The 72,089-nt window shown below is 40.3% G+C and overlaps 1 non-coding gene across 1 annotated transcript; it reads left to right on the plus strand.

Annotated features, from left to right (window-relative positions):
* The first annotated feature begins 34,976 nt into the window (after positions 1 to 34,976).
* Positions 34,977 to 35,083, plus strand: LOC145037955 (small nucleolar RNA R71). Its single transcript, XR_013679064.1, has one exon. It is a non-coding gene; the product is annotated as a small nucleolar RNA R71 (small nucleolar RNA).
* Positions 35,084 to 72,089: the final 37,006 nt, after the last annotated feature.

Below are 72,089 nucleotides of genomic sequence, written 5' to 3' on the forward strand. Positions count from 1 at the left end.
AAGAAATTTTTTTTAGTCGTGATTTTTGGGACATTAGAAGTTGGTATCAGAGCCTTGGTTTGAGGGATTCGGACCCACTTGAGAGTGTGTCTGGACTCAAACTAAGGAAAAGATAAAAAGGTTTTCAAAATAAAAACATTTTCGAAAGAAATTTTTGATAGGAGTTTGAGAAAAGAAAAGAGTTTTAGAAAAGCAAAAAGAATATTTAGAAATAAAAAAATAATAATAACTTGAAAAGAGAAAAAGGGTGTGGTGCATGCAATCAGGCGAGCTCAAGTAAGTACTCCCAAATTACCCACACAAGTTTATGATTATCAGTTTCAGTTTCAGCAGAACAGCATGCTAGTATAGGACTAAGGATCTAGGAGGATGCCTTATGTGCCTGCTTATGTGTTTCGGCCTTATGAAAATTGCATGCTAGTATTGAGTAGACAGCAGTAGGATAGCATGTTTAGGTTATGCCCGATAGTATGAGTTCAACATTATATGCTAATACAGTTTCTTGATTATGAGAGTAGTTTGCATGAGTATGTTTCCTATATCCGAATGTTGCTTGCTCTATGCTTAGTGGGACTCTAAGTGATGGGAGCTAGCCATTAGGTGAATACGTTACATCACATGTGATCAGGGTTGAATAATCTCAGAGTGTTGGATTTTGCCCTATTACGCAGCTCTCGTCTGAGTCTAACCATTATGGGGATGAGTCTTTTACTCGAAGGATTATCTGAGCCTCGTCACATGTGATGGTGTTCAGGTGGTGGCTAATTGGCATTACGAGGAGGCCTTCAGCAGCTGAGGACTATTTTGGTGGAGTCAGAGGTTCCCTAGGGCAAGCCTAGGATGAGAGTAGCAAAGATTTGCAGTAGAGAACAAGGGCTTGGTGGAGTTGAGGTAACTCGTGAGGAAAGTACGAATAGATGTGGAAGGTAGTATGGGCCTATACTACTGAAAGCAGAGGATCCATACTCGATTCAAGAGGGGCCGAGGCAAAACTAGGGAACTAGTAAAGTGTGTGAAAGATCCCTCGGCAGCGGTATATATATTGATCAGTTTTGTGATGTGTTTCTAGCATGGTGGCATTGTGCGAGATATCAGTTGGCAATTCAGATGCCGAGGAGGGATCTGGATCAAGCTCTAGAGCCGGACAGTTTGATGATCAGATGAGTGATATCATTTCTACAGAGATTATGCGTAACATAATTGATCATACTCCCGTGATACTTGGTTCAGTTAGGGAGGCCATTATGGAGCTTTTGGACAGTCGTCTTGAGGCCTTTAGGTGCGAGATAGTTTCAGGGCAGTTTGGGGCTCATCTAGAGCCCGATTCTTCTGGAGTTTCGGGATCCATCAGGGAGGGAGATCCTATTTTTAGCTCTTCACATCGGAGGACGGGAGTGAGCGGGGCACCCTATCTCCAGGAGAGACCCCTGCATGATTGGATAGTCAAGGAGGTTGCGCGAGCCATTCGCGAGGAGCTGCCCAACATCGTTGGATGGGTCACTGGTAGGTTGACCGCGAAGCTCCAGGATCAGACATCAGTTGTTCAGACGATGGATGGGGTCGACGAGGTAACACATGAGCGTGAGTCGGGCAGAGAGTCAGAAAGGAAGAGGAAAACAGAGGAGAATCAGGTAGCCACAGGTTTGGGCAAGAGGCCTAAGGGGTCAGATTCGAGATCGAGGGACTATCAGAGCCAAAGTCAATGCGGGAAGTGTGGTAGGACGCACGAGGGTGCATGCAGGCGTAGAAGTGGTGGTGATGCTGGATGTTTTCAAGTGCGGCCGGATTGGCCATTTTAGCAGAGATTGTATTGTTACCATCGCTCAGGGGCTTGATCTGATATGTTTCCGTTGTAGTCAGAGGGGCCACAAGAAGGACCACTGTCCGAGTTTGTATACAGCAGGGCAGGTGCCAGTTCCTGCCCCTAGGACTTCGAGAACCACCAACAGACATCACGGTTGGGCAAGGGCGCCGACAGCCCGGAGCCGAGTATTTCGATTGATTTCAACAAGGATTCGAGAAGCACTGAATGATGGGGGTACGTATCTTTTACCTTCCTGTCAATTGTTATTCATGATATTATTGTTATGTTGCTGCATTGATATCAATAAGCATAAGTGTCGGGGGTATTATATTACATGTTTGTGACTGAGTTCTATGCCATCTGCATACCTTGGAATTAGAATGGTAAATTGGAGGTCGTTCCCTCTAGATCAGGTTACTTCAGATGCAGTGACTGTAGCATGTATGTGTAAGATTCAGTAGTGCCTCATTACTTCCGGAAGATGTCATTCGGGTATTGATCAGTTATATCCTCAGTAGTGATGAATTTAAGCTTCGAGTGAAGTAGCTAGCGGATAGTAGCGAATTGAGTTGGAGATGTTTACCCTGAACACAAGTTCTCAGGATGCAGACACTAAAGAAAATATAGTGAAGGATTGAAGAGTTCTTGGTTAGTTAAGCAGGATTGGTTCAGATCTGGTAAGGGTTAGTAGGAGCGTCTGCAAAGGTAAACGTGGACGGGCAGCAGATTGCCCCTTTTCATGGAAGGAAGGTTGGGGAATCCTTTCGACCACTGAGCAGTAAGGAGTTAGCCAGATCTAAGTGGGGGAGAACCCTCCGAGTATACAAGGGTAAGAGTACGCAGATCCAGAATGAGTATGCGGCCTCTGAGAAGAAAAGATGGTAGCAGCAATTGATGGATTGAGGATTTTAGGATTGGGAGTTTGAGGAAACTCCCAACAGTTAGTTCATGTATTCGAGATGGTTAGTAGCTGGTTGGGAATCCAGGTTGGAGGACCGCCTGTAGGGCTCTAGTGAGTCAGAATGAGGATCTTGAGAATAGATAGCAAGAGATGCTTCCGTGTTAGTAGTCAGTAGCAGAGACAGCATGCAGAGCATGGTAGAGCGGCAGGAAAGCCAAACATTTTTTTATCAGCAGTCAGATAGTAGTAGAGTGTTGTAAGTCTACGGTGGTAGCCATAGCATTCACTAGCATCCAAATAGTATTAGGGAGTTGTAATTCCGCGGATGTAGCCTGAGCATTCGTCAGGTTAGTAGTCAGCATGAGCGTGTTGTTTGGACGCGGGGGAAGCAGTAGTACCCACTAGTTCGGGTGTAGTATTGAGGATATGGGAATCCATGGGTTAGATTTTAGATTTCCCAAATGGTTCAGTTATGGTTAAGTTGACGATTTGTCAGTGGATCGTCACCACAGTTATGAGATCAGGGAAGTAGTAGACCGCTTCGGTTCGTGTATGTTATGGGCTACCATTAGTCTGGGAGCCATCATTTTAGTGTTGGATTTGAGGATGTCAGGATTCGATGTGGATCCTGTCGGTTGGATCGGGAGGTGGTTGGAGCCACAGTGTCAGGATAACTAGTTCCAGAGAAAGATTTCATTCAGAAGTCATGGGAGCGACTAACTGAGGAGACCTTGGACTCCACAGTTGAGTTGGAACTCGGTGTTGCAGATAACCGACAACTGATTGTAGACCAGGAAGGTATTGAGATATTTTGGGAAGCAGCCATATAGAAGTTCAGTGTTTCAGGTAGTTCAGCATTTCAGTCAGTTCAGTGTTTCGTGCAGTTCAGTGTTTCAGGCAGTTCAATGTTTCATGCTGTGACAACTGTCATTTCAGGTCATTCTCGGACTCATGCATCTTTATAAAAACCATTCATGCACAACATGCCATGGCCTAGTAGTACAAATTAGGTCAAAATATTGCATGAACTAGGATCCATCTAAGACCTAGGACTAATATACTTGACACTTACGATTCTAGTAAGTTGCTTAACTACAATAGGAAATGCCAATGCTATAATTTGAATGAAACTCTCAAGCTTTGTTATAATTGAAAAAGGGTATAAAACCCTAAAAATAAATTAAATCATTCTAATTATACTTCATTATGATGATGAACATCAAACAATATTCCAAAAACCCTAAAGAGCCCAAAATCCAAATTTATAAATCTTAAAGCTTAAAAACTTTATAAAATTTGGCTATAAACTTCCAAATATCAAATTTTATTAATCAAATTATGGATAATACCAATGAAATAGAAATATAAATTATCATGCATTAATCATAATTAATTAGTTAAAAAAAAGATTTTTAAATAAATCAAAAATTGCTTAAAGAATCACTTTTATAAAAATTAGATTTTTATAAAAAAAATGAAGAGGGAAATTATTAATTTGAATTTTTGGAGAGAGAGGGCTCCTAATCCACTCAAAAATCTGGCCATCTCCCCTCTCCCCATGCTCCCTCTTCCCAAAAACTTCAATCATTAACTCATTTCCTACAATCTACCTCTTCTCTCTTCACTCTCTCACACTCCACCCTCCTAACCCACAAACTCTCTTCCTCTCTCTCTCTCTCTCTTTCTAACTCACAAAATTTCTCTCATTCCTGTGCCTAATTTCGAGATTTTGAAGACCTTGGAGTGTTCTTACTGAAGATCATAACCAAGGTAAACAACATCATCTTCTTCCATAGTTTCATGATTCTACTTCCTTTTCTTCTTAGTTTTCTCTTCTTTTCAGATTCTATGCCTTTCCATGGCTAGAAATATTTATTTTTCCCTTGTGGTTTGTAGATTCTCACCATAACACAATGCATGTGTTTGAAATGGTGAAAATCCGGGATCAAACCCATGCAAGGAGTGAAAATGATGCACATATGTTCATGTGACTTCAAAAACAAGTTTTACATCTTCTTCTCCATTTATTTTGTGTTCTTGCATGATCAAAAGCATTTAAACCATTTATAGTACATTTTGGATGCTCATTCACTCCATGCATGTGCTAGAAATCGGACCTTAACAAAGGCATGCATGATGTTCTTGTCAAAATATACTAAGAATGCACTCAAAGCAAACATGCAATCTGCCAGATTACTTTGTTCAACTTTGAACGACCATATCTCGGTCATTACTTAACCAAATCATGATATTATTTTTGTATTGGATATTTCCACGAGTTAACTTTCAAACCCAACTGGTTTCACTGTAAAATATTAAATATCCGATTTTTGGAAATTTTTACAAAATGGTTGCGCAAACAGCTCTTTTTCTATGATCACCATTTTTGCTTTGCATGATCAATGGCCTTAAACCCAACCATAAATTTGGGGAAAAATACTTTAGAAACTTAACATATCCAGTGAATGATGGTTGAAATTTCGTGGCTTAAAACCCCACTGAATGGGCTACACAAATTCATGAACTTCAGCCATATTTACATCTCATGCACCATTGCATGCAACATTTCTTAATTTGTTTGGGTTCAATACCCCTATTTACCTTCTGATTAAATTTTGAACATTTTTCCTTTTGAAGGCCCTCGCATGCATGTGATAATCTGTAAAATACCAAAAGCTTTTTTATTTCTTTGATTTATTTAAATTATTACTAGAAACCAAGGGCATAAATCACATAAAATACTTCCAGAGGTCAATAAATTCGGAACAAATTCATGGATGACCCTTATGATGGATAATGAACTCTCACTAAATTTCATTAATTTTTGTTGCTGTTTGGTATGATTTTCGATTTTCTTTTTGTTAGGATATAATAAATCACAAAACCACTTTAGAAAGTGTGAAAATTTTATCTAATAATTTTCGCAGCCCTTACTTGTGATGGGTGACTCAGAAAAATAATTTCAACATTTTTCATCATGCCTTACTATTTTTCCCAATTTTTGGTAATTATAATGGTCTAAAAATAGGAAAAATAGTTCTAATTATCCAAAATTCATGAAAATTTACCCAAACATCTTGTTGTACAGTAGTAGGTTACATAAAAATTTTGAGGATTTTTCTCCACTGTAAACTATTTTTCTCTTAATTTCTAAAGTTATTTACACTTAAGTTCACATAAATACCCAAAACCGGATTATGCAATATGAAAACCACTTTTGGCATTTTTCTCAGGTTATTTATACTGTAAATGATGTTATAAAATTTTTTGGTAATTTATTTTAACTGTTTAATATTATTTCTTCAATTAATGATTATTTAAAGGAATAAAACGAGGAAAAATAGAAATACCCACTGAAAAATATCTTTTATGTACAATAACAGTTAAATAAAAAGTTTGGGTAATTTTGGAAACTGTTTTGTATTTATTTCAATTTTTATTGGAATAAATGCTCAAAAATCATAAAATATAATTAAACGGCTTGGAAATCCATTTTTATATTTTTCCCATCTTAGTATTGTGTAATAACAGTAAAATAAAAAGTTTGAGAATTCTTATCCTTTGAATGCTATTTTTCGTGAATTTATGTTATTATAAAGACTTAAAAATTTGGAAAATTTATATTCCAAAGTTGTAATTAATCGCACGACTTGTAAAATTTCATTATTTCAGAAAAAGTGTAACCAATTAATATAAAATCCAATACTAAAACATAAATTGGCATTTCACTATATGTAGAATTTAGTATATTAGCATTAGATGTCGACATGGAAACTCACTAGTGTGTGTTTGATGTCGTAGGATCCCGGTAGTAAGACGTTCATGCATTCCGAAGTACAACTTGTACCTACTCGAAACGTTGTGAGTATTCACACACTCCCCTATTTTCAGTTTTATGTTTTGGGGTGGAAAAGCATGTCCAGAAAATTGTTTGCATGTTGTATTTAAATTGATTATTATCAAACATGATTGCTATTGTATTGCTATGTTTCTTTATGTATGTCTATGCAACACGGAACATGAGAACTTATCGTACTAAGGCCCTTCCCTTATCTCTAACCATTAACTCTTTGAGCCAATGGTCATTATGGATAGTGCTATTAGGAATTGACAACTCCTTATTCGCCCGAATCGCTGGAGTGCATGATACCATATTCATCTATGGAACGATAAGCATAGATCTCGATAGGGATTCAGTCATAGGTTTGGTTGAGACTCATTGTTTGCTCATACACATACAAACTCATTTCTCGTTATAGCAATAAACTTGTATTCATTAATAGCAATCAACTTTGTTTATCATTAAAGCAATGTAATTACGAAAAGCCTTATTTCAAGCTCGATTTTATAAACTTGTGAACTCACCAACTATTTTCATAGTTGACGCTCATTTTACATGCTTTTTCAGGAAATAATTAGTAAGTGGATACAAAGATTCATCATCATAGAGCATGCTGCATCGTGTTGAAGTTATTTATGAAGTTATCTTTGAACAATGTTGTTTTGGAAAAACTTGTACTTTGTTTCTTTTTAAGCTATGGGTTGTAAACTTTTAAATGCTGCTATGGTGATGTATCTTTATCTTTTGCAATGAAACCGTTATCGCTGTCATATCTTGTGTTTCCACTTTAGCAGGGTGTGACTAATGCAGTTCGGTGTTGCAGGTAGTTCAGTGTTTCGGTAGTTGCAGTGTGATGGCTAGTATTAGTATTTGTGTTGGAATGCAAGATCTGACAGTATAGTTGGTCGATTGGAAATGGCAAGTACCTCTCAGCAAGATCAGTTGAGTCTTTTGCCAAGTATACGTGATCTGCAAGGATAATTAGGCAGGTAGCCTTCTTTCAGGATGGAAGGCTCGAGTTATTGGAAGTTGAGTAGTAAGATGAGAGATAAGCAGGCTGGTTCCAGCAGCATCGATTCAGTATGAGTGGCAGAGTGGGTAGAATAGTTATAGATAGTCGAGGTATCTTCAGAAGTCGCTGAAAGCGACTAGGAGATTGCGATGGGGTGTAGTAACCGGTAGGATTCTGGTAACCCAAATATGGAAACATCAGTAGGGACCAGGGTGGTATCGGATCATCCGGAAGGCGGATAAGGGACAACATAGATTGTCAGTCAGTGGCAGTAATGGAAAGCAGACTATGGTAGAATTCGACTAGTTGATTGATGGGTGCTCAATACTAAGTTATAGTAGCAAGAAGTGTCCAGTGGATACTAGCGGTAATGACCCGTACTCGGAGTAGCGGGAGTAGTGGATTCAGTGAAGGATGGGTTCTTCACAGTGACAGAGAAGTAGTGGTAATGGAGCGTTGCCTTGGAAAGGCCAGAAATCGCGCTAGGAAAGAAAGGGGTGAACCCCTAGGATGTTCAGCATAAGTACTCGAGGAGTATCAGAAGGTTTTTAAATCGAGTAAGTGGTGTTCTTAGAATGTTCAGGGTTAGGGTTGACCCGAGATTATTATCCACAAGGATTAATGTTAGTCAGAATGACCAGGCGAAAGGCTAGCAAAGGTGGTCAGCGGATGATAGATCAACCAAGCAGAGTGTTGACAGCAGTTTGCAGGGCGATTGGCCGTAGAGAAACTTCGAGGATGAAGTTTAGTTTAAGTGGGGGAGAGTTGTAACACCCAAAATCAGAAATTCCAAGAAAGGAAAGAAAACCCTAAGTCAAAGTGGTCAACTCGTCGAGTGCAGGTAGGAACTCAATGAGTCCGATCGGGATCTGGATCGAGGAGTAAGTGACCGACTCGGCGAGTCGGAGAATGGACTCGGCGAGTCTGGTCTGAATGAGAAAAACCCTAATTCGGGGGTTTGCATCCTATTTAAGGAACATTACACCATTTCCCTAGCCTCTTTAGTCCTCTTTGAGATCCAGAAGCCCTAGAATCGTGAGTGAGAGCCATTGGAAGCAAATTGGGGCATTGTTAAGTGTTTTGTGAAGAAATCTTGAGGATCAAAAAGCTTGGACCAAAGAGGCTCGTGGAGATTCGGATTCCTTTTTAGTAGGAGGAAGTTTTGGAGGTAATGAATCGTTATACTTGGCTTTCCCCTTTCTAGATCGATCTTTCATAGAGTTTTACGGTTTCTTTGAGAGTATGTGATGAGAATTTGGTGCACAAGTTAGATTTGGAGTTGAAACTCCAGATATGAGCTCTATTTGGATCATAGATGCAGAAAGCCCTGTTAGTTGCTATGAAAAAGCCATCCCCTATGAGTTAAGTTTCCTTCTAGATTGGTTTTTGGCATTAGGGGTCAAGAAGCACGTAAAGGTAGCAACTTTATGTTGCTAATGGACTATAGAAACCTAGATCTTTGGTTTGGATCAAAGGAGTAGCTCTGTAACTCAAGATTATGGGGAAGCACGTATGGACTCGGCGAGTCGGGCTAGATATCAGACTTAGAGTCGCGTAGGAACTCGACGAGTCACATGGGTGGATTGGGCGAGTTGGATGAAGTTAGGCAGCAACTCGACGAGTTGGAAGAACAACTCGGCGAGTCTGTTGAAGATTCACTTGGACTCGGCGAGTCAAGTCACGAAACCCCAAACCCTTCGAGTTAAGACTCGGATCAGTGAGTTGAGTGGGGACTCAGTGAGTTGGGCGGATCAGGATTCGGAAATCGGTAGACTCGGCGAGTCAGGGGCTGACTCGGCGAGTCGAGTCGCGAATGAAAGGATTCTGAGCTAATAAAATCAACGAGTCAGTAGGCAGACTCGGCGAGTAGGGTTGACCTGGAAGGTTGACTTTGACCAGAATTGACATAGTCGACTTTTGGAGATCAGTTAAGCTAAGTGGTATATGTTTTGATATTGGTTGCTCAGGGAGCTAGTGGAGCAACGGTTCAGGGAATTGTCGGTCAGCATCCAGAGGGGTTACCAGCAAGTTCAGCAGTACCAGGTGAGTTTCCTTCCAGTAGGAATGGGTTTAAGGCCACAATGCCGACCCATTTAGCTATCAGTAGTTTCCAAACTTCGGTCCACAATTCCAGCCCGTTTATAAGGTCCCAGTAAGTTTTCCGGACCTCGGTCCGATGCAGTGGGCATGGACTAGTATGTGCTTTATATATTACTGTATGGTATGTGGTAGTTTGGGGGAGCTCACTAAGCTTCGTGCTTACGGTTTCAGTCTTTGGTTTCAGGTACTCGGTTTTCAAAGGAGGAGCTCGGAGAGATTGCAGTGCACACAGCATAGTCAGCTAGCATGGGAATGTTTACTCTGATAATAAGATTATGTTTTGGATTAATACTCGGAAATTATGTTATGACTTATGATGCGGTTTTTATAAATATGGGTTTAGTAATGTTTTAAGAGAATTTTTTTTAGTCATGATTTTTGGGACGTTACAATGAGTGGTATAGTTTACTTCATGGGTCTTCAGTTGTTTGGATGCATAAGCTATCACTTTCCCACGCTGCATAAGTATGTAGCCTAACCATTAATTCTAAGCGTCGCAATACACCACAAAATCTTCTGTTCCATCTAGCAGAGACAACACTAGGGAACTACAGTGGGCTTGTTTCAGGTTTTGAAAAGCAACTTCATGTTTTGCACAGTTGAAGGGTACGCCTTTCTGGTTTAGAGCGGTGAGGGGTTTGGCGATCTTGGAGAAATTCTGAATGAACCTCCTATAATAACCAGCAAGGCCCAAGAATTTTCTAATCTCCGTTGGTGTTCTCGGGATTGCCCAACCGTCGATAGCTTTGATCTTGCATGGGTACACATGTATTCCCTCTTCACTGACCACGTGTCTCAGAAAATCCACCCTGCACCTATAGAACTCGCATTTAGAGAATTTTGTGAATAGCATTTCTTCCCTTAGGGTCTCCAAAACCTACCGTAGATGTTGGTTGTGTTCCTCCTTGCTCCGAGCATAAACCAGTACGTCGTTCTCTTACAGAAACATGCTCTACATGGTCAGAGGCTACATACCGGTACCACCGTGAATCTAATTCCTTTCACTGATCACATGGTCAAAGGTATAACTTTGCTATCATAAATAGCAGAAATAATAACAACTGAAAAGCACATAGCATATATAGCACATAACATACAATTGTTCCTATATATTGAAACTCACTGTGAATTAATCAGGGGTTAAAATAGTAATTTGGGCATTACTTCATTATTATAAATAGCTTTCTTCTATAAAAATTGGGAGATTTATTGAAAATAGGGCTCTGCGAAGGTAGAGCTTCAAACCGAAAAAATAAATTTCTCGGGTTCTTCAGGCACTTCGGGGCGTGTTTTGGGTGCTAAAATTGATACCGGGGCTTCGGGGGATGTCGAAATAGTGAAAATATTGAAAAAGGGGTCAAAATTGCCAATTTCCTAAAAGTACCTGTGCAATCTCGCAGGCCTTCTACTTATAGGGGCGAGCTTGCGAGGGTCGGCCGAGAAGGAGGAGTCTGCAAAGGCAGGTGGTAGCCGCGGAGCAAGGCCAAGTGGCGTGTGCGAGCTTCAGACACACAACGCTCTCGGATTGTACCAGCAAAGCTCGAATGTGAGGAAGACACACGTTGGACCGAAGGATAGCACACGCATCAGATGGTCTTCGGCTGAGTCATCGACATCAGACACGGGGTGCAATCCGGGTGAGGGTGACGTAGCGGATCTGGTGACGCGAAAATTCTCGGAAATTGCACCCAAACCTTCTAAAATACATAACTTTCGCATACGGGCTCTGTTTTTGACGTTCTTTATATGAACGCATAGGCGGAAATATAATCTACAACTTTCGTTTAGATGTCATTGGCTAATTTTGACTTTATTTTTAATATTATTATTTTGTAACAGATTGAGACTGGTAAATCGGTTAAAAATCCATAACTTCTTCATCCGACGTCCGTTTTTTTCTGTCTTTCTACCGTTGAACAACTATTGACGAGACCTTCGATTCTCGTTTAGGCTGTGTCGGCTAAATATCGCTCGATCTTTATTTCAAGTTTTTAACTATCTACTGAAACTTAGAAAAATCATAACTTCCTCATACGGAGTCAGATTTAAAAGGTCTTTATATAAAAGTTTATTATTTTAACGAGTTCTACAACTTTCATTTAGATCATTAAGGCTAAAAAGTAGTTTATCGGAAACTCACTTTTTACGCGACATAGTGTTTGACGGTTTTATCGTGGATTTTCGATTAGTCATAACTTCTTCATTATAACTCGGATTTCGACGAGGTTTTTGCCTAAACTTTTGTAACGAGATTCTTTACAACTTTAAATAATAAAATTTTACTTATTTCAAATTTTATATTTTCGCTAAATTTCACTATTTGGCATATGATTGGAATCTCATAAGACTTCCAAAACTCTCTGAATGATTGTAAACATAGTTTTACTTCATTTCTAGTAAAAACCATCAGTTAGAACTCAACATTCAAATCCTCATAATATTTCGTAATATTATTCACTTTTATAATTTACAATACACGATACCTAAACGTGTATGTTACAGTAGTCGCCTGCCACCTCTTCTTTCCTCTCACCTTCTCGACGTCATTTAGCTCCTGTGATGTTACATCGTCGTTATTTCTTCTCCGATTGCCTGATGCCGCCACCCAAAGTGACCACGGTGGATGTGTGGCTTACGAACGGGCTTATGTTCATGTGTTCTATTTGCGTGGGCTGAAGCGTTGATGGGTTGTGGAACGTGAGGAAACATCGCCAACACCGCGAGGTGGTGACTGTCAAAGCAAAGTGGCCACTGCTGCCTCTATCTCGTGACATCGCCACCATGTACGCCACCAGGTGGGTGGTTGTGTTGCTGTTCCGGGAAAGAGTGCTTGTATTTCTCTACTTCAGTGATGTGGAGTTGGGTTTGCGTGGCTGGAAAACCAAGAACCGCCACTGCCACCATGAACCACCATTGTGTGTGTGTTTAATGTAGTTAGTGTGTGTTTATTTTTGGTTAAGGGATTGTAAAGTGCAATTAGCTAAGGTATAATGAAAAGAAATTGAAAACCACCACCTTAGGGTCGTGGCTGCCGCCTCCTGCCACCATCGGCAGCTGTGTCGGGTGGCGGTGTGTTTTGCCTCTTTGTGATCGATTCGTTTGGGGCGCTTTAAACCCTAGTGGGCCTTGTAAGCCCTAATGGGCCCAATAAAGCTTAAAGGACCCTAAGGGGCTTAATGATATTCTAGTGGGCCTAATAGGCCCAATAAAGCCCTAATTGACCTAAAATCCCAACAAATTGATAAATGGGCTAGTATTTGGGTTGGAAAAACCATAATGCCAATAAAACCCTAATTTGGGGAATTAATCGGGACACGAGAATTATTTAATAACTTGAGATATTAAATAATATTCATTGGCAGAAATTAATCTAAGCAATATTAGACTTAATGGATTAAGTCCTTAGTGGATTAATTCCTTAATGGGTTATGTAGGAAACTTAACCCTAATCATCATTTTATGTAAAACCCTAATTTCACTTGGGCCTTAAGTTGGGCCTTGATGATTGAGTATCAATGGGCCATCCAAGATCAAGCAAATGGACTAGAATATTTAATAGGCTTTGAGGTAAGGCCCATATGAGGAGTTGGGCCCAATTTGGAAAATTAGGCCATAGATAAGCCATAGTTTGGGCCTTAATGAATATATGGTGTTGGGCCTCAAAATAAGATGATGTATAGGCTTGGGCCCAATTTGGAAAAATGGGCCATATGTTGGGCTTTGATTCCTAGTTGGCTTTGGGCCTATGGATTGGGCCTTGGGGTTAAATAAGCCAAGCCTAGGGTAATGTAGTAATTATCCAAGTATGTATTATGGTTGTGTGTTGGGATCCAAATATTAATTGGGTGTTGTTTTGGTGTTGACAGTTCAGGAATCTATCATCCAGTAGCTAGGGTTGAGCCTACGGGACTTCAGCATTGTGGGATTGTGTCTTCGGGACTTCAACAGTGTGAGGTGAGTTACCTTCCAGTAGTGGTGGGTCTACGACCACAATGTCTGCCCACTAGTAGGAGTTGTATGTTTGATGATTGTCTTTGTGATATTCATCTAGGTTTGCTACTACCTGATATGTTATATGCTGGCATGGTATGTTATATGTGATAGAGGTAGTAGGGGAGAATAGTCCCCAAGTCCGGTTGTTATGACCGAAGGGTAGGTCGGACACCCCAGATATATCTGATAGTATGTTATGATATGTTTATATGCTGACCTAATATGTTATATGTGATAGTGGTAGTACGAGGGTAAAAGTCCCCAAGTTTGGTTGTTAGGACTGAAGGGTAGGTCGGACACCCCAGATTTGTCTGACACTATGTTTATGTTATGATATATGTGAGAGTAACAGTAGGGGGTGGAATAGTCCCCGAGGCTCGGTTGTTAGGACCGAAGGGTATGTCAGCACCCCAGAACAGCTTGACATGGGTAGGTCAGCACCCCATAATGGCTTGACACGGGTAGGTCGGCTCCCCCAGAATGGTCTTACCGGGTAGGTCGGCACCCCGGAATGGTCGTACCAGGTAGGTCGGGCACCCAGAAATTGCCCGACAATATGTATGCTATGTGATTGTATGGTATGTGGTATGATGGGGGAACTCACTAAGCTTCGTGCTTATAGTTTTCAGTTTTGGTTTTAGGTATTACATTTTCAAAAGAGAGGAGTCGGCTCGATCACAGCACGTCACACTATGTTTTCCGCACATGAGATCTTTGGGATTACACTCTGATATTGTTTTATATGGACATGTTTTGATTATTTACAATTTGATTTTGACATGTGATTACATTATGGATGATATTATACTAAATGGTTTTATAATAACTTAAATTAAAACGAAATTTTTGGTCTTGAATTTTGCGATGTTACAAGTTCGTATCAGGGCCTTGGTTTGAGGGATTCGGGCACACTCCTGGGTGTGTCTGAACTCAAACTAAGGACTTGGTATGAAAATTTTCCAAAGTAAAACCCTTTTATAAAAAGAAGTGAAAAGAATTTGAGAAAGGAACACAACTTTGAAAAGAACAAAGTGTGTGATGCGTGCAATTAGTCGAGCTCAAGTTAGTTTTCCCCAAGGTACCCATACATGTTATGTTATGATCTGATATGATAATGAGAACTGCATACTTGATTATGGTTGAGGATCTAGGAAGGATGCCTTATATGCCTATTGTATGTGCTTGTAGATTTGCATGCTAGTACTGATCAGTCAGTAATAGAATAGCCTGTTTAGGTTATGCCTGATTATATGAGCCTTTGAATTGCATGTACAGATTCCTGATTAGAGGATAGGATGGTTTGATTGGAATATTATGGTTAGATTTTCCATTTTCTAAATGCTGCTTGCTTTGTGCTTTGTGGGACTCTTAGTAATGTGAGCTAGCTATTAAGTGAATATGCTAAGTCACATGTGGCACATGCTCGATAATCGCAGAGTGATAGATTTGACTCTGTTGCGCAACTCTTGTCTGAGTCCATCCATTCTAGGGATGAGTCTATTACTCGAAGGATTATCTGATCTCTTTTTGATGTGGCTATATTAATGAGGTAGCTGGTTGACATTACTAAGAATCTTTCAGCAGCTGAGGACTGGGTGGGTACGGGAACCTAGGGAAGCCTAGGATATGTTTTGATGGGTTAGCAGCGAGGATCAATGAGACTTGAGTGTACCAGTTTGAGGAAGTGACTTAGATGATTCGATAGGATTGCTGAGGAAAGTATGGATGATGTGGAAGGTAGTATTGGGCCCGTACTACTAAAAGCACAGGATCCATACTCGAATCGGTGAGAGTCTTGGAGAATCTGAGAAGCTTCGGGGAGAATTTTGTGACCCAGTTTGGAGATAGAGGATGTTCCAGTTGTTGCAACCTAGCCATTGGCAAGTGAGTTAGTTAGCATGACAGGGTGTCAGACCCTGAAGGTTATGAATTCCAAGAATTTGCAGATGCGAGGTTGATTTGGAGCACTTTGAGAAGAGAGGTTTGTGTCAGGTTTGTATAGTAGAGGGTCCAAGTAAGAGACCCATGACTTTTGATCATCGAGTGATAGGCCAGCAGGGCCGAAGTTAGTGCAACACGTATGGGAAAGTGCACAAGGGAGTTTGTCTCTCTAAGGGTTTAGGCTACTACATGTATGAAAGGGTTGGTCATGTCAGCAGAAGGTGATCAGTATTCCTCCAGATGTTGCGAATATGTCATCTTCTATTGCTACTAGATGGATGTTGGGGATACGTATTACCTTGTGATTGTGAGTGAGTTTGGATAATTGAGATCTCGGGGCGATTTTTTGCTAGTGTCTGGGTTATCAAGGATCATATATTCCATCCCGCATGTCGAAAAGTCCTTGATGAACCCACAGAGGGACGCACCTTGAGGAGTGGGTCCCGCGTGTACCGTTATCATTTCGGATCTTTGTTGGGATCTGTGCGGGAGTATTATTTAAAGAATATTCGGTCAAGGTTAGAACGATAGTTCTCCAGTAAAGTTAGAGTTCAGTGGTTCTATCATGGTTCAAGTATTTTCGACAGTTGTCAATGGAAGAGCTTTGGAGTTCAAGGCACTACTATTGCTAGGATGGAGCTGGTGACATGAAGAGGGTAGTGTCAGTCGTGGATGTTAGATGCATAAGTGGTTGCTCATTGAATGTTCAAGAGAATTGTATTCCGCATGGGCTGTGTTCGGTTAGAGTTCAATGGTACTGCAAGATTGCGATTGGGAACGAGGATTCGTCAATTAGAGTGAAGATTGGGGCCTTCAATTGACAACATGTGAGATGGATTGAGGTGTCAGACTGGACCAGATTTCCAGAATACTCTTCACGATTTCAGAGGATGAACAGTCTTAAAGTTTGACTGGTGGTTGATCGTTAGCATTAGTAAGCACAGGTTGTCATCAGTGGGATATTAGAAAGCGAGAATGATTGGGAATCCTTCAATTCTCACGTACCGTGAAGACTTAGTCGAATCTAAGTGGGGGAGAGACTTTTGTAAAGTTCTCCAAATGCGAGTTCTGGTTACACGAGGTGCAATCTCTTGGGAACCTCGTCAACCAGAAGGGTATTCTGGTCGAACCGAATGATGTGTGTAAAACGCACTAGTTTTAATCCTATTATTTCAAACACCATTAAACACACGAAAGGCAGTGAATCTATCGATTAATAGTATAGTTCAAGCAAGTAGGGTATCGAACACAGGGAACGGTAACAATCAAATTAAATACTAGTATTATCTAATTAAAAAGAATTAATAAAAGAGAGGGGTTGTCTCTAGTTTTGCAAGACTAGAAACTTAATCAATCAATTAACTTTCAAACAAAGACAATTAACAACTACGAAGAACAAGAAAGGACAACTAGATTCAATGATAAAAATACTTTTGTTTAGATTCGATTCACTTATTCCTATGGTTGATTTCGTGGCAAGTGCAATGAATTAATAAGTCAATGGTTACCGATTCCTAATGTGATTGAGTTCATGTTCATTATTACCAATCCTTTGGTTCACAAGTTAATTCAAATAGTGATAAGTGATTAAATTAACAAGTTTCCTAGTGTTCAGTTCGTATCAAGCAAGAATTATAACAATAGTTAATCAAATTTGTTCAATTAAATCAACTCATGTATGGTTGTTCATCACACATGCTCATACATTGATTTACACATTTTCTAGTTAACCTTAGTTTCATATTCACTATTCCTAGGCATACAATCTTATATTCATAAAACTATATGAATCAAGTAATCAAGAAGATATTCGTGCAACTCAATCACTAATTCGTTAACTAAAAACACTTATCATCAATACATAAGGATGTTTAATAAGCTTAACAAGATGAGTAACCAAATTAATATTAATTCAACCACTCAATCAAAACATATTTATAAGATTATCTCATCCAAACAGAGGTTAAAAGCTTTTAGCTCATAGCTATAGAAAATAATAACCTAATTTGAAAACCTAATGATTCAAACATGGTTAAAAAAAAGATTAATAAAAGAAGAATGATTGTTTGCCTTTGATTCTCTTTGACATTGTCTCTTATGTTGAAATCTCGGAAATAGCAGCTCTGAGAACCTTTCTGATCTTCAAAATTCGCAGCTAGCCTCCAGCAAAAGTTAGGTTTTTGGGCCTAGAAGTTATCTATTTATAGTTACCAAAAATCAATCCAACTCATCGAGTTTTTTAGAATAACTCGGCGAGTTTCTTCAATAATTCGCGTATACATCGTGTACGACAAGGCATCCTTAATTCGAGAATATTCTAATCAACTCGTCGAGTTTGTGCTAAAAACTTGTCGAGTTCCTTTTTTTTAGATTCTTTCTTTAATCTTCAATCTCTAAGCATCCAATTACTCAATCCTCTTCCTTTTTTAACCGAGCATGCCTTTTATTGCTGAAATTGAAATATTAAGCTAATTAAGTACCTTTTGTCCATAAAATGATATAAAAACAACAATAATTAATAAGATAATGAATGATTTCTATGACTAAATAAGCCCATATCAAAATACCTCACACTTGACTTTTGCTTGCCCCCAAGCAAAACCGAATTTTAGCACGCTAATATCACATAAGACAATCCCAATTGAACCCAACCATTATGCCAAGAGCGCAATGCATGCATTTGTGTCTACAATTTTCCTAAGGACCCCCCCCCCCCTCAATTCTAAATACTTACAATCCTCATAAATACTCGCCCACTTCTTTTGAACAATGCTCATTTTATGCATCTCTTCGAATCCATCCCCAGAAAACTTTCTTAACCTCAAGTAATTTTTGGTTAAATCCCCAAGCATACATACGATAAAATAACCTAGAAAAGAAAATAAAAATAAATACTTTATAACTTTTTGCCTTGAATCTTTAGCAGCTTTGTAGCTTTTCTTATTCAAACATTTCATCACTCTTTTTTTTCAACACACTTTTTCCATTCAAAACTAAAAACCTAGACAAAACATATGCTTAAGCAAGGGAATTTAACTTCATCCTTTATTGGTTAAAGGCATTAGTCTAGCGTGCAATGACTACTTAAGCTTTCCTGGATACATTTCTGGTGCACGATGCTAAACATGTTGCAATCCTCAAACTAAGCGAGGTTGTCTTTTTGTCCCATGATTTCACTAGAATAAAGGGGGCCACAAATGCACTATAACGTATGTTGGCTCAACTAAGCATTTGGGTCCTCATAAAATCATCAAACACAATACTAGCATGGAATCTTAATTGCTTTTACCATAATATTCTAAATTAACCCTAGTACTTTTTATGAATTTTTTTTTCAAACCTAGCAAGGATTCTAATTTTGACTAAATGTAATCAACCTCCTACCCCACACTTAAGTTATGCAATGTCCACATTGCATGTTAAAACAATTAAAGAACCAAAAAGTAAAGGGAGAATTGGAACAGACTCCCCTAGGATAGAAGTTGCGAGGTTGCTATTCTTCATATTAAGCTCCATCTTCAGCTGACTTTAGACATGGGAATAGCTCATCCATGCCATGGGTGTCAAATCTTTTGTGGTACAACTCCAAAATATAGAGGAAAAAGATCTTGGAAATGCTTGGAAAATAAACGTTGATAGCACAGCCAACTGCCTTCATAGAATGTAATCAAATCACCAACTCAAAGGTGAGAGAAAGAGAAACTCACCGAGTACAAAGCGAACTCGTCGAGTTTGGTTGCTAAAAGTGGCACAGTCGGGCTTCTTCAAAGGAACTTGTCGAGTTTATTTAAGGAACTCGACGAGTTTTATTTACTGAGAGAACAAAACATACCCCAACTTCTTTTTTCGTTTTTGGATTTGAAGAGAATGATTATGACAATATTTCCCTTCATTCTTCTTCAGCGAAAGTACATCTTTTCAGTCCTTTTATTCACCGCTCTTGCGAATCAACTTAATTCTCATTTTAGACTTGATATCACGTTATACCCCTCACACTATATTCTTTCATTCTTTCCCTCAACTTATATTCTGAAAACAACAAAAGAAACAACACAAAGTAATAAAAGGAAAACACACTAATAAAATCCTAAATTAGTAGAAGTTTAAACACCAAAAATAAAAACACACCAAACAAAGAAAAATAAAAATAATTCAAAAAAGCCAAACAAAATAAAAGATAAGGAAAGGATAATTAATCTTCATCTTCACTTTCTTCTCCTCCAAACCCGCTTCCACCGACTCCACCTTGACGCATACTCCACCTCTCGCTCCAATTCCTCACATATGGATAATCCGATTCATCTTCCATCCTTGGAATGTTCATATGAGTCATCATAAGAGTCGTATTCCCATGTCCATAATTCAAGCTACTTGCTAACTCATCTTGAAACATCCGAATCTTAACATTATAAGGATCCATGGGAAGCTCATCATTTATTGGAATGATGGGAGGATCTTCTTGTGTATGTGCTTGTCCTGAACGAACCCGTCTCCCCGGTTGTTCCGATAATTCCGCATCATCCACTCTTGGAATATAAACACGACCCCCGGCATAATCTACAATAATTTTAGCCCTCCTATAAAGAAGATGACTAAACATGGGTTATGGCACAATTGTTAATTGATTTCCAACCCTCCCTTCAAGGATTCCATAAGACCTTGCCAATTTAGTTATGAACATTCCACCACATATTCTTGAAGTTGAACTTTCCTTTACCCCACTTTCCGCCAAGTATTTTGCTAAGCAATATGGGATATTACAGAATGTGTTAGGTGTAAGAATACACCATAGAAAGAACACATCTCGGCTTGGCACTTTATTATCATCTCTTCTCATATTGATGGAGCTTGCGATGTGGCGGTGAATATGACGATGAATAGGTGATCAGATACTTGCTCTTGAGTCGTGGATGGGATATAAACTCCATTGGCAATTGTGTTCCACCACCTCGTTGCATCCTCACTATTTGGAAAATCCTTGTGACATGCTTCCAAAAAAATCACAAAAGCTTCCGTCATTGCTACATTTTGTTCATACAAACCCATTCGGCTTGCTAGTTCCCCCATATTACATTCCCTAAACTCACCCCTAAACATAAAAGTAACAACATGTGTATCAAAATAGTCTTCACCCCATGGAATTTGATAGTAGAATAAAACTCCCAACATAATTCTTGGTATACCGGCTCTTGCAATCGAAAAAGTCTCCTCCATGCATCACATGTAATTCTAACTCCATCTTGGATGAAAACCTTAGTGAGATGAGGATTCATCTCTCCAACCAACCCCCATTGCTCTAGACAAGACCAATCTAGTTCATTTGGCAAGTAAAACTCCCTCTTTTTCAGTTTCTCCAATTTCTTTTTCCATGTTGTCAAAGTGGATTTTGAACCAATTTGTGGAAAATCAAGCCAAGGAAAACCCATTTGACTTCCTTGAGAACTTTCACCTCTATTTCTTGACATGATTCTGCAAAACCAAAAATCACAGAAAACCAAACAAACATAGAGAATGTTAAAAAAAAAATTAAATCTGCATCACAGGGCCATGAACTTGTCGAGTTCATACGGAACTCGTCGAGTTCATACAAAACTCGTCGAGTTCATACGGAGGTCTGAAAAAAAAACTCTGAATCGATCTCTAACTCCATTTAATACAAAGATTTCTTCAGGGGTTTGTCTAGGACAGAGGATTAAGCAAGAATCCATGGAAAGAACTAGCAAAAATATCCTAATTTAGTCCAAATCTAAATCCTAATGCTAGAATGATGATTCGAAATCGGGTTTTAAATCAAATTAGGGACATATAGCTACTAAAAATCGGAACTTTAACAAGAATATTGAGAAAAAATCTTACCTTGAGAAGATATTGGGAGGAAGGGGCACAAAAAGTTGAAGAACTTGCTTGGGAGGGTTTGTCGGCTGAAGTAGGTAAGAAAAGTGTGGGGGTTTATTTCATATGGTAAAAAAAACCTACTTTCAGTAAAAAAAAAAAAAAAAAAGAGATAAAATTCGCAAGTTTTTTAAAATGGACTCGTCGATTTTCATATGGAAAATCGATGAGTTTTTCTTTCTGTATGAAAAAAAAAATCAGTTTTTTTGTGAAAGCACATAACACCTCACACTTAACTTTGATAATCCTCCCAACAATCATTTAAGTAAATTTGGAAGATAAAGCCTAATATTCCTACTAAAAACACACAAAATAACATAAATGACTAAAAGGAAAAATAAAAGAAAACAAACTCAATTGTCGGGTTGCCTCCCACAAGCGCTTCTTTTTGAAGAGTCTTTAGCTGGACTTCTTTCCGCCGTACGTTGTAGTAGTTGCCTCCAAATTGATTCCTGCTTCAATTTCGGCTTCCTTGGGTCTGCCCTCCTCATACCTCTTAATTCTATGCCCATTTACCATAAAACTTATCCCATCTTTATTCCACAACTCAACTACTCCATATGGAAAAACATGCTTAATTGTGAAGGGTCCGGTCCAACGAGTACGTATATTTCCCCGAAAAAGTTTAAGTCTTGAATTATATAAAAGTACTTTTTGCCCTTTTTCAACCTCCTTATTTCCCTTCAATCTTGCATCATGCCATTTTTTTTGTCTTATCCTTATAAATCAACGAGTTAGTGTAAGACACGTTTCTTAATTCCTCCAAGGCATTCATTTGCAAGAGTCGATTGGTACGCAACTCATTGGGGGGAATTTTGCATGTTTTCAAAGCCCAATAGGCTTTGTGCTCCAACTCCACTGGTAGATGATAGTTTTTTTTCCATAAACCAATCTATAAGGTGTGGTTCCAATAGGTGCCTTGAATGCAATCCTAAATGCCCACAGTGCATCATCTAACTTATCTGCTCAATCTTTCCTACAGTTGCCTACCGACCTTTCCAAAATTCTTTTTAGGGATCTATTCGTTATCTCAGTTTGCCCATTCATTTGCGGATCATAAGGTGTTGAAAATCTATGGTGTACACTATATTTTTGCAATACCTTTGCTAGTTATTCATTGGAAAAATGGGTCCCCTTATCACTTATCAACGCCTTTGGTACTCCAAACCTAGAAAATAATTTCTTCAAAAACTTCACCACTACCCTCGCATCATTTGTTGGTAACGCTTGCACCTCTGCCCACTTTGATACATTGTCCACCACCACAAGTATGTATTTGTGCCCTTTTGATGACAGAAATGGTCCCATAAAATCTATACCCCACACATCAAAAACTTCACACACTTGGATGCTTCTTTGAGGAATTTCATTCCTTGCAGAAATATTTCCTGATCTCTGACACACATCACACTCTCTCACCTAGGTAGCAGCATCCTTGAAAATTTTAGGGCAATAGAATCCTGCATCAAACACCTTCTTAGCAGTTTATTGAGCTCCATGATGTCCTCCTGCAGGCCCATTGTGGCAATGCTCTAGAATGTTGTTGATCTCCTTGCCAAACACACATCTTCTGATAATTCCGTCTGCACAACTCCTAAAATGGTGTGGCTCGTCCCAGAAGTAATATTTAATTTTTGAAATGAGTTTCTTTTTCTGCTGACGAGTTAGCCCTTTTAGAAGAAACTCCCAAGCCATAAAGTTTGCAATGTCTGCATACCATGGTTCTTCTCCCATGATAACCATTAGGTATTCTTCTGGAAAACTATCCCCAATACCCTTGTTGTCAGACTCATCCCTTTCTGGATTCTCCAATCATGAAACATGGTTGGACACCACATTCTCCATTCCTTTCTTTTCCTTGATCTCGATGTCAAATTCTTGAAGTAATAACACCCATCGGATCAATCTCGGTTTCACGTCCTGCTTAGCAAACAAAAATTTAATTGCAGAATGGTCAGTAAAAACAATGGTTTTAGACAATATATGATAAGGACGAAATTTATCAAAAGCATAAACCATGACCAATAATTCTTTTTCAGTCGTGGTGTAATTTTCTTGGGCCGGATTCAAGGTCTTGCTAGCATAATATATTGGTTAAAAATGTTTATCAACTCTTTGACCAAGCACAACACCCAAGGAAAAATCACTTGCAACACACATTATTTCAAATGGGAAATTCCAATTCGGGGCGATTATGATTGGGACGTTAGTTAATTTTGTAACGACCAAAACTTTCAACATAATTTAAACTTTTAAAAACAATCCATTTTAATAACATTATTACAAAAAGGTTTTCAATACATTATTTATCAGAGTATTCCCAGGTCCATTTCATAAAACATAAACGCGAGGAACGGTACGATCACGCCTTTGCCTTGCCACAGTCTCCTGAAGAACCTGAAAAACATTAAACCACAACTATAAGCCCGAAAGCTTAGTGAGATACCCCCAAAATACCAACCACATATACTCCCTTCCAGGCTATGACCTTCCGGTCCAAAACATATTACCTTCCGGCCCATAACATATTGCCTTCCGGACCATAGCATAAAAAGCATACATAACATAACAGAACATAGAACAGTCATGCGTATCGGGTTTACTGTGTGACTGGTCCGCCGTATCAGGCCTTCAGTCCACCGGATCCACCCTCCGAGTCTAGTCATGTCCTTCGAGTCTACAGTGTGGTTGGTCCGCCCGCACCGGGCCTTCAACCCACCTAGTCCACTCTCTGAGTCTACAGTATGACTGGTCCGCCCGCATCGGGCCTTCAGCCGGCCTGGTCCACTCTCCGAGCCTCGGCACATCTGGTCCGCCCTCGTGGGGCCTACAGCCTAACCGGACCGCTCGTTGGGCCTTCGGAATAATCGGTCCGCCCTGGGTATCATGGCCTACAACACAAAGCAGGACCCGCCTCAACCCATCTCCAATCCAAACAACCATGTGCATATAACATACAATCATATAACAGTCATAGTCAACAAACTCATCAAGCAGATCACATAACTTATCATTACCCTAACCAGGTTATCGACCTAACCAGTCACTAGCATAGCATCACCCTACATATCGGGAAACTGTCCTTAATTAGGTCTCTAGCATATATCATCCTAGCTACCAAGATGCAGACATATCAAGCAATAACATAACAACCATATCCGAATCACAATCCAATAAAGGGCCGGCCTTGGTGCCTTAGACCCTGTCGATATAGTGAGGATAACTCACCTCGCAAATGCCGATACTCTGAACGGAAGAAGCAGACTCTCGAACCACCAACTCACCGCAAATTCCGAACTAACCAACATAACAAGCATAAGCATTAGGTCAACATACTTCCACTTATCGGGCCAAGACCAAAGTCCCAATCTCACACAAAGTCCAACATTGGCCCAATTTACCAAATTGGACCCACCTCACCAAATGGGTCTAGATCCAATATCCATAATATTAATTGGGCCCAAAATACTCTATTCCTAATTTCTAGACTTGGCCGAAACACCAACAACCCACCAATGGCCCAACACAAAAGCCCAAAAGAAAGTCCACAGGAGGAGTACGCTGGGCGTACTGCAATGATCGCCAAAAGAAAACGGGACACTGGCCCGCTACGCAGGGCGTACTCAAAGGTTACGCGGGGCGTAACTTCGAGATCCATTAAGTCCTTTTAACATCTTAATGGCTTAAGCTCTTAAGCCCAAACTTCAGATCTATGGGCCAAATATGATTATAAATCATAAAGTCTCAGACTTTATCACTTGGGACGTCCTTAAGATCTTAATCCAAGGTCTTAATCCATTAAGACCTATATAACTCATACATGGAACAACTACAACCCTTGGGACCTCATTTTAATCACTCAAGACCTCTCTAAAGGTCTGAAAGGACAGATAATCTTGACCAAAACGAACTATGCAACAAGATGAGGACTTTTGGGACAAGAATGATAACAAAGCTTCAAAATACATAGATCTATGTAATATGAAGGTCAAGCAAGAAGATTTATACCTTAAACCAGCTCGAAAGGGTGATATTTCTTCAGATCCACAAGTTCCACACATTCTTCTTCTTCTTTGACAACTTCCCTTTTCTCCTTCAAGCCCTTCTTTTGCCAACAAGAGCTTTCCAAGGCCAAACACACCCAAATATGAGAGAATACGAGATCTAGGGTTTCTCTGAGGTTGAAGATGAGCATAAGGAGGCTGAGGGGTGAACCAACATGTTCCTTATATAGTGGCTGACCCTAAAAATAGGGTTTGGGGTTTCTGAGAGTACGCTGGGCGTACTCACCCGGCCACCCGCAACCTTTCGCCCCATTACTCTGGGCGTACCCAGCCACCTTTCAAAATTCAAAAGCATGCATGCATGCCATACATGCATGGAACCATTACCCTCTTATTCCCCAAAGAACTATAAACAATGATCATCTTCGAGGCACTGCAGCTCCTCTAATCCAAACCCACTCTCTCAAATACTTTACATTCATACGAGGGTGCCGAGAAGCCCAATACTTCCAACACATACACTCACCCGAAACCTTCTTGGATGAACTCATTTCTCGAAAGGGACCAGAATTAACTTTCTCTTAAATCTCATGGACTCATAATTAAACACTTGAAGAATGGGGTGTTACAATTCTCCCCTTCTTAAATTAGTCTCCGTCCTCGAAGCCTGCAACGTCTCTACTCTGAAACTATCCCTACAATGCTCCGCCTGGCAATCACCGGACCAAGCTATCCAAGACTCGACCAACGAAGTCCGAAACCCAACTTTACCTTTCTTGTCGATAGAATGAAATGAGCTTCAGCCCTAGAGCAAATCCCACGAGTTCTCCATCGCAATCTCCTAACCGCACCAAACTGGCTCTAGTGTCCTTGGGTTAGGAAAACCCTGATACACTGCTGACACTTCCAAACACCCTTCTGGATGCATTTTTACCACATAAACAAATCTATCTGAAATTCTGAAATTCCATCCATGCATTCCTGCCGAGCCTCAGCAACCATCCAACCCGGATGTGCTCCATACCACTACTGAAATCTCGCTGCTCAATGACCATAATTGGACCACTCCCATCGCAAACCTACGCTGCTGCTTCCACTTCTGTGGATTTACATTCCCTTAGCATGACCACTAACCATGCGACATACATGTCCTGAACCTGCTCGCAAGGACTCTCGAGTCCATGCACCACCTCCACTACTCACAATCAATACCCGGGGCCAGACCTTCTAATGCTAACACATCACACCACACCCAACCTATTTCCTCGAACCGATCTGATAATACCTACAAAGTCTTCAGCATGACTGAGCCACATCATCAGGTCTTCAGCCAATCTGGACCACTCTCAAAACCTTCAGCCAATTTGGGCCGCCCTTTAGGGCCTTCAGTCTGACTGGACCGTTCCCCGAGCCTTCGGCCTAACTGGTACGCCTACCGGTCTTCAATCTATCCGGACCGCTCAACTAGCATTCATCATTCCGAGTTATCTCTCCAGGAAATCCTCCCCTGCATACTGTTCTAGCCCCCTAGGGGTTCTGAACTCTATCTCCACCATACATACTCGATCCCAGCCTGATCCCAGGCCCTACTCAATCAATGCCATAGGTCTGTATCCCGCCCCGCACGCCTACTACTCACCCATACCAGCCTGCTCTCAGCTGAAAGAAATACCGCCGAAACCCAAGCAACTAAACAACCTCTCAAGTCTATCGATCATCCGGAGAACTTCCAATTCTCCCCCACTTAAGACACTGACTATCAACTACCGGTCACCATCACCGACCTCCCAAAAATAACCTTGCACAAAACCCAACGCTTACACGCAGACTGATTCCCACTAGCACTATCAACCTTCGCAAAAACACATTCCCACACTGATCATTCCGCTCAAAAGTACTCAATACTTAGCTAACCACTCCTCAGACTGCCGATGCTACCCGACATTCAACCAACGCCATATCTCTACTAATAACCCTCACAATGAAATCCATCGATAGCCCGAAACACCAATCCATAACCATACCAAACCTTCAAGGAACAATGGGTACCAAAACGAAAACCTGAAACTCTAACCCATAACCATACTAAACCCTCAAGGAACAACGAATACCAAAACGAAAACCACCCAACGAGACTAGCAGACAAACGATATTCCACAATAATCATAAATAAACAAGACAACAAGGAAGAAACATACCCGCAGCTGCATCCGGCACTGCTCTAACCTCCTCCGCTGCAAGCTGAAAAGCACGACCCTAAGCCCTTGGGGGCTCCACTCCACTCTGACCTCCACCCGTTATCCTCAACGTGGCTGGTGCTGGAGCCTGCACTGGTCCTGCATCAAGCTGTGGATAGTTGACCCTCAAGTGTCCAACCTGATGACACTGATAACATATCCTCAAATCCCGAACCGGCACTGACTGCCGACAATCCCTCGCATAGTGCCCCTCCTTTCCGCACTTACGGCATGTACCACCGGACCGACAAACTCTGGCGTGACCCCTCCCACACTTTCCACAAACGTGGCTGCCCTGATCTCCCATCCTGGAATCAACGATCTTAGACCGTTTCGTCGTCGGCTGCGACTGAACCGGAACTTGCCTCAGCTCACGCAACTGTAACTCAATCTCTAACTCACGCCGCCTGGCGGCCTCCTGCAACTCCAACAAGGTCTCGCACCTCTGCGCGGACACAAACTGTCTGATGTCTCTCTTTAGCATACTCAGATATCGGGACATCTGAGCCTGCTCCGAAGCGAACACAGGGCAAAACATCGCCCTCTCAGTAAACATCCTGGTGATTTTCGTCACCGACTCCGTATCCTGCTTCAGCTCAATGAACTTCTGAGCCAACCTCTCCCTCTCGACCTGCGGAACATAACGAGTGCTGAACATCTCTTTGAACTGATCCCATGAAACCGCAGCCCTCTGCGCATCCGAGTATGACCCCGTGGTCAATCTCCACCAATCCTTTGCCCCGAGCCTTAATAGGTTCAGAGCACACCTCACCCTCTGATCAGCAGGGCATGAACACGTGAAGAAACATCCCTCCACGTCTGATAACAATCTCATAGCAACGATCGGATCCTGAACTCCATCAAAGGTGGGAGGCTTCGTATTATCGAAGTCCCGATACTGAAAACCTTTACTAGCTCCTCCCCCTGCCACTGCTACAGCCGTTGTAGCCGCCGCGGCAGCCGTCTCCTTGAGAGCCGCATAGTGCTCATCAAAATACTCCACCATGGCGGTCTTGATCGACCCAAACAGTTCCAGCAGCTCGGCTCGGAACAATGCAGCAACCTCGTCGTGTAGGATCTCACGAACCCTCGCATCCAACTCGCGCGTACTCATCTGACCAATAACCTCAGGCGGTACTGACCCGTCCGCAACTCCTTCTCCTACCCCCGATCCTGACCCGGATCCACTCCCAGCATGCCTCGAAATCTCCATACTAAAAATAAACCACAAAACCTCAAACACTTCCCACTATCCTGGGAACCAACTCTCAACCCAACCCTAGAGGTCATGGTTTCCCTGATACACGTATGGGTCCTGTGCTTTCAGTAGTATGGGCCCATACTACCTTCCACACCTACCCATATTTGTATGAAGTACTACCACCACACCCTAGCGACAAATATACATTGCAAGCGCTCGATCCTCACTCCTAGAGGAACACTGGAAATCTCAACAGGGGAAAACCCTAGGCTAGCAGGCATCACAAAACAGGCAACATTATCATGAAATCCTGAAGATCCTTAGCCTAACACTAGCATACTGTTCTATCAAACTCAATAAAACAAATATCATGAATGGTAATTTGGGGTTACTTACTGGCTCCGGCTGATCGTACCTCCGCGTCCTCCTTTTACTTAATTTGAAGACCATTTTAATTTCTCTTTTGAAAACCCTCCTCGATTTGAGCCTAGAGTCACACGAGTGTTCCTCCAATTCACTCAAACCAAGGCTCTGATACCAAGTTGTAACGACCAAAAATTTCAACATAATTTAAACTTTTCAAAACATTCCATTTTAATAACATTATTACAAAAAGGTTTTCAATACGTTATTTATCAGAGTATTCCCAGGTCCATTTCATAAAACATAAACGCGAGGAACGGTACGATCATGCCTTTGCCTTGCAACAGTCTCCTGAAGAACCTGAAAAACATTAAACCACAACTATAAGCCCGAAAGCTTAGTGAGATACCCCAAAATACCAACCACATATACGCCCTTCCAGGCTATGACCTTCCGGTGCAAAACATATTACCTTCCGGCCGATAACATATTGCCTTCCGGCCCATAACATAAAAAGTATACATAACATAATAGAACATAGAACAGTCATGCGTATCAGGTTTACTATGTGACTGATCCGCCGTATTGGGCCTTTAGTCCACCGGATCCACCCTCCAAGTCTAGTCATGTCCTTCGATTTTACAGTGTGGTTGGTCCGCCCGCACCGGGCCTTCAACCCACCTGGTCCACTCTCTGAGTCTACAGTATGACTGGTCCGCCCGCATCGGGCCTTCAGTCGGCCTGGTCCACTCTCTGAGCCTCAGCACGTCTGGTCCGCCCTCGTGGGGCCTACATCCTATCCGGACCGCTCGCTGGGCCTTCGGAATAATCGGTCCGCCTTGGGTATCTTGGCCTACAGCACAAAGCAGGACCCGCCTCAACCCATCTCCAGTCCAAACAACCATGTGCACATAACATACAATCATATAACAGTCATAGTCAACAAACCGATCAAGCAGATCACATAACATATCATTACCCTAACCACGTTACCGACCTAACCGGTCACTAGCATAGCATCACCCTACATACCGGGAAACCATCCTTAATCAGGTCTCTAGCATATACCATCCTAGCTACCAAGACGCAGACATATCAAGCAATAACATAACAACCATATCCAAATCACAACCCAATAAAGGGCCGGCCTTGGTGCCTTAGACCCTATCGATATAGTGAGGATAACTCACCTCGCGAATGCCGATACTCTGAACGGAAGAAGCAGACTCTCGAACCACCAACTCACCGCAAATCCCTAACTAACCAACATAACAAGCATAAGCATTAGGTCAACATACTTCCACTTATCGGGCCAAGACCAAAGTCCCAATCTCACACAAAGTCCAACATTGGCCCAATTTAACAAATTGGGCCCACTTCACCAAATGGGCCTAGATCTAATATCCATAATATTAATTGGGCCCAAAATACTCTATTCCTAATTTCCATACTTGGCCGAAACACCAACAACCCACCAATGGCCAACCACAAAAGCCCAAAAGAAAGTCCACAGGAGGAGTACACTGGGCGTACTCTCCTTGGTACGCTGGGCATACTGCAATGATCGCCAAAAGAAAACGGGACACTGGCCCGCTACGCGGGGCATACTCGAAGGTTACGTGGGGCGTAACTGCGAGATCCATTAAGTCCTTTTAACATCTTAATGGCTTAAGCTCTTAAGCCCAAACTTCAGATCCATAGGCCAAATATGATTAGAAATCATAAAGTCTCAGACTTTATCACTTGGGACATCCTTAAGCTCTTAATACAAGGTCTTAATCCATTAAGACCTATATAACTCATACATGGAACAACTACAGCCCTTGGGACCTCATTTTTATCACTCAAGACCTCTCCAAAGATCTGAAAGGACATATAATCTTGACCAAAATGAACTATGCAACAAGATGAGGAATTTTGGGACAAGAATGATAAAAAAGATTCAAAATACATAGATCTATGCAATATGAAGGTCAAGCAAGAAGCTTTATACCTTAGACCAGCTCCAAAGGGTGATATTTCTTCAGATCCACAAGCTCCACACGTTCTTCTTCTTCTTTGACAACTTCCCTTTTCTCCTTCAAGCCCTTCTTTTGCCAACAAGAGCTTTGCAAGGCCAAACACACCCAAATATGAGAGAATACGAGATCTAGGGTTTCTCTGAGGTTGAAGATGAGCATAAGGAGGCTGAGGGGTGAACCAACATGTTCCTTATAAAGTGGCTGACCGTAAAAATAGGGTTTGGGGTTTCTGAGAGTACGTTGGGCGTACTCACCCGGCCACCCACAACCTTTCATCCCATTACGCTGGGCGTACCCAGCCACCTTTCAAAAATCAAAAGCATGCATGCATGCCATACATCCATGGAACCATTACCCTCTTATTCCCCAAAGAACTATAAACAATGATCAACTTCGAGGCACCGCAACTCCTCTAATCCTAACCCACTCTCTTAAATAACTTTACATTCATACGAGGGTGCCGAGAAGCCCAATACTTCCAACACGTACACTCACTCGAAACCTTCTCGGATGAACTCATTTCTCGAAAGGGACCAGAATTAACTTTCTCTTAAATCTCAAGGACTCATAGTTAAACACTTGAAGAACAGGGTGTTACAAATTTTTCCTTTAATATTTCAAAAGAATTTAAACATTCTTTTGATAAATTAAAAGGTGCATCTTTTAAAAGTATTTGAGTTAAAGGTCGAGTTATTTTAGAAAAGTCTTTTATAAAACGACGGTAAAAACCCACATGACCTAAAAAACTCCTAACATCCTTCACATTGGTTGGTGGTGGTAATTTAGCAATGGTGTCAATTTTTTCTCAATCCACCTCAATCCCCGCCTTGGACACTTTATGACCTAACACAATGCCTTATTTAACCATGAAGTGTCATTTTCCCAATTCAAAACTAAATTGGTCTTTTCACACCTAGCAAGCATTAAGTCAAGGTTAGTAAGACAATTATGAAAAGAAGAACCAAACACAGAAAAATCATGCATGAATACTTCCATAAACTTCTCCACCATATCATGAAATATTGCCGTCACGTATCGCTGAAAAAGTAGCCGGCGCATTGCATAACCCAAAAGGCATGCATCGGTATGCAAATGTTCCACTTGGGCAAGTGAACATAGTCTTCTCTTGATCATTCAGGTCGATTGGTATTTGGAAATAACCTGAAAAGCCAACTAAAAAACAGTAATAGCAATGACCAGATAATATCTCAAGAATTTGATCAATAAAGGGTAAAGGGAAGTGGTCTTTGCAAGTAGTGTCATTTAGCTTTCAATAATCGATGCATACTCGCCAACCGGTTACCGTTCATGTAGGAATAAGCTTGTTCTTTTTGTTCGCCATGACTGTCGTCCCTCCTTTCTTCGGTATGACTTGAAGGGGACTCACCCATGGACTATTGGAAATTGAATAAATGATCCCTGCATCCAAAAGCTTTACCACCTCCTTCTTAACCACTTCTTTCATATTTGGGTTCAATCGCCTTTGATATTGCACCACTGGCTTTGCTCCTTTTTCAAGATTTATTTTATGAGAGCAATAAGAAGGGTTTATTCCCTTTATATCGGTGATTTTCCACACAATAGCGTTCTTCCTTTTCTTCAAAACCTTGACTAATTGATCTTTTTCAATTTAGGTAAGGTATGATGCAATTATCACAGGCTTCTGCTCACCCTCCTCGAGAAATGCATACTCTAAGTGTTCCGGTGAAGTTTTCAGATCCAATTGTGTGCTCTGTATACTAAACACGTCGAGTTCTGTAAGGAAACTCATCGAGTTTAGATCAAAAATTTCCCCAGATCGCGATTTTTCATAACAACTCGTCGAGTTATTGTCATTAACTCGTTGAGTTTACTGTTCAACAATTTTTATTAGTTCTTCGTATTCGGATTCTTTGAGAAGTCTTTATAGCTCCTTCAAATCTCTCTCAGCATCAAAATCATCTTTTGGAGTCAAATTATGTTTACTTGTTTCATCTTCTCTCCATTCTTCTTATAATTCTTCTAAGGTGTCCACTAAAAAAGTTGTATCATCACTAAACTTCAAGTGTTTCATGGCTTGATCCATTCCAAAAATAACCGAGTCTTCTCCCACCCTAAGGGTAAGCTTTGAGTCTTGTATGTCGACTATGGCCCCCGCAGTCTTCAAAAATGGTCTTCCAATGATTATTGGTACTTGATGATCCTCCTCCATATCTAGCACAATGAAATCTGTCGGGAAGACAAACTTATCCACTTTGACCAATAAATCTTCACATATACCTCTCGGGAATGTCACAATCTTGTTCGCTAAGTGGATTTCCATTTGGATTGGCCTTGGTTCCGAAAGGTTTAGCTTCTTAAAGAAAGAGTATGGCATGAGTTTCACACTTGCTCCGGAATCGGCTAATGCGTAGCTAGTGGCTAAATTCCCGAATTGGCAAGGAATGGTTAGGCTACCCGGATCACCCATTTTCTTTGGCAGTTTATTTAACACTACGACTGAACAATTCTCATTTAGGACCACCTGGGGTGCTTCCTACATCTTCTTTCTATTTGTGAGAAGTTCTTTTAGGAACTTGGCATATTTGGCATTTGTGCGACTGCTTCGATGAAAGGGATATTGATTTGCAAGGCCTTTATTTATTCCAGGAACTTTTGATAGTCTTCATTCTGCTTCTCTAGTCAAGCTCGGACCGGGAATGGCAATGGTGGCTTATATGGTTCGGCTTGTGACTTATTTTTCTCATCATGCAAGGAACTCGTCGAGTTTTTGTCTAGAACTCGACGAGTTTTTTCTACTATTTGTGATTCCGGATTTTCTTGACTCCTTTCTTGTACCTCCTTAGGATCTTTACTTGAGATTGGATTCAAGGGTGTGACTATCTTCCCACTCCTTGTTGTCACTATGTTAATGTGTGCGCCCTTTGGATTTTTCTTCGTATCGCTCGGGAGTCCGCCCGGTGTTCTTTCGTTGAATTGTTTGGCAAGTTGCCCGAGTTGTTTTTCAATATTTAATATTGAAGCTTGTTGATTCCGAAGTAGAGATTGTTGATCCATCATCATTGTTTGGTGCTCCTTCATCATGTTTTGTTGATCTTGAATGGCCGAATCGGACTCGTCATGCCTTTTTTCTGAAGCACTAACAAATCGGGCTAACATAGCTTCAAGATCCGTATTCTTCTGTTGCATTGGTTCTTCTTTTTGATAAAGTCCGTGTTCCTTTTGCTTATACTTCTCCTCCTTTTCCTTTTTGTACTCGTTGTAGGGGAGCCGTTCCTTCTGGGGCTTTCGCCAATCATCATCAATTCTATCGTCACTTGAATAACAAACTTGTGCCTTTCGGTTGTCATTCTCATCAAGATCGCGATCCTTAGTAAGATGGGGACCACTACAATTGTCGCAACCCATCCTAATGGCATGGATGGATTGGTCCATTTTTGTCATCCTACGATCCATACTATCTAGTTTGGCCATCATTGCCTCCATGTCATCGGAAACTAAGTTAACCACACCTGTAGTTGTATCGTGTCTTGGATTATGGTACTCCCTTGAATGTTTGGAGAATTATTCTACCAAATTTTAATGAAGGTTGGTGCTTTATTCGTGATGGGTCCTTGGGAATCAAGTAATTGCCTAGTTGTGACGTTCACACCATCATAAAAGATGGAAATCTCTTGTTGCACATTCAGGTCGTTTTGAGGGCAATTTCTTATCAACCGCTTGTATCTCTCCCATGCCTCAAAGAGTGATTCTCCCGACAATTGCTCAAAGTTAGCAATTGCTTTCTTCAATTTTGCAATCCTGGAAGGTGGACAAAACTGGTCAATAAACTCTTCGCGCATCTTTTTCCATGTTGTAATTGATCCGGGGGGTAAAGATTTCAACCATTCCTTTGCAGCTCCTTTGAATGTAACCGATAACATCTGAAGCAAAACAGTATCACGAGGCACAATTGGCATGTGGAAATAGTCAGCAATATCTATAACTTCTTCACTATACTTATAAGCATCTTCGTGCTACTTTCAATAGAATGGAATGTCTTTATTATTGTGCGCGTATGTGACCCTACAGCTCAAAGTTGGTGGTAGCTAAGATTGTTGGTTGCACGAGTCTCGGCCCGGTACCATCTCTTATGTGCTTCTTGTAGTCTCCCATTGGTATGTCGGCGATGTCGGCCATGTTGTCTTCTTGCTCGAAATTGCCTTCTTCAGCAAATGTGGAGGTGTTGGATTCGATTGCTTTTCCTCTTTTTTTGTGAATAATCAACTCCGGATCTTCTACGGGTGGCACGAGTGTAGAACTAGAGCCTCGGGTCATAAAAATCTGAAACAAAACAGAAAAAAAACAAGCGTAAAACGAACAAAAATGAAGAAGTAACGAAACTGAAAACAAAAGAAACTCGTCGAGTTCAATAATAAACTCGACGAGTTTAGTACAAAAACTCAGAAAACAGGAAAATTAAAAACTAAAAACAGGTAACTTTATGCAAGAAAAATCTAACACAAAGGATCGATAATACTAGCAAATAAAATTAACTATTAGAACCGTTCCCCGACAACGGTGCCAAAAACTTGATGTGTGTAAAATGCACTAGTTTTAATCCTATTATTTCAAACACCAATTAAACACACGAAAGGCAGTGAACCTATCGATTAATAGTATAGTTCGAGCAAGTAGGGTATCGAACACAGGGAACGGTAACAATCAAATTAAATACTAGTATTATCTAATTAAAAAGAATTAATAAAAGAGAGGGGTTTTCTCTAGTTTTGCAAGACTATAAACTTAATCAATCAATAAACTTTCAAACAAAGACAATTAACAACTAAGAAGAACAAGAAAGGACAACTAGATTCAATGATAAAAAGTCTTTTGTTTAGATTCGATTCACTTATTCCTATGGTTGATTTCGTGGCAAGTGCAATGAATTAATTCGTCAATGGCTACCGATTCCTAGTGTGATTTAGTTCATGTTCCTTATTACCAATCCTTTAGTAGACAAGTTAATTCAAATAATGATCAAGTGATTAAATTAACAAGTTTCCTACTGTTCGGTTCGTATCAAGCAAGACTTATAACAATAGTCAATCAAATTTGTTCAATTCAATCAACTCATGTATGGTTGTTCATCACACATGCTCATACATTGATTTACACATTTTCTAGTTAACCCTAGTTTCATATTCGCTATTCCTAGGCATACAATCTTATATTCATAAAACTATATGAATCAAGTAATCAAGAAGATATTCACGCAACTCAATCACTTATTTGTTAACTAAAAACATTTATCATCAATACATGAGGATCTTTAATAAGCTTAACAAGATGAATAACCAAATTAATATTAATTCAACCACTCAATCAAAATATATTCATAATATTATCTTGTCCAAACAGAAGTAAAAATCTTTTAGCTCAAAGATACAACAAATAATAGCCTAATTTCAAAACCTAATGATTCAAACATGGTTCAAAACAAAGATTAATAAAATAAGAATTATTGTTTGCCTTTGATTCTCTTTGAAATTGTCTCTTATGTTGAAATCTTGAAAATAGCAGCTCCAAGAACCCTTTTGATCTTTAAAAGTCGCAGCTAGCCTCCAACAAAAGTTAGGTTTTCGGGCCTAGAAGTTATCTATTTATAGTTACCAAAAATCAATCCAACTCGTCGAGTTTTTTAGAACAACTCGACGAGTTTCTTCAATAATTTGCGTATAGAGCGTGTACGACAAGGCATCCTTAATTCTAGAATATTCTAACCAACTCGTCGAGTTTGTGCTAAAAACTCGTCGAGTTCCTTATTTTTTCAGCTTGTTTCTTTAATCTTCAATCTCTAAGCATCCAATTACTCAATCCTCTTCCTTTTTCAACCGAGCATGCCTTTTATTGCTAAAATTGAAATATTAAGCCAATTAAGTACCTTTTGTCCATAAAATGATATAAAAATCAACATTAATTAATAAGATAATGAATGATTTCTATGACTAAATAAGCCCATATCACCAGCCATGATAGAGGACGTGATGCAATGGGAGATTCCTAGGTCTCCATCTGAGATTCGGAGTTTCCTTGGTCTAGCAGGTTATTATTGGAAATTTATACAAGACTTCTCCGAGATTGCGGTTCCTTTGACCCGACTGACCAAGAAGTCAGTGACCTTTCGCTGGGGGCCTGAGCAGCAATCACATCCTTCGAGACTCTCAGACAGCGGTTGTTCGAGGCACCGATTCTCACCGTGCCATAGGGTGTAGATGATTCCATAGGGTGTATATGATTTCATGGTTTACTATGATGCTTTAATCACGGGTATGGGTACGGTACTGATACAGTGGGATCACGTGATAGCAGGTTTTGGGAACCAGGTTAGAGTTCCGGTTAGGACTCAAGTTCAGTGGTGTGTTAGGTCGAGTGCATGTTTGACCCGGTTTGGAAAGTGTTGTAACACTACCAGGGTAGACGTAGCATTCACTAGTGGTCAGTTAGTATGGAATGTGTTGTAAGACTACGGGGGTAGCCGTAGCATTCACTAGTGGTCAGTTAGTATAGAAAGTGTTGTAAGACTACGCGGGTAGCCGTAACATTCACTAGTGGTTAGTTAGCATGGGAAGTGTTGTAAGTCTGCGGGTGTAGTCGTAGTGTTCACTAGCAGTCAGATAGTATCAGAGTGTTGTAAGTCTACGGGTGTAGCCGTAACATTCACTAGCAGCAAGATAGTGTTAGAGTGTTGTAAGTCTGTGGGTGTAGTCATAGCATTCACTAGCAGCCAGATAGTGATAGAATCTTGTAAGTCTGTGGGTGTAGCCGTAACATTCACTAGGTTGGTAGATAGCATGAGTGTGTTGTTAGGACACAAAAGGAACAATAGTACCCACCAGTTCAGGTGCAGCAGTGAGGATATGAAAATCCACAGATTGGATTTTGGGATTTCCCAAATGGATTAGATATAGTTGAGCCAACGATACGACAGTTGGGACGTCACTAAAATTATGATATCAGGGAAGCAATGAACTGCTTAGGTTCGTGTATGATATAAGGATACCATTGGTCATGGAGCCATCACTTTTATCCTTGGGTTTGGTGACATTAGGATTCGACACATGGAACCGATCGGTTAGATCAGAAAGTTTTTAGAGTCACAGTGGCATGATAACTAGTTGCAACTAGTTCCAAAGAAGGATTTCATTCAGAAGTCGTGTGAGGCGACTAAGTGGGAGTCCTTTGGCTCCATAGTCGGGCCGGAACCTGGTATTTCAGATGATTGGTGAATGAATCGAGACCCAATAGGTCTCGTTAGATTTTGGAAAATAGCCATGTGGCAACATGATGTATCAGGCAGTTCAGTGCTCAGATAGTTTTTGCGTTTGGGCAGTGTTAGTATTTGTGTTTTAGGTTGCAAGTACGGACAGAATAGCTGGTTGATTGGGAAGTGACAAGTCACTCACAGTGGGATTAGGTGAGCCTTGGCCAAGTATACGTGATCTACAGGGATAATTGGGTCTGTGATTTCAGTTTTCTAGTGGGAGCCGCAGGCTATCAGAATTTGAGTAGTCAGTTGAGGGATAAACAGACTGGATTCGTCAATAATGATTCGGTATGAGTGGTGTTTTGGGAGTTCAGATCATCTCGAGACAACATATTTCAGACAGAGTAAATGAGATCTTATTGTGAGGAATTTGTTCACCGACAGATTTTAGGGCTTTACAAGGATTGGTCATGGCTACCCTAGGAAGGCTAGGGTGTGCCCAAGTTGGTGACCATGCTACTAGAGTGGTTGGGCGAGTAAGGAATGGTAAGGAATGATTTCGAGGATGAAATCTAAATTAAGTGGGGGAGAGTTGTAACATGTTGTTTATTAATTTAATAAATTAATTAATTAATGAACGAGTAGTAGTCCTAAAATAAATAATTATATGTTAAAGTTTGGTCTTGAGGAGTTAATTTGGGGGTAAAAAAGATTAACATATGGACCTTATTTGAAAAGATATTGAAGAGAGGGGGACTGTTTGGTAAGTATTATATGCAATTTGTACGGAATTTTAAGGTTGAGGGCTAAAAAGGTAAATACGGGATTTATTTTGATTAATTTCTTGCTGGAGGGGCTAAATCGTACATTTAGGATGTTATTTGGAAAGAATAATGGAATTAGGGACCATTTATGCGATTATGGGATAGATATCAAGGGAACCGGGTATTTAACTGTTTCATTACCTCATTACCCTAACCTTAACGGGTTCAATATAGTCGCCACAACTAGAAGAGCTCCCAACCACTGCCTCCGATCAGTAAAGGTCGCCAAGCGGCTGTTCTGCCATCGAACCGCAACCCTCACCGTCGGATGCTGTGGGTTACTGGAAGGGCCACTGAGACTGCTGACTGAAGTTGTAATCGCTACTGTGGATGTTATGTGTGACCTGAGGGTTCTCGGTAGGGGTACTTGCCTGCCACCTCTTCTTTCCTCTCACATTCTCGACATCTTTCAGCTCCCGTGATGTTCCATAACCGTTATTTCTTCTCCGATCTCCTGATGATGCCACCCAAAGTGACCACGGTGGATGTGTAGCTTACGAATGGGTTTGTGTTTATGTGTTCTACGCGTGTGGGCTGAAGTGCTGATGGGTTGTGGAACGTGAGGAAACGCCGCCACCACCGCGAGGTGGTGGCTATCAAAGTAAAGTGGCCGCTACTACCTCCATCTCATGCCATTGCCACCATGTACGCCACCAGGTGGGTGGCTGTGTTGCGGTTCCGGGCAAGAGTGCTTGTATTTTTCTACTTCAGTGATGTGGAGTTGGGTTTGCATGGCTGGAAAACCAAGAACCACCACTGCCACCACCGTGAGGTGGTGGCTATCGCCATGAACCACCATTATGTGTGTTTAATGTAGTTAGTGTGTGTTTATTTTTGGTTAAGTCATTGTAAATTGTAATTAGCTAAAGTATAATGAAAAGAAATTGAAAACCACCACCTTATGGTGGTGGTTGCCGCCACCGGCCGCTGTGTTGAGTGGCAGTGTGGTTTGCCTTGTTGTGATCAATTCGTTTGGGGCGCTTGAAACCCTAGTGGGCCTTGTAAGCCCTAATGGGCCCAATGAAGCTTAATGGACGCTAATTGACCCAATAAAACCCTAATGGGTTTAATGATATTCTAGTGGGCCTAATAGGCCCAATGAATCCCTAATTGACCTAAAAGCCCAACAATTTGATAAATGGGCTACTATTTGGGTTGGAAAAACCATAATGCCAATAAAACCCTAATTTGGGGAATTAATCGAGACACAGAAATTATTTAATAACTAGAGATATTAAATAATAATCATTAGCAGAAATTAATCTAAGCAATATTGGACTTAATGGATTAAGTCCTTAGTGGATTAAGTCCTTAATGGGTTATGTAGGAAACTTAACCCTAATCATCATTTTACGCAAAACCCTAATTTCACTTGGGCCTTAAGTTGGGCCTTTTTAGTGGGCCTTGATGATTGGGTATCAATGGGCCATCCAAGATCAAGCAAATGGACTAGAATAATTAATGGGCTTGGAGGTAAGGCCCATATGAGGAGTTGGGTCCAATTTGGAAAATTAGGCCATAGATGTGCCATAGTTTGGACCTTAATGACTATATGATGTTGAGCCTCAGAATAAGACCATGTATAGGCTTGGACCCAATTTGGAAAATTGGGCCACATGTTGGCTTTGATTCCTACGTGGCTTTGGGCCTATGGATTGGGCCTTGGGCTTAAATAAGCCAAGCCTGGGGTAATGTAGTAATTATCCAAGTATGTATTATGGTTATGTGTTGGGACCCAATTATTAATTGGGTGTTGTGTTGATGTTGACAGTTCGGGAATCTTTCATCCAGCAGCTGGGGTTGAGCTTGCGGGACTTCAGCAGTGTGGTAGTAGGGGAGAATAGTCCCCACGTCCGGTTGTTAGGACCTAAAGGTAGGTCAGACACCCCAGAATGTCTGACAGTATGTTATGATATGTTTATATGCTGGCATGATATGTTATATGTGATAGTGGTAGTAGGAGGGGAATAGTCCCCAAGTTCGATTGTTAGGACCAAAGGGTAGGTCGGACAACCCATATATGTATGACAGGATGTTTATGTTATGAAATATGTGATAGTAGTAGTAGGGGGTGGAATAGTCCCTGAGGTTTGGTTTTTAGGACCGAAGGGTAGGTCAGCGCCCCAGAAAGGCTTGACATGGGTAGGTCATCACCTCATAATGGCTTGACACGGGTAGGTCGGTACCCCAGAATGGTCGTACCAGGTAGGTCGGGCACCCCAGAATTGTCCGGCAGTATGTATGCTATGTGATTGTATGGTATGTGGTATGATGGGGGAACTCACTAAGCTTCGTGCTTACGGTTTTCAGTTTTTGTTTTAGGTATTACGTTTTCAAAATAAAGGAGTAGGCTCGATCGCAGTGCATCACACTATGTTTTCCACACATGAGATCTTTGGGATTACACTGTGATATTGTTTTATATTGACATGTTTTGATTATTTACACTTTGGTTTTGACATGCAATGACATTATGGATGATATTATACTAAATTGTTTTATAATAACTTAAATTAAAACGAAATTTTTGGTCTTGAATTTTGGGATGTTACCCTTTGTAGCAAGGAGATGAGTCTTTCCTGAGAGAGAGTTCATAAGCCAAGGAAACAGTGGGAGGAAAATTGACCTTGAAGAAATTCAAGATTCAAGTGGTGAAGGAACTTCAAACCCTAGCAATCATCCTGAAGAGGACACTCTTGTTGATCCGACTGACGAGTCTGTACCTCTGAGGCATTCCATGAGAGTTAGGATTGCACATGAGCATTACTATGGTTTCCATATTACCATGGAAGGTGATACACTTATCAGTGATAACACACTAATAGGTATGGATGAACCTAATAGCTACACGGAATCCATGGCAGGACCTGAGGCTGCCAAATGGAAAGAGGCTATGGATAGTGAGATACAGTCCATTTATGACAATCAAGTTTGGAACCTGGTTGACAATGTACCAGGTCGTAAGATAGTTGGGTGCAAATGGATCTTCAAGAAGAAGACCGATATGGATGGTAATGTACACACTTATAAGTCGTGACTGGTTGCAAAGGGCTTTTTTCAAACTCCGAGAGTTGATTATGATGAGACCTTTTCACCAGTAGCAAAGATTAAGTCTATTAGGGTTATGTTAGCCATTGCTACGTTTCATGATTATTAAATATGGCAAATGGATGTGAAAACCGCTTTCCTTAATGGAAGGTTGGCTGAGGATATTTACATGAGTCAGCCAAAGTGTTTTGTCAATACAGATTACCCTAATAGAGTGTGTAAGCTTGAGAAATCCTTATATGGATTGAAACAAGCACCTCGCAGATGGAATCTTTGTTTCGATGAGAAAGTCAAAGAGTTTGACTTTTCGAGGAGCGAAGATGAATCTTGTGTATATGTCAAGGCTAGTGGGAGTATAGTTAGATTTTTGGTTTTTGTATGTGGATAACATACTACTCATAGGAAATGACATCCTAATTCTGCAGGAAGTGAAGTCCTGGCGTGGGAAGTGTTTCACTAGGAAGGACCTTGGAGAGGCTACCTATATCATAGGGATAAGGATTTTGAAAGACAGGAGTAAGAGACTAATTGGACTTAGTCAGAGTAACTACTAGGATAAGGTGTTGAATAAGTTCAACATGCATAATTCCAAGAGAGGAGAGTTATCGATCCAGAGTAACGCCAGATTGAGTAAGACTCTGAGCCCGAGTACAAAGGCTGATATAGTTGTATGCTTCCGTTGTAGGCTCAATCATGTATGTTATGACTTGTACTCGTCCTGATGTGGCCTTTTCATTAAGCATGGTCAACAGATATCAGGGGAACCATGGCAAGGCCCACTGGACTGTGGTAAAGAACATTTTCAAGTACCTGCGGAGGACTTGAGAGTAGTAGGGTATAGTGATGCTAGCTTCTAGACTGATAGGGATAATTTCCACTCTCAGTCAGGCTGGGTCTTTACATTAAACGGAGGAGCAATTACTTGAAAAAGTTCCAAGCAGGAGACAGTAGTTGATTCAACTTACGAATCAAAGTGTATAGCAGCAAGCGAGGCAACAAAGGAGGCTATATATGGCTAAATAACTTCATTGGAGACCTTGGAGTTGTACCAGCTATAATGGAGCCTATGGAAATTTTTTGTGATATTGAAAGTGTAGTTGCCTTAGCCAAAGAACCAAGGGATCACGGAAGATCTAGACACATCGAAAAAAATACCATTTCATTAGACATCCAATAGTAGAAGGACTCTTCGTGGAAAATAGGATATCATCGGATGAGAACCCAGCAGATCCCCTCACGAAGGGACTGGGTAGGGTTAAGCATCTTCAGCATGTGAGGCGCATAGGGCTAAAGGGTGATATTAGTTTTAGAAATTAGATAGCTTTTGAATGACATTTGATGATAAATAAAAGGTGTTGTTTATTTATAAGTAAAGTGTTGCTATCTTCTGTCAATCGTTTACTATTATTTCATTTTGCATGTTTTGACTTCCAAACTAATTATGTTATGGTATATCATATTATTCAAATTCTCCACAGTCGGTCATATATTGGAAGTAGATATGAATCAAGATTGTCATGAAGTTGGCTTGTAGATGTCTAAGTTGTTAGGCATAGCAAGAGTTGCTACAACATTCATGAGTACTCATAAGTTCTAAGTATTAGATTCAACCCATGCTTACTTGTATCACTTCATGAAATTTATCTTGAGTAATCGTGAGATGGTAATATCATATAAGTCTTCAAACCTACATATATGAATTGTTGACTATGAGTTGGTTATACATTGATTGCAAGAAAACGAATTGGTAACTCGATGTTACAAAATGCATCGTTGTGTATGTTGGGTTATGAGCATTCTAACACTCCTAAGTGTACATGCAACCCTAAATACCTTGGATCTATGTTTTCTCTATTATACATGCAAATATGAACATCCAAGGTATTATCCTAATCTAGCATACAAAACTATCAATATAATAAGATAGAATACATACCTCTTTGATGTAGAATGTCTTCATGAAGCTTGAGTGCCTAGTGCCCCAAGTGTGACACCTCAAATGGTTCACACAACACCAAATACACTTGGAATAACTTGAGAGAATTCTACACTTCATGAAATCTTCTAGCCCTCTCTAGAATAATACTAGTACCGATTTTGTCAAGAATAAGATCTTTATATAGTGTTACAATTAGAGTAAACCCTAATTGTCATGACTTTCCATTTCCTTGGATCCATGGGTTCAAATACACCATGGAGCATCCATGGAGCATCATATGGGTTTTGGCCCAACTAGATAATCCATGGAGCATTAGCACACTATACAAGTATGGATGATTTACACAATCAACCCATATATTTAATTAGTCTTCTTTTGATCACTTAATTAATCCTAGATTAATTCTTGATCAATACTAATTAAATAATCTTATTATTCTTATTATTAATATACTAGAACTTATAATATATTAATAACCATAAGTGTCTTATTTCTCTCATTTTAGTCTATCCAAGTGCATGATGCCATGCAACCCAAATGGACCATGCCGGGTCGGGTCAAGTCTTACCAATTATAGTTATGGACTTAGACATGAATCCAATAGTCTCCCACTTGGATAAGTCTAAAACTATTATTGCGTATGACTTCAGGAACCAACTGGCAATCGTAGCTCTCAAAAGCTTCTGTCGAACTTTGACCTTGTAAATGAACTCTGACCTTTGTCAATGACTTGTCCATTAGATAAGGGATCATATATTCCTCCATTCTAGATATCATATGGACTGAGACATGGATTATAATCATTCTCTCTTTCCATTTGTTGTTTCCCGATTTCCGATTTATGATGACTGACTAATTGAACAAATCAAATCAGTCCTGGCCCGGCCGAGCACTTCCATTTGTCATCATCAAATCATCGAGGGGCCCACAGATATCACTTTTATCCCGAAGATAAAAGGAATGGATAAACTTCGACTCATATGGCTTGTTCTACTACTTGTTGAATCATACACAAAGGCACGTTTTATAGCACTGAGTTACCAAATGCGGTTTCGTGCAATCAATGTACAACCAACTCATAGTAACAACTCATATCTCTAGGTTTGAAGAATATAAGATATTATCATCTCATGATCACTCGTGATAAAATCCATGAAGTGATTCCAATGAGCGCGGGTTGAATCCAATACTCAGAACTTATGAGCACTCATGAGTGTTGTAGCCCATTGTCCAAAACCTTAGACCTCCACAAGCCAACCCATGACAGTCTTAATTCATATCTACTTCCAACATATGACCGACTGTGGATGGTTTGAATAACTTAGTCATTCCGGAAGAATAACCTAGTTTATTCGGGAAGTCAAAAACATGAAAAGTGAAACACAATAATAATTGAATCCAATATGGTATCAAAACCTATGAACATAAATAAAACACCTTTTATTTATCACCATATGATTACACATTATTCATTGTATACTGTTTCAGCTATCAACAATAGTTGTCCCATGCTCCAAGCATGTACACTATGTTTTTCTAAACACTAGTCATGCCACACACCAAGTATGCATACTCTGTTTGTCTATGATCTCTACTTTGTGAACTAGGTCAATTGAACATAACTTTAATGATTCTCTTTTCACACTCCCAAAATCCTTACTGCAAATACAAGAATTCCAAATTCATGTGATTTACTAAAATCTGTTAGATTCTAAACTTATATGCATTGATCCTCTTGTAATGATTATGCACAATGTCAGAAAGATTTGACAACAACCATTACAGAGCATTCCAAAGGAGATCAGCTCCTTAGAAAAATCCTTCTTACATTAAGTTTCCTAATCTTAAACAGATTGAAAATTGTAACTTTGAAACATTTCCAGATTCCATTTTGACTATCACTTCTGAATAAGAGTTGCCTCCTTATAGATTATATCAATATGGTCCTTCCAAAATTATCACTATACTTCCAACTGTCCTTGAGCAACCATCTTTGGTAAACATTAGATTGTCCTCGACAAGTGTTTAATCCTTTTAGTCATATCCAGTTCTAAACCTTTTCCCTTCTTAATGCCCCATGCATTTGGAAACTTTTAGAACGGATAACTATAGCACATGTAATCGATCCTATATCCGAAGCATATGGGACACGATTCATGATGTACCACATAAAGACTATACCAGTCTTTTGCTATAACATTTCCATTTCTATTTGCCAAGTTCTCATAATTCAGATTATGAAAAGGGATGCCGTAATCATAATCGAATTTTAGAACGCAAATAATGGACCCATATACAGAATTTCCTTATGTTGAGCCATTCCAAGATGAAATTCATATATATATCCTTGACTAAATGATTAAAACCTCACGATCTAAGCTTATAGATTTGAGATGAAGTATAATTTTCTCTCCCTTAATTATAGCAAAACAACTTTTTCTCAATTGAAACCTTTTGTTTTCTATAATTAACATTGCTAACTTGCAATACTTATCATAATTATCATGCTCCCACTAACATGATGATTATTAGCATAACACTTATGCTCCCACTAGCTTTGACATGTACTCAGAAAGCTCGACTTCTAGAAATCAATACTTTATTGACTTTGTTACCAAAGTTCAGATTTCGGATACTAGATTGTTTTGATAAGACTTTATCAAAAACATACACCTTCCCTTAGATAGCACACTTGTGTGTCTAAACAATTATGAAGAGGGATGCCGTAATCATAATGCTTAGACCTTTTTGCCACTTCTCACAAGTCCAGGTTAGTGTGCCGGTAAACCACACACGCTCCACTAACGACTTTGAGAATGCAAATATCACAATTGCTATCTAGCTAAAATCTACTTAGTGAAAGAGTTTCCTCACCATCATTTTCATGAATCGGAGAGAAACCTTATGACACTTAGATTTATATGGTGTATGAGTTCCTTCCATATGAATTTGTCAAAACCATAATCACAAGACAAAGATAATGACAAATCCAAAACCATATGGATTGAACTCAATCTTAATTTCTTGCCACCTGGCAGCTCAAGGGCCTGCCATTGCTTCCAAGTTGTTGTGCAACACATTGAGAATTCTAAGAACTCATATGCAAAGCCAACTTTAACTGGAATGGGCACAGAATATGTCAACACGATAGGTTATAAACCTCAAGTTGTGTGCTAGTGAGGAACTTCAGGTTTCATTCTTGATTAGCTCTTGAGACTTTCAAGACCTTTAAGACTCCCACTGTCCTCTTGACCTATAAGACTCCCTTGTCAAACATCCAAGAGATAGTGCGGATTCTAATCAAGACAAACACTTCACACAATTGGCCTAAGTTGGTCTTTGTTTTATCCAAAACATCACAACTTACCAATTTCAAATGTACAAGAGTAGGAAACTTTTACTCTTCCATTTGATTAGTGTTTTAAACCTTCATTAAGACATGTCACTCAAATAACAATCTTGGAGTATGACTCTAAGACTTGTATTAGAAAGAAGTATGACTCATCTTCTTGATTTAACCATTTCAACAATTCAAGATCCCTTCTTCTTAGTCATACGAATGCACTAAGACTTCCTTAGAGAACTAATTTTGATATGGTTTCTTAATCATTGAGATGATCACAAAACTGATACTAAAGTACTCTCCCATCTTTTCAGATTGAGGAACTTCTATCCTTCTTCCTAATTTGATTCTTCATATTAGCTCTGCCATGCATTGAAACCTTTTCCAATGTCTCAGAGTTACACTTAAGCTTGTAAGTATAATCATATTTACTGAGCTTTAGTAAACTATGACGAATAGCCTTATATCTTTTGTGGTGGACTTAATCAGTGCACATCACTATGTACTCGATCCCTTAGTCCATTACTTGACTCACACATCCATGTGAACAAGTAATTAGTCTTAATTTTTCCAATACTTGAAAGTTCTCATTCATCATGCTATAGAAGTTGCATGATTCCAAGTCCCGATCCAATTGAGACTTTGGATGATGAGAATCTTTCCTTATTTGGTAAATTTAGACATTACCACAAATGAAGGAATCAATTTCATATTTCCACTCTTGCTATTAATGGAATCATATAAGCAACAATTTTTTCTCAAATGCAATTGTAAGGATATTTTAAAATAAATAAAATCAAAAAATTTTCTTTTATTTTAAAACTATGCGGAAAAACTTATCCTTACAATCCATATGAAAACTTGTTGTTATCTATTCCTAAGCAATACCTCATAACTCCTAAGAAGTAGATCAAGAATCCGATCTTCAAACTACGCGATAGAAATCCATCTATGCGATCAGATTCAGCATATTCTTTCTTTAAGTTCCTTTACTTTTCTTTGATTCTTAAAACATTACCATGTGACCCAGTCACATCATGTATCAGGAATCTCATAATAGAAACTTAACAGAGTTAGATAGTGGACTTTACCTGAAGTAGAGTCAAACTTATTGACTTTAACATCCTTAGGTAAATTTGGCAGCTTCGCAACTAATGACCCTTTCTTTGGCAATATAAACATATGGACCCTTTGATAATGGTACACGAGACTATCACAGACTTTAGCTTTTCTCTTTACCATTTGGTCAACCAAGTTGACTATGGCCGATCCCTTTCCATTGGGAAGAGAATGCTTTTCTAGAATTCCTGTGTCACTATTGTCAATGTCCATCAAGTTTTAAGGAAGTTGATCTTAACAAATAGATAAGATCATTAAGGGTCTTGTCATAGTCTGTTTCATAGGTGTTCCAAAAGAACTCACTATGTGACTTAGAAAGTAGTTAAACCTACAACTTTCTCAAGACTTTGACACCCAACTCTCCCGACTTGTCAATATGTGACTACATCTCCAAGATGTGATCACACCTAGACCTTGCCTTGCCAATAGGGCTTGAGTGACCTTAAACTTTTCAAGAACTTGTGGGTTAGGGAGAATAATCGGAGGAGGTGAAAGAAGTATGATTTCCAAGGGACATCATCTTCATTTAGGAAAGCTTGTTTCAAGAGATTTGGGAAGATCATAAATGTCTAAACCAGACATGTTATGGGAGATATTCAAGATAGTTGATTTATAGTCCTTAATATGACACCCAATATGAAATATTAAGGCTAGGACCCAACAAACTATTTTATAACTTAGAAGAGGTATGTCGTAATCCAAGCTATAAAATATTTGAAGGTAGGTGAATGATGATTCACCAATTTCCACCAAGATAAACGAAATATATTATTAGGTTTTAATTGGATTTGAAACTCCTAGATCTTTGAGATTCATTGAACTGTTCAATGGCATGTTTCAATCTCGAGTGTGCCCTTCAGGTTTTGTAACTGGGATGCCGAGGATCACAAAACAAGGTGTGAAGTAACCATGCAAATTACTTGGTACCCTTAAGTGTTTACCCCTCAATCGATGTGCCGGTTAACCACACACGCTCCATCGATACTATGATAAACATTAAGTTACCCTTTGCCTACCTTGTTAAATACGAGTTAGTGTGCCGGTTAACCACACACGCTCCACTAACCGACTTAAACAAAGTGCAAAGTGTAATTTCATGGATTAGCACATTATTCACATTTTCCTAAGTAACTAAGATTAGGTATTATTAAGAGTTTAGTTACTTAGTATTTATCATTAATACTTTTAATGAAGGGAGAATTATAGTCCTGTCAAACCCGTTCGGCTAACGACCCTCCACCAGTCAAGCAAGCGGTGGGTGAGAGTGGACACCCATTAAGTTGCCATTTTATAGGCAAAAGCCTTATACCCACCTTATAGACCGGCTTCGTGAATGAGGCGTACTAGCGGTAAGACCGACTTTACTCTTATACATGTATATATTATTAACTTATAATATTATAAAGTATAAGGGTTGAATTTTAACTTTTAAAATTCTAAGCGCTAACTTGGAATTAAAGTATTCATAAGAGAAAACTTTACAAATTCCAAAACTTGAGGACAAGTTTTGAAACTATTCAAAACTAATTAATTCCATAACTTATGTGTTTAAAGTAGTTTTAATCCAAAAAACTCTTCAAGTTCCGTAACTTATGGAAGACTTTAAACTAATAAAAGAATTAACTTTTCTTTATTTTTATAACTTATGGAATTAATTAAGGTTACACTTTTACTCTTTAATGAAGTGACTCTTGAACTTCCATAACTTGAGGACAAGTTATGGAGTCATAAAAAAATATTCAATGACACAAGACTCTTCATTTTGTAACCATTACCAACTTTTATGAGTTTTATGAGTCTTTAATGTGACTCTTCATGTAACTTGAGGACAAGTTACACAAACACATTTTATACTCAACTCTTAGATTAAAATGGATTGAAAGCAACTATTTCAATTAACTTTTCTATTAATCTAAGCAACTCATAAGAACAAGATAATTCAAATCAAACTTTTTCATGTAATTAGTCTAAACCTTAAACTAATACAGAACATGAATCTATTGACAATTATCTTTGAAAATGGATTAGCATGAACATTACCACATTAAAAAACAAGTTTATAAGTTTAAAAACAACTTAGGGTAATGTTCCTAGTCCATTTCTAGCCAAAAACCTCGAAAATATGTTGTCTGGGGGTCCAACTCGTCGAGTGCATGAACAAAACTCGGCGAGTTGGATGCATTTTGCCTTGGACTCATCGAGTCCCTTCATGGACTCGGCGAGTCTGCTGGGTAGACAGCAACAAAACTCGATTTTTCAGCTTCTATTGCAAGTATAACAAGAAAACAAGCCTAGGCTTTGATACCACTGTTGGGTTATGAGCATTCTAACACTCCTAAGTGTACATGCAACCCTAAATACCTTGGATCTATGTTTTCTCTATTATACATGCAAGTATGAACATCCAAGGTATTATCCTAATCTAGCATACAAAACTATCAATATAATAAGATAGAATACATACCTCTTTGATGTAGAATGTCTTCATGAAGCTTGAGTGCCTAGTGCCCCAAGTGTGACACCTCAAATGGTTCACACAACACCAAATACACTTGGAATAACTTGAGAGAATTCTACACTTCATGAAATCGGCTAGCCCTCTCTGAAATAATACTAGTACCGGTTTTGTCAAGAATAAGATCTTTATATAGTGTTACAATTAGAGTAAACCCTAATTGTCATGACTTTCCATTTCCTTGGATCCATGGGTTCAAATACACCATGGAGCATCATATGGGTTTTGGCCCAACTAGATAATCCATGGAGCATTATCCCACTATACAAGTATGGATGATTTACACAATCAACCCATATATTTAATTAGTCTTCTTTTGATCACTTAATTAATCCTAGATTAATTCTTGATCAATACTAATTAAATAATCTTATTATTCTTATTATTAATATACTAGAACTTATAATATATTAATAACCATAAGTGTCTTATTTCTCTCATTTTAGTCTATCCAAGTGCATGATGCCATGCAACCCAAATGGACCATGTCGGGTCGGGTCAAGTCTTACCAATTATAGTTATGGACTTAGACATGAATCCAACAGTGTATAATTCAACAAGTAGTAGAACAATCATATGAATCGAAGTTTATATGTTCCTTCTTGGATTAGAAGTGATATCTGATCCCCTCGATGATTTTGTTTTAACCTATGTATCGGGCCCGATCAGAACTAAATTGATGTATTCGATTAAGTTCTATGTCAAACAAATCGGAAATCGGGAAACAAAATGTTGGACACTAAGTAAGGCATTGTTCCATGTATTTGTCCGACCGATATCTAGAATATAGGATTATATGATCACTTATCTTAAATGGCGTATCATCATCATCTAGGTTTCGTGAGACTTGGAAAGAGCTATGATTGTTGATCGGTTCCTGAAGTTAATCTTGCAGTTATAGTTATTAGACTTATCCAAGTGGGAGACTATTGGATTAGGTGTCTAAGTTCATAACTATTTATGGGATGTACTTAACCCGATTGGCATGGTCCATTTGGGTTGCATGGCATTGCAACACTTGGATAGATTAAATGAGAGAAAGGACACTTAAGGTTTATTAATATATTATAAGTTCTAATATATTAATAATATTATTTACTTAGTGTTGATCAATAATTAATTTGTAATTAATTAGGTGATCAAAAGGAGACTAATTAAATATATGGGGTAGATTGTGGAAATCATCCATTCTTTTATAGTGGGCTAATGATCCATGGTTTATTGAATTGGGCTAAAACCCATAAGGTGCTCCATGGATAGTCCATGGCGGTTATAAACCCATGGGTCATGGATTATGAAAAGCCATGCACATTAGGGTTTACATGTAGTAACCCTACATGTGGCACACTATACAAGAAGCTCTATGGCTTGCAAAATCGGCCACTATGCGTTAACAAGAGGGCTAGCCGATTTTGAGTGATAGTGTTCTTCTCTCAATGTTATTCCAAGGGTTGTGGTGTTGTATGAAACATTTGATGCATCACACTTGAGGTGCTAGGCTCAGAAGGTTCTCAAGGAATCCAAGCAACAAGAAAGGTATATTCTCCTACTAGCTTTTATGTTTAAAAGTTCCCCATTGCCATGCTACTTAGGTTAACAACCTTGGTAAATCAAATTTGCATGTATATTAGTAAAACATTGTAACACCGTAAAATTTAAAACAAATTTTGCACATTTTTAAATACACTTTTCCAAACACATTTATCAATAAAACCCCATTGTATCATAACTTTGTTCCACAAATATTTCCCAAGATCAAAATACATAAAAACCCATGCGTGTGCACGAATCATGCCGGCACCTTCCCGTGATCATCACTGGTACCTGAAACACATAACACATAACACTGTAAGCATAAAGCTTAGTGAGTTCCCCAAAATACCATTCATAACACATACTAGCCACTCAAGGCTATAACTCTGTGGGCCCGTGGGCCCTAACTCTGTGGACCCTCTGGTCCTAACTCTGTGAACCTTCCGGTTCTAACTCTGATATACTCATGACATAAACCACATAGAAATAATGCAGTACAACACATCACATAATAGCATACAATAACTCTATCACATAACTCTAATTACCACTCAAGGTAAAGTATAGTGAGAAGACTCACCTCAGATGTCTCGGTAAATCACTGACTCGGTAGAAATACGATCTAGCCTCCGCCTAAACACATAAAGTAATACTCTCCTAAATATAACTCTCATAACTAGACTCAACCCTCTCTAGGCACCCTCAGAAGGGTAAAAGACCATTTTACCCCTCCTTTGGCTTAGAGGCCCTCATTGTTGACCAAACCCTAAAAGTCAACCAAAGTCAACAGTCAAACTTTGACCCGACTCGTCGAGTGCACTTGGGCAACTCGGCGAGTCTACATGTGTCCACTAACTCTTTAGTCTCGTTTGACGCATCGAGTCCCTCCCTTTACTCGACGAGTCCCCAGGCATGAATCGCAGGGCCACCCCGACTCAACTCGCCGAGTCTCAAGAACAACTCGGCGAGTACATGCCATGCACAAACTCCATTGACCTCCTTAGGTCAGATATGTTCCTCTAATCCATAGATTTGGCCTTCCCAAGCATAATAATCACTTAAAGTCCAGACCTTGAAACTCATATATCATCTAGATGGTCTCATTTGGTGATTTAGCCCCAAAAATGACATTCTAAGCTTATGACTCCCAAGATAACTCATAAATCTCCAAGCGTTAAGGTCTCTGGACCTCTTTGAGTCCAGATCCAAAGCATAAACTCGAGAAGTGACCAATTGCTCTACATAACCATCCTCAAAAGAGGTTAGGAAACCCTAACTCTAAGAATCAACACCAAAACTGAAGAAGATCTGAATGAATACCTCAAGATGAAGTCTCTGGACTCTAAAACCACTAGAACCGCACCTCCTTCAGTCTCCTCTTTCTCTAGATCACCTTCTTCTTGCTAAACCAAAGATAGAAAGATAAAATATAGCTTCTCCTTCTTCCCAAACGATTTAGCTTACTTAGGGTTCTCTTATGGGACTGATAGCCGTAATGGGAGACTATGAGTGCCCTTAAATAGGCTCCAAACCCGGGGGATTAGGGTTTCATTAAATCGAGTGGACTCGCCGAGTCCACTAATGGACTCGCCGAGTCCAGTCGCGAACCCGGATGATAATCCGCGACCCAACTCGGCGAGTATAAGCATCAACCCGCCGAGTTCCTTCACAAACTCCAAAAATAAAATATTAGAAATAATATACCTAGGAATACGGATGTTACAATTCTCCCCCACTAGAATCAGACTTCGCCCTAGAAGTCTCATTCTACAAACAACTCTGGATGCTGCTCACGCATCTCATGCTCCGGCTCCCAAGTCATCTTTGACCCTTTCCTATGTTGCCACTGCACCTGCACCAGAGGCACTTCCTTGTTCCTCGGAACCTTGACCTTCCGATCTCTAATTGGCACTGGTCTCTCAACATAGTTCAGGCCCACATCCACCTGAATATCCTCTAATGGTACCACTGCTGACTCGTCGGCTATACACTTTCTCAATTGTGACACGTGAAAAGTGTCGTGAATCTGACCCAACTCTCCAGGTAGCTCCAAACAATAGGCTACCCTGCCTACTCTCGCGATCACCCTGAAAGGTCCAATATACCGAGGCCCCAACTTGCCTCTCTTCCTGAATCGGATCACTACTTTCTAAGGAGAGACCTTCAGGAGCACGAAGTCACCGACCTGAAACTCAAGCTCGGACCGACGCATGTCCTTATAACTCTTCTGATGACTCTGAGCGATCAACAACCCCTGTCTGACCTGCTGTATTTGCTCAGTCGTCTGAAGCACAATCTCCGTACTACCCATTACACGTTGCCCCACCTCTCCCCAGCAAATGGGGGTCCGACACCTCCTCCCATACAACAGCTCAAAGGGTGGCATACCAATGCTCAAATGATGGTTGTTGTTGTAGGAAAACTCTGCCAAAGGCAAATATGTGTCCCAACTCCCGCCGAAATCCAACACACACGCTCAGAGCATGTCCTCAAGCGTCCGGATCGTCCGCTCGCTCTGCCCGTCAGTCTGTGGGTGGTATGCAGTACTAAAATGCAGCCTCGTACCCAACTCTTCATGAAATTTCTTCCAGAATCTGGAAGTGAAACCCACATCTCGATCTGAGATAATCGAGATCGGCACTCCATGCCGCGATACCACCTCCCTCACGTACATCTCTGCCAACTTCTCTGCGGAAGAGCTCTCACTGATAGCAAGGAAATGAGCGCTCTTCGTCAACTGGTCTACAATCACCCAAATTGCATCGACGCCCCTCGCAGTCCTTGGAAATTTGGTGATAAAGTCCATAGTAATCTGTTCCCACTTCCACTCAGGAACCTCTAACGGCTGCAACTTACCATGCGGTCTCTGGTGTTTGGCCTTAACCCGGCGACAGGTTAGGCACCTCTCAACGAACCACGCAACGTCCCTCTTCATACAGGGCCACCAATACTCCCTCTTTAGATCCAAATACATCTTAGTGGCCCCGGGGTGGATCGAGAACTTCGATCGATGTGCCACTTCCATCAAAATGGTACGCGTCCCGCCCACAAACGGTACCCAAATCCGACCCTGAAATGTTATAAGTCCCTGACTATCGGTAACGAACTCAGATACTTGCCCGATAACTCGCTCCCTCTTTTGGTTTTCTGGTCTCACAGCTTCAGCCTAGGCCCCTCAAATGGTGTCCAACACCGGAGTCATCACTGTCAATCTCATACAAACGTCTCACATCGGGACACTCTCCGACCTACGGCTCAGGGCATCGGCTACCACATTAGCCTTACCTGGGTGGTACAGGATCTCACAATCATAATCCTTTACCACATCCAACCATCTCCTCTACCGCATGTTCAGGTTGGGCTGATCCATCAAGTACTTCAAGCTCTTGTGATCCGTGTATATGGTACACCGGACCCCATACAGATAGTGATGCCAGATCTTGAGGGCGAACACCACTACCCCCAACTCTAAATCGTGGGTGGGATACCTTGCCTCATGAGATTTCAGCTGCCTCGATGCATATGCTATCACATGCCCCTTCTACATAAGCACTGCTCCCAACCCTGATATCGACGCGTCACAATACACCACAAAATCCTCCATTCCCTCCGGAAAGGCCAACATTGGGGCTTCGCATAATCTCTGGCGAAGTGTCTCGAAGCAGGCCTGCTGCTCTAGGCCCCATGAAAAAGCTACACGCTTTTGAGTCAACTTGGTGAGTGGCACGGCGATCTTGGAGAAATCCCTGATAAATCTCCGATAATAGCCTGCCAATCCTAGGAAACTCCTGATCTCTGTAGGTCACCTCGACACCTCCCAACTCATCACCGCCTCAATCGTGGCCGAATCGACCAATATCCCTTTCTGGTTAACAAGATGCCCTAGGAACTGGACCTCTCGTAACCAGAAATCACACTTGGAGAATTTGGCGTAAAGCCTCTCCGATCTCAAAACTCCAAGGATCTCTCTCAAATGTTCCCCATGTTGCGCTCTGGATCTCAAATACACCAATATGTCGTCAATGAACACGATCATTGAGCGATCCAACATCGGCCTACACACTCTGTTCATGAGATCCATGAACACCTATGCATTGGTGAGCCCAAAAGGCATCACCACGAACTCTTAATACCCATAATAAGTCCTGAACGTTGTCTTCTGGATGTCCTCATCTCGCACCCTATCCCGACCTCAAATCGATCTTGGAGAACCAAGATGCTCCCTGTAACTGATTGAACAAATCGTCGATCCTTGACAACGGGTAACAGTTCTTGACCGTCAGCTTGTTCAATTCCCTGTAATCAATGCACATCCGGTGTGAGCCATCCTTTTTCTTAAAATAAAAGGATAGGCGCTCCCCATGGCGAACTACTCGTCCGAATAAACCCCTTCCCCAGCAGCTCCTGAAGCTGCGAGGATAACTCGTGCATCTCTGGAGGCGCAAGGCGATAAGGCGCCTTGGCGATAGGCGCAGCCCCGGAACCAAATTGATGCTGAACTCAACTTGCCTCTCGAGAGGCATACCCGGTAACTCTTCCGGAAATACATCCGGGAACTCACGCACTATCGGAACCTCATCTACTGGCCTCGGTCTCTCTGAATCTACCCTCGTATCCATCACAACGCATACCCTCGCCGTACACTGTAAGAACTTCCACACTAGGGTCTCGTATGGTCACAAGCTGTCTCTCACAGTCGATAACCACTCCAAATTTGATCAACCAGTCAATGCCCATGATGACACATACATATCCCATCGCAATAGGAACTAGATCAATCGTAAACTCAACCCCAAAAATCTCGAGTACACACCCTCGGATCACCTCGGTGCCATACAGATAATGATGCCAGATCTTGAGGGCGAACACCACTACCCCCAACTCTAAATCGTGGGTGGATACCTTGCCTCATGAGATTTCAGCTGCCTCGATGCATATGCTATCACATGCCCTTTCTACATAAGCACTGCTCCCAACCCTGATATCGACGAGTCACAATACACCACAAAATCCTCCATTCCCTCCGGAAAGGCCAACATCGGGGCTTCGCATAATCTCTGGCGAAGTGTCTCGAAGGAGGCCTGCTGCTCTGGGCCCTATGAAAAAGCTACACCCTTCTGAATCAACTTGGTGAGTGGCACGGCGATCTTGGAGAAATCCCTGATAAATCTCCGATAATAGCCTGCCAATCCTAGGAAACTCCTGATCTCTGTAGGAGACCTCGGCACCTCCCAACTTATCACTACCTCAATCTTGGCCGGATCGACCAATATCCCTTTCTGGTTAACCAGATGCCCTAGGAACTGGACCTCTCGTAACCAAAAATCACACTTGAAGAATTTGGTGTAAAGCCTCTCCGATCTTAAAACTCTGAGGATCTCTCTCAGATGTTCCTCATGTTGTTCCTTGGATCTCGAATACACCAATATGTCATTAATGAACATGATCACCAAGCGATCCAACATCGGCCTACATACTCTATTCATGAGGTCCATGAACACCGTCGGCGCATTGGTGAGCCTGAAAGGCATCACCACGAACTTGTAATGCCCGTAACGAGTCCTGAACGCTGTCTTCTGGATGTCCTCATCTCGCACCCTCACCTGATGATATCCCAACCTCAAATCGATCTTGGAGAACCAAGATGCTCCCTTTAACTGATCGAACAAATCGTCGATCCTCGACAACGGGTAACGGTTCTTGACCGTCAGCTTGTTCAATTCCCTGTAATTAATGCACATTCGGTGTGAGCCATCCTTCTTCTTAACAAAGAGGATAGGCGCTCCCCATGGCAAACTGCTCGGCCAAATAAACCCCTTTCCCAAAAGCTCCTGAAGCTGCGAGGATAACTTCTGCATCTCTGGAGGCGCAAGGCGATAAGGTGCCTTGGTGATAGGCGCAACTCCCAGAACCAAATCGATGCTGAACTCAACCTGCCTCTCAGGAGGCACACCTGGTAACTCTTTCGGAAATACGTCCGGGAACTCACGCACTATCGAAACCTCATCAACTGACCTCGGTCTCTCTGAATCAACCCTCGTATCCATCACATATGCTACAAATCCCTTACAGCCCTGCTATAGACTTTGCCTCGCTCTAGCGGCTGAACAAAATGCGGACCCAGAACGCGTACCCTCGTTGTATATAGTAAGAACTCCCCCACTAGGGTCTCGTATGGTCACCAACTGTGTCTTGCAGTCGATAACCGCTCCAAACTTGCTCAACCAGTCCATGCCCACGATGACACAGACATCTCCCATCACAATAAGAACTAGATCAATTGGGAACTTGACACCGAAAATCTCGAGTACACATCCTCATATCACCTCGGTGGCATACACCGCTCTCTCTTCAGCTATGGAAACTCTCAGAGGTCGATTCATCACCTCTCGACTAATATTGATGTGCTGACTAAAAGCTAAATATACAAAAGACCGAGTCGCATCCGAGTCAAATAACACCAAGGCAGGTACAGAATTCACAAGAAAAGTACCTACGCATATCATAATATAAGAATAATATCTCAACATAAAAGTAAATATATGAAAGAATACTTACCAGCCACGACATCGGGCGCTGTACGGACCTCCTCTGCAGTCAACTGGAAGGCTCTCCCTCGCACCTTCGGTACCTCGGCCTTCACTGGCCGGCTCTCAGCAGCTCTGATAGCAGCAGAGGCAGATCCCTGAGGTGCTCCCTGGGTAGTCCCTCGTAACTGTGGACACTCTGCCTTGCGGTGTCCAGTCTGGTTGCAGTGAAAGCATACTGCAAACCCCTTGGGATCCTTAGCCATATGCCCCTCCTTGCCACATTTGTAGCAAGAGCCCGCCCTACACACCCCCTCGTGGCTCTTGCCGCACTTGCCACAAGTGCAACCCTTCTGACTCCTAGATTGCGAATCAGCGGGCTTCGCCCGCTTGGCTGCCGGTTGAGACTGTGTCGGTCGCTGATCCCTCACCTGAGACTCAGCCTCCTCCCTAGCCTGGGTCTCCAACTCTATCTCCCTCTTCTGGGCATTTTCATGAAGCTCAGCGAATGTACGATATGTCGAGTTCACCACGAACTCCCGTATATCCCTCCTCAAAATGCTCAGGTAGCGGCTCATACATGCCTGCTCGTAGGACACGTGCTCTGGGCAAAACATCTCCCGCTCATGGAACTTCCTCGTAATCACCGTAACAGAATTAGTACCCTACTTGAGGGTCAAAAACTCTTGGGCCAAACACTCCTTTTCCACCTGGGGAACATACTCATCTTGGAACACAGCAGTGAACCTCTCCTAAGTCACTGCAGCAAGCTCAGCAGGCAAATAAGGTGCCGTCACAAACTTCCACCAATCCTTCGCTCCCAAGCGAAGCTGGTTCAGCGCGAACCAGACCCTCAAATGCTCAAGAGACGAGCAAGTAAAGAAACACCCCTCTATGTCTAATATCCACCTCATCGCTACAATTGGGTCCTGGGTCCCATCAAACTTCGGTGGTTTTGTGTTGCTGAACTCCCGGAACAGCAACGCATCACCACCCTGCGGTCTAGCCGCAGCTACAGCTGCGGTGGCCTCATAAAGAGCAGTGTATCTCTCATCGAACGTCTCTATCAGGGTGGTCTTAATAGACCCGAACATCTCTGGAATCTCATCGCGGATGGTAGCAGCCACCTCATCATGAATCATCTGGTGAAGCTCCTTTGCTCACACCCCCTCCACTGGTCCCTGGTCTGTGACGTGTCCCTACCATCATTCCTCTCTGAAATACAACACAAGATATCAGTAATTTGCTCGGACGTACACACACTCGATATCCCAACCCTACTTGATCTCTTGTACCCTAAGGATTCTTACTTGGGTTGCGCACTGACCCGGTGCCTTCAAAAGTACGGGCTTAATACTACCGACCACATCGACTCGGCATTCACACCAAGTCCTCCTCCCAGAGCCCTAAATCCCAAGTTCTCTATTCTCTCTAATAATGTGCCACTCACTAGGAAATCTCTCATAAGCTCCTTACTGCTATCTCAACACTCTCAAGCATCCCTAATAGCAAAATCCCTAGACTAAGGCATCATATATCAGCCCACTCTAGTCCTAATAAGAATACCTAGTCTTACTCTAGCATGCGTAATATAATTCAACATATAGCATAGCATAACATTTCTTTTTAAACTTATTGTAAGGGTATTTTGGGAAATCACCGTTCGGGCGCTGGTTGATCGTACATAGGGCTCTGCTACGTTTGTTTCAAAACTCTTTTTACTCCTTTTAAAAAAAATTTACTTTATTATCAATTTTTTCCTCAAATCCTCAGTTTGAGTTCAGATACACCCGAAGATGCATCCGAATCCCTCAAACTAACGCTCTGATACCAAATTGTAACACCGTAAAATTTAAAACAAATTTTGCACATTTTTAAATACACTTTTCCAAACACATTTATCAATAAAACCCCATTGTATCATAACTTTGTTCCACAAATATTTCCCATGATCAAAATACGTAAATACCCATGCATGTGTACGAATCATGTCGGCGCCTTCCCACGATCATCACTGGTACCTGAAACACATAACACATAACAATATAAGCATAAAGCTTAGTAAGTTCCCCAAAATACCATACATAACACATACTAGCCACTCGAGGCTATAACTCTGTGGGCCCGTGGGCCCTAACTCTGTGGACCCTCTGGTCCTAACTCTGTGAACCTTCTGATTCTAACTCTGATATACTCTGATAGACTCATGACATAAGCTACGTAGAAATAATGTAGTACAACACATCACATAATAGCATACAATAACTCTGTCACATAACTCTAATTATCACTCAAGGTAAAGTAGAGTGAGAAGACTCACCTCAGATGTCTCAGTAAATCACTGACTCGGTAGAAATACGATCTAGCCACCGCCTAAACACATAAAATAATACTCTCATAAATATAACTCTCAGAACTAGACTCAACCCTCTCTAGGCACCCTAAGAAGGGTAAAAGACCATTTTACCCCTACTTTGGCTTAGAGGCCCTCATTGTTGACCAAACCCTAAAAGTCAACCAAAGTCAACGGTCAAACTTTGACCCGACTCGTCGAGTGGACTTGGGCAACTCAGCGAGTCCACATGTGTCCTACGATAAAGTTCCATGCTTTGGAAGGCCAGATCTATGGATTAGAGGAACAGATATGACCTCAGGAGGTCAATGGAGTTTGTGCATGGCATGTACTCATCGAGTTGTTCTTGAGACTCGGCGAGTTTAGTCGGAGTGGCCCCGCGATTCATGTCTGGAGTCACGTCTAGTAAAGGGAGGGACTCGATGCATCAAACTTCCTATGAGTAAAGGGAGGGACTCGACGAGTCTCCAGGCATGAATCGGGAGAAAGTTCCATGGACCCGCGATTCATGCCTGGAGACTCGTCGAGTAAAGGAAGGGACTCGAGTTTGTGCATGGAAATTCCTCGTCTGAAAAAGCTGGAGAAAAGATGTATGAGAGAACTAAGAGGAGCATTGCCTCCAGTTGTTTACAACTATGTGAGGAGTTGTAAAACTGCAAAAGAAATCTGGAACAATCTCAAGGAAAAGTTTCAGGGAAGTGAGAAGACGAAGGTTAATTCTGTCAAACAATGCTTAGTTGAGCTGAAGGACTTCAGACAGAAAGATGGTGAATCAATTGAAGTATATTACGATCGTCTGAATGAGTTGATATATCGATGCAATCGATATGGGATCACAAGATCTGCAATGGAATTCAATATGATATTTGTCATGGGACTCAGAAAGGAATGGCGGAGTGTGAGCATGATGGTGAAGAATCAACAGAGCTTTGACACATCTAGATTGAATCAACGGAGCTTTGTCATGGGACTCCGATGGAAACACACGAATGGGCCGAATCTTACCGGGGAGACGGAGAGTGACATGATGGGTCGCTATCCGCATTTGTTTGTTGAGGAGTGATTCAGGGGACGGAATCATTCTAAGGTGGAGATAATTGTAATGCCTGTGTTTCTGGTCCTGTCATTAATGATGATATAGTAGTCTAGGTTAACCTTTGTAACCCGTTTTGAAATAATAGAAGTGTATTATTTGAGTATTATGTGTTTTGTGCTTAATTGCTTAATTATGTGGTTTGATTAATTAAGAATAAAAATAAGCGTCAAAATTTAAGTATATTACGATCGTCTGAATGAGTTGATATATCGATGCAATCGATATGGGATCACAAGATCTGCAATGGAATTCAATATGATATTTGTCATGGGACTCAGAAAGGAATGATGGAGCGTGAGCATGATGGTGAAGAATCAACAGAGCTTTGACACATCTACATTGAATCAACAGAGCTTTGTCATGGGACTCCGATGGAAACACACGAATGGGCCGAATCTCACCTGGGAGACGGAGAGTGACATGATGGGTCGCTATCCGCATTTGTTTGTTGAGGAGTGATTCAGGGGACGGAATCATTCTAAGGTGGAGATAATTGTAATGCCTGTGTTTCTGGTCCTGTCATTAATGATGATATAGTAGTCTAGGTTAACCTTTGTAACCCGTTTTGAAATAATAGAAGTGTATTATTTGAGTATTTTGTGTTTTGTGCTTAATTGCTTAATTATGTGGTTTGATTAATTAAGAATAAAAATAAGCATCAAAATTTAAGTATATTACGATCGTCTGAATGAGTTGATATATCGATGCAATCGATATGGGATCACAAGATCTGCAATGGAATTCAATATGATATTTGTCATGGGACTCAGAAAGGAATGATGGAGCGTGAGCATGATGGTGAAGAATCAACAGAGCTTTGACACATCTACATTGAATCAATATAGCTTTGTCATGGGACTCTGATGGAAACACACGAATGGGCCGAATCTCACCTGGGAGACGGAGAGTGACATGATGGGTCGCTATCCGCATTTGTTTGTTGAGGAGTGATTCAGGGGACGGAATCATTCTAAGGTGGAGATAATTGTAATGCCTGTGTTTCTGGTCCTATCATTAATGATGATATAGTAGTCTAGGTTAACCTTTGTAACCCGTTTTGAAATAATAGAAGTGTATTATTTGAGTATTATGTGTTTTGTGCTTAATTGCTTAATTATGTGGTTTGATTAATTAAGAATAAAAATAAGCGTCAAAATTGAAGTATAAAATAAACTTGATATCTTTAGATAATGTTGTAGTAGTTGAAACAAGGTTTCCGAGGATATAAAGAATGCCGAAATCCGAGTTATAACAAAGAAGTTATGACATGTCGAAGTTTCGCGACAGAACCGGCAATGCTGAATGACGTAAAAAGTGCAATTTACGTTAGAGCGATATTTAGCCTTAGTGATCTAAATGAGATTCGAAGATCTCGTTGTTAGTATCAAAGAGATAAAAAGTTAGGCGAGAACGGACGTCAAACAAAGAAGTTATGAATTTATAACGAAATTTTCTGTCCCGGCCTATTAAAAATAAATAATAAAAATAAATTCAAAATTAGTCGACAGAGTCTAAACGAAAGTTGTAGAGCGTAGTCTCACCTTCGCGTGGATATAAATAACATCAAAAACGGAGTTCGTATGAAGAAGATATGATTTTTTGAAGTTTATTAAATAATTAATAATTAAATTTAATTATTAAATTCGGTATTATCCGAAGACGAGTCACCGGACTCATCCGAAGTACGCCCCGCGTACTCGTGTACGCCCCGCGTACAGCGAAAAATGTCGACACTCGCACTCGAGGACTTCGGATGATGCATGCAGTGATGATTTCGAAGCAGTACGCCCCGCGTACTGCGAGGCCTCAGCCTCCTATAAATAGGATGCGAGGGGTCTGGGCTTATTTGCTCATTTCTCCTCCATTTTGTGCTGAAGCTCCGCATTTTAACCCCCGAAGCCCCGGTAATATTCCCGAGTCCCGAAGCAAGTCCCGAGATCCCGAAGATCCCGAGAAGTGCGGTTTCCGAGCCGAAACTCTGCCCGTGAGAAGTTCAATTTTTGTAGAGATCTTCTAGATCTGTTGAGGATTACTACTTTTGCAAGTCGTAGTGATGTGCGATCATCTTCTGATCAAGTGAGTGTATACTAACTTTCATAAACACGATAATAATACAAGTATAATTTGAGTGTATTAAGTATATTGTTGTTTATATGTGTGAATGTATTGTTACTTTCTTCTAACGCATAATTATGAAGTATTTTATACGAAATACGTGTTATGTGTATATTTTGTTGTTATGTGTGTGAATGTATATTCACTTTCTTCTATCTTACAGATCTGATTATTTCTATATGAAATACGTGTTATGTATCTACCCCTGTCGCAAGACTCGAGGCGGTTCGAATATTTCTGGCTTATGCAGCTCACAAAGATTTTGATGTTTATCAAATGGACGTGAAATGTGAATTTCTTAATGGAGAGCATGAAGAAACGGTTTATGTGGAACAACCCCCAGGTTTTATTAATGAAGAATTTCCAAATCATGTTTATATTTTAGATAAGGCAGTTTATGGTCTAAAACAAGCACCACGAGCATGGTATGCAACACTTACATCATTTTTGAAACAATCTAAATTTAAACAAGGATCTGTTGTTCCTACACTATTTCGAAAGAAAGTAGGGAATCATCTTATGCTTGTTCAAATTTATGTTGATGATATTATTTTGGCTCAACTGACCCTGCTTTGTCTAAAGATGACCCTGCTTTGTCTAAAGAATTTGAAGACTTAATGAAAAGCAAGTTTGAAATGAGCATGATGGGAAAAATCAATAATTTCCTTGGATTGAATATTCGTCAAAACAGAGAAGGGATTTTCATCAATCAGGAAAAATATACGAAAAATCTGCTTGAAAAGTTTGGATTGACGAATAGCACAAAGCTTCATATACCAATGGCAACAGGCATAAAGTTAACATCGTTATTAGAAAAACCTGATGTTGATATTACGTTGTATAGGGGCATGATAGGTTCGTTACTTTATCTTACAGCAAGTCGACCTGATATCATGTTTTCTGTGTGTAATTGGGCTAGGTATCAGTCTAATCCACGCGAACCACATCTTACTGTTGGAAAGAATATTTTTCGTTATCTGAAAGGCACTATTTCGTTAGGATTGTGGTATCCTTCGAAACAGGATTTTTCGTTCAAGTATACTCAGATGCAGACTTGGGTGGTTGTACTCTTGATCGAAAAAGCACAAGTGGTGCATGTCAGTTACTTGATGACAAATTAGTTAGTTGGCAGTCGAAAAAGCAAACATGTGTGTCAATTTCCATGGGTAAAGCAGAATATGTGGCTGTTGCTGCATGCACTTCGCAAATAATATGGATTCAAAGTCAATTACGTGATTATGCAATTAATATGAAAAAAAGTCCATTATATTGTGATTCTCAAAGTGCAATAAGAATTTGTCATAATCCTGTGCAGCATTCGAAGACTAAACACATAGCTCTTCGTTATCATTTCATTAAAGATCACGTAGAGGATGGAAATATTGAAGTTCATTTCTTGAAAACAATTGATCAGTTAGCTGATATTTTCACGAAAGCTTTGGATGAAAAGTCTCGAATGCGAATAATAGAAGGTCTTGGAATGATCGATGAAAATTCTGTTCCGTGTGAAAAAGATGAATACTAAGTGAAAAAGAATGAGTCAGAGGTGATGAACAAAGTTATTTAGCATTCAGCGGTTACTGTTCATAGTCAACGCTTCGACCGCTTCGAATTCGAATGATTGTCACTGATCTTTAGCGTTACATCAGTGGTTACTGTTCATAGTCAACACTTCGAACGCTTCGAATTCGTACATTTGTTACTTTTCAAAGAATGTCAAGTTTTGTTTTTTTGCAACAAATCAAAAACACAAAAAGATGTTCTTTTGTTTTGTCTTTAAAATTTTTGAAACAAAAAATTAAAAATACAAAAAGATTTTCATTTTTTTATCTTAATTTTCGAAAAATTCAAAAACAACAAAAATATTTTAAATTGTTTTTGAGAATTTTGTTACAGATTTTGATGATGATTTGGAAGGGAAAAAGCAAGCAGTATTGGGGACAGGTAAATTTTTTTTTCGTATGCATCACTATCTTTTTCATTATTCGAATTAGTTAGGTTGTCCCTAGAAGCATGCTGCTGCATGTCGACCAAAGCCTCCATGACTCAATGTGTGTGTACGAAAGCCTTAATGAAATCTTCATACGAAAAATTCTTCCCAATCAGGCTTATATTCATTCACATTAGTCTCTGATCTACCTTACTTTTCTCACAATGAGTTAAGAGTTTTATGCTTGGTCCAAAACATAACAGAGTTACTTTTCATGTCTTACACCAATCTTTTTCATCAATACATTCTTACACGATCACACACAAAGATGTATGTCCGAGAGATCTCTAATCAAACCCATCGAGACTTAGACATATAAAAATTATGTGTTAATGATCTGACATCATGAGTCCGTGATGAAAGTGAAACCCAAACATCTTGAAACTTAAGGAATTGATGAGGAACATTGTTCCGGATATTAACGAAACTTTTGTTTCTATACCAAAATTCGAAACTCCAAATCATATTCATTTCGAATGCATGGTCTTGATCAAACATTCGAAACCCAAGATGTTTGTTACCCAACAAGATCCAGAACATAGATTTTTTTATGAATATGATTTCAGTGTGAGTTTCATTCGCATATCCTTGTCATGATCATATTTTTCAAAGCAAACTTGTCACTGACTACACTGGTCAAACAAGTAATTTCTGTTACAATTTATCACCTTATGTTTAGGATGACATGTAACCAAATTTTAAACCAATCCAAGAATTACTTTTAAAAGAAGCCCTTTGATGCGTATCAAAAAGTAGTCGATTGTACTTCACGGGAACATACACAAGCTGTTGATCATCTCTCTTGATGATTAATGAGGCAACCTTTACCCGGGGTTTAACTACATTTTTGTCAAATTGCATTTTTAATATCACTACATTCCAAAAAAAAATAAATTGTTTCTTGTCTAATCTTTCTTTGGCACACTACACACACAAAATCTATCACACCGCGAAAACCGAAGGCGGAAACGTTCTCGGGGTTGACTCCACGTTGAGTATCAAATCCAATGCACATAGTAAGTAAAGTAAAACAACCATTACATTACATAAGAAAGTTTTACAGTTGTTTCAAAAGTAAAGTTTGTACAGTCGTGATACATAATATATATAAACAAAAAGAAACGGATCTTCATGTACACCGTCTTCAAGCAAAAAGGATCTTCGGGTACCTATTCTAACGCTGACCTGAGAACACAAGCGGTTTGAAAATCAGCATAAAGCTGGTGAGTTCATAAGCGGTTTTTGTTTGTGAAAATGTTTCGAGTTTCCTTTCTGTTTCTGAAATGTTATATACACCAAGAAAATCCCGTATTTTCTTAAAAGTTGGTTATTGTTTCACAAATGTAAAGTATAGTAAGTTTGTACACTGAAAACATGTCTACTCATATGAAAATGTATAGTTGGTTATCTGACTTGTTAAGCTGTTCTGTTTACTTATCATGTGTTACCAGGAAAGTCCCATACTTTCCTTATTGTATGTTAACAATTGTAAAAGATGTAATGTTATCCAGTTTGTTACTCTTTTTGATTATGTAAGTGTTACCCAGGAAAGCCCCGTGTTTTCATGCTCGTTGGTTTCTAACGTGAACGATGTTAAAGATGTAAAAGATGTAAATGTGATTAGGTTCCATGTTTTCCCCAGGAAAGTCCCGTACTTTCCTGAATGTTAGTTACAGTATGTGAAAGACGTAAAAGATGTAAAAGATGTAAAAGATGTATAAAGTGGTTCATTATTACTATAAGTAAATCTCTGTTATCCTAATTGCGAGTTCCATAACCATGCAATAGACTGAAACCCGTGGCAATAAGTAGTCCACATGTGGCAATAAGTAGTCCACATACTTATGACTTTCGTCACCCTTGAACCATTTCGGTTCGGCTGTAGCTAGCAGCCAGGTGTGGGGTTGTCAGCCCCGTATAGATCTATACACTCAAGTCACGCTCTCTAAATACCAGAGATTCTGGTTATGGGTGTAGTCCTCCACTTGCGTATCTCGGTGGAGTGTTCTCCGAGGACGTGTCTCCAATCATACAGGATTAACAAATTTACTAGTAATAATATGATAGTCCTCCACTCGCATATATGTGTGGAGTGTTACCAAGGACAAAATAGTGTACAGGTATTATTCAAATGTTTAATGTTATGCTTTTAACTGATAAAATATGGAAATCCATTTGTGAAATATATGTAAAACATAACAGTTTAAAGACTTATTTCACAAATATATGTTACGTGATCTGCATGTTCAATTAGTTATCAGTTATGGTAATCAATAATAAAAGCATATGAAATGTGAAACACACATTTGAAAACATGTTTTGAGTACAAGAATTCCCTTGTACTTTGCTTGTGTTCCCCCTGAAAACAGTGAAAACAGTGAAAAAGGGTAGGGGTATGAACTCACTGGACTCGAAACACGTCGGTTTTGGATATTAGACGTTGGTTCAGGCTTTGATTACTCGCGATGTCCCTATGTAAAATGAAATAATGTCCATATATATACAATTAGAGATACATTCACTAATCATATGGAACATTACACTCCAATGATGTTAAACACCTCAAAACGAGCATTTGGAGTGACCCGGGTGACATCTTCGAACGTGTAATGGTACTAGGGACTTGGGACTTGAGTTTACTCCCCAAGAGTAAACATTTTAAGGAGTTTAAAACCATAGAACACACACATACATGAGTTTACAGCCGTAAACTCATGTGGGTGTGATTTTGAGTGTTTAATGGCTTAAATGGACATGGGGATTGTTGGAATGGATTTCTAAAATGCCTTGGAATGAATTAAATGTAATTATACCACAAAGAAGGGAGTTTACGGCCACCACCTTGGAGTTTATGGCCGTAAACTACCCATGGTCAAAAGAAATTGTTTGAAGGCTTAAGGAGTAATCACATGTGATTCTAATTAATTTTCTAAGGTTTGGTATCAATTTTAGGCTTCAATTAACACATTTATATGAGTTTACAGACCAGATACATACTCTCTGGCCGTAAACTCCAATATGAGTAAGAAAAATTAGTTTTTGATGCTAAGAACAATCACATGTGATTCTAGGAATTTATCCAATCCTTTAGGGTGGTTTAAGGCATCATTTAACAAAGTTTTATGAGTTTACGGCCAAGGGTATGTTCCTAGGCCGTAAACTCCTATAAATGACCTTTTTGATGTGTTTAAAGCCCTCAAACTATTTTTAGATGCAACTAGATTTTACCACAAGGCTATTGGTTAAGTTTCAAGGCATTTGGACATGATTTAAGACACTAAATCCCCATTTAAGTGGAGTTTACAGCCCAAGAATATGACTTGGTCGTAAACTCACTTTTGTCCCCCAAAAATCATGTTTAAAGTGTTCCAAGTCTAGATTAGCAAGCCTTAAGGTCATATCTAAGCCCCAACTATGACTTGGAAGGGTTATTTAGCTCAAAAACCCCATGAACATGAGTTTACGGCCCAAGAATATGTCTTGGCCGTAAACTCAGTTTTGTCCCTCAAAATTAATGTTTTAAATGTTATAAGTCCTTTCCATTAAGTCATTAAGCCATATCTAATGTCCAACATTGCTTGGGAGGGGTTTTAGGGCTTAAAAACCCCATTTTTAGGAGTTTACGGCCCAAGATTGTTCCTTGGCCGTAAACTCATGTTCTTGGTCCCAAAACACAAATTAAACATCAATTTGAAGGCTAAAGAGGTTGAATAACAAGTTAGGGGTGTTACCTCTTTGATTGGAAGCCTTAAATCTTAGTTCTGGACCTTTGAATTTGGATGAGGAGAGAGGTTGGAAGAGTTAAATGAGAAATTGGCCAAAGGCTTCAAATGGAGGCTTAAACATGTTTATATAGTGTTTAAGTTTTGGAAACGGTGTAATTCTACCCGATACCGGCGTTAGACGAGGTTTTTGGTCGTACCCGATTGAGTTGCCGTAACCCGATACGGTAATTTCTAGAATTATTCTGATCACTAAAGTTGGGTGTTAAAATGATTTCTAAATGTATTAAGACATCCATTAAGTCATTTTAAATACGTACAAGTTAATGACTTAATTAAACAGAAGATCGAAAATTGAATTTGGAAACGACGATTGGTTGCGTGAATTGTACTACGAAAGAGTTACAAGAAATGATACGGAAATTTCGGGTTGTTACATTATCCCCCCGTTAAAGGGAATTTCGTCCCGAAATTCAAAGTTTAAAACACCAGACAAGATGCAAATCATGGATCAAGAAAGAGTTGTGGATACTTCTGTTTCATTGAATCTTCCCGTTCCCAAGTGAATTCCGGTCCCCACTTGGCATTCCAGCGAACCTTCACTAACGAGATGCGACTTTGTTTTGTACGTTTGACTTCTCGATCCATGATTTCGATCGGTTCCTCCACAAAGTTGAGGTTTTCATTGATCTCGATCTCGTCTAAGGGAATTGTTAGGGTTTCATCGGATAGGCACTTTTTGAGATTTGAAACATGGAAGATAGGATGAATGTTACTGAGTTCGTGAGGCAAATGAAGTTTATAGGCAACTGGACCGATCCTGGAGAGGATCTCAAAGGGTACAATATACCTTGGATTAAGTTTCCCACGCTTACCAAAGCGTACAGTGCCTTTCCAGGGCGAGACTTTTAACAGGACACGGTCTCCAACCTGGAATTCTAGTGGTTTTCGACAATTATCAGCGTAACTCTTTTGACGATCACGTGAAGCTTTCAATCCGTTATGGATTTGAATGATCTTTTCGGTGGTTTCGCGGATGATTTCAGGACCAGTGTGAGCACTGTTGGGGACTCGACTCCTGGCTAACTGTGTATCCCCCACCTCGGCCCAGCACAGAGGGGATCTGCACTTACGACCGTATACGGCTTCGAATGGAGCAGCCCTAATGCTGGTGTGGTAACTGTTGTTGTATGAGAATTCGATCAAGGATAGATGTGTGTCCCACGACTTTCCAAAGTCAATGACACATGCCCTAAGCATGTCCTCCAGGGTTTGGATTGTTCTCTCACTCTGTCCATCGGTCTGAGGATGATACGCCGTTCTCATATCTAGTTTGGTTCCAAGGGCTTTCTGGAGGGACTGCCAGAATCTGGAGGTAAACCTGCTATCTCGATCAGAGATAATGGATACAGGTACACCGTGTAGACGTA

The sequence above is a fragment of the Lactuca saligna genome, chromosome 3 (assembly GCF_052625555.1).
Source record: "Lactuca saligna cultivar CGN05327 chromosome 3, ASM5262555v1, whole genome shotgun sequence".
Classification (NCBI taxonomy): Eukaryota; Viridiplantae; Streptophyta; class Magnoliopsida; order Asterales; family Asteraceae; genus Lactuca; species Lactuca saligna.